General features: G+C 36.6%; 3 protein-coding genes and 3 non-coding genes across 7 annotated transcripts; 3 read left to right on the plus strand and 3 right to left on the minus strand.

Moving 5' to 3' along the window:
- The first annotated feature begins 12,629 nt into the window (after positions 1-12,629).
- On the plus strand, positions 12,630-12,736 carry LOC133827686 (small nucleolar RNA R71). Its single transcript, XR_009890337.1, has one exon. It is a non-coding gene; the product is annotated as a small nucleolar RNA R71 (small nucleolar RNA).
- A 5,063-nt stretch (positions 12,737-17,799) lies between these two features.
- Positions 17,800-22,353, minus strand: LOC133821003 (protein MOR1-like). 2 transcript variants are annotated; one of them, XM_062253544.1, is made up of 6 exons: positions 22,218-22,353; positions 21,951-22,077; positions 21,266-21,388; positions 21,084-21,161; positions 18,352-18,423; positions 17,800-18,033 (listed from the first exon to the last, which is right to left on the minus strand). In XM_062253544.1, the coding sequence occupies exons 2-6, from the start codon at positions 22,032-22,034 to the stop codon at positions 17,905-17,907; spliced, it is 486 nt and encodes a 161-aa protein (XP_062109528.1). In that variant the 5' UTR covers positions 22,035-22,077; positions 22,218-22,353; the 3' UTR covers positions 17,800-17,904. The 2 variants fall into 2 exon arrangements, with proteins under 2 accessions (XP_062109528.1, XP_062109529.1); XM_062253545.1 differs by lacking the exons at positions 17,800-18,033; positions 18,352-18,423 and adding an exon at positions 20,825-20,960 and having other exon boundaries at positions 22,218-22,349.
- On the minus strand, positions 18,449-20,738 carry LOC133821603 (protein MOR1-like). The gene is made up of 5 exons (XM_062253796.1): positions 20,541-20,738; positions 20,325-20,422; positions 20,045-20,201; positions 19,069-19,221; positions 18,449-18,502 (listed from the first exon to the last, which is right to left on the minus strand). The coding sequence occupies exons 1-5, from the start codon at positions 20,736-20,738 to the stop codon at positions 18,449-18,451; spliced, it is 660 nt and encodes a 219-aa protein (XP_062109780.1).
- A 15,064-nt stretch (positions 22,354-37,417) lies between the features above and the next one.
- On the plus strand, positions 37,418-37,524 carry LOC133827961 (small nucleolar RNA R71). The gene has a single exon (XR_009890609.1). It is a non-coding gene; the product is annotated as a small nucleolar RNA R71 (small nucleolar RNA).
- A 6,884-nt stretch (positions 37,525-44,408) lies between these two features.
- LOC133821005 (vinorine synthase-like) lies at positions 44,409-46,118 on the minus strand. The gene has a single exon (XM_062253546.1). The coding sequence runs from the start codon at positions 46,096-46,098 to the stop codon at positions 44,746-44,748; it is 1,353 nt and encodes a 450-aa protein (XP_062109530.1). The 5' UTR covers positions 46,099-46,118; the 3' UTR covers positions 44,409-44,745.
- A 19,218-nt stretch (positions 46,119-65,336) lies between these two features.
- LOC133827813 (small nucleolar RNA R71) lies at positions 65,337-65,443 on the plus strand. Its single transcript, XR_009890464.1, has one exon. It is a non-coding gene; the product is annotated as a small nucleolar RNA R71 (small nucleolar RNA).
- The last annotated feature ends 6,646 nt before the right edge of the window (positions 65,444-72,089 follow it).

Raw genomic sequence — 72,089 nt, forward strand, 5'->3', positions numbered from 1 at the left:
TGGTTGACCTGGGGGTCAAGGGGTTGCTACTTTTCGAGTCTATTAATAAGAAAACGGATTCTTCCAATGTATAAAATAAAAATTCCAATGGCTTTCGCTACTATAACCTTCCCAACCACGATTTTTTTTATTTTTTTTTCTAGACTTCTCATCTAGAAATAAGAAATTGTATTGATACTATAAAACATAGTAAATAAAAAAGTAGTAAATATAATAAATAGGTATAGTGGGTTCCATCGTTTCTATGGTTACTTCTTAAACGGTAAGTGTAACGCCCCAAACTCCAGGGACCGTTACGGTGTGCCTTGTAAACAGTGCTAAACTCGCTAATCGAGTCATTTGGCCAAAACGTGTAACTAAGTATGATTAGCGGTTTAGGGTTTAAACATTTTGGTTAAGATGTAACGTTTCACTAGAACGTTTAATATATATATTGGGATCCCGATAATATAGCTTCAGAGTCTATTACAGAAAAATATTTACAACAGGCCGTTCTAAGCGGAAAAACAGGGTTTAACCCTAGTTCCACTTTAAACCTCGGCCGTGGCGGACGAGCAGCTGCATATGTACACCTCATCACCTAAGCTCTCCAACTCAAGGATGGTCCAACTTCCTCTTGCCTTTACCTGCACCACGTAGCACCCGTGAGCCGAAGCCCAGCAAGAAAACATAATATATCATGATATAATATCAACAATAACCAAAGTAACCATTCAGAACCAACGGTCCATACAGATGGGTGACAATAGCCAAAAGTCACAATAATGAGCATCGCTCCCTCTAGCCATGTGACGATAGGGTCACCAGGGCTCAACTGATAAGTGATTCTTTCATATGCTTGGTTAGGACAGGTGCAAGGTGATTAGTCACCAACATAACCTTCCTCACGACTCTAGAGTCGAAACTATGGACAACGTCCCTTAGCCATGTGACAAACAGTCACCGGGGTCATATACCTTGGCTATAGTCATCTGGTCGTAGACCAGGCAAGCGATTGTAGTTCTCATTGACCTTCCGGTCGGTTCAGCATTAATACCCCATATGAGTCATTCAATGCCGACCTCGATTAGATCTAATCTTTATTTGGCCCGGCGTTTGCAACGAACTGCCACCTCTGACCCTTGGGTCGGTAAAACACGACCAGTGCTCAGCCCGTGGTGAACTTAACTAATAAGTCACAGCTTCACAGACGGATCTGACACCATTGTCGATTCTGACTAATAAGTCAGCGCCATACACAGGTAAGCCATGCCACCAACATATATACCACATGTCCAATATCCAATAACAAGTATTCAACATGCTTACTCAACATATATTAGTACAATTAGGACTATGCATTAACACAGAGGCTCAAGCTCTGAACGATATCACACCCAGTATACAAAGCATGTCCTAATCACATGTTTCTCATGCATCATATGCAATATACCCAACAGTTCAACATGCACCAATAACAGCCATGCATGTCACATTTAACAGTCAACCAACACGCATCAAGAATAGCCATGCATGTCATACATAATAATCAACCGACATGCATCAAGAATAACCACGCACGTCATACTCAATAATCAACCAACATGCATCATAATAGCCATGCATGTCTCATATACACAGGGTGCAGTTATCTTACCTCAAATCCGAGCTAGAACCAATATAAGAACGACCCTTGAGAACGGTCAACCTTTAAGCCCTTAGCGGTCACCTAATCACAACCAAATATGGAATACCATCAATAACATGATAACCAAAGGTTTTCAAACCAATATCTAGCCTCCAAGAGATCAATCCAAACTAATCCAAGTAGTAGGGACACTCCCAAGGCCCATAGCTAAGTTCCCGGGGTCAAAATGAGCAAACGGGGTGAAAACAGGGCAAGGGCTGCGGCCCTAGCACCTTGGGCCGCGGCCCCCAGAATTTCCAGAGGCAAGCGCCGCGGCGCCCCACACAAGGGCCGCGGCACCCAGCGAAACAGAAAGGCCACCTGCTAACTCGAGCTAGGGCCGCGGCGCCCAGGAACAGGGTCGTGGCGCCCAACCCAGAACCATTCTCCAACGTGTTTTCAACACTTCAAAGTCCCCAAAAACACACCTAAACATTCCCCAATCATCAAAACAAAGTTCCCAAGCTTCCCAATACCTCAAAACCCTCAAAACCCTCAAAACCCAAGGTTCAAACGAACCGAAAACTCAACGATTCACAAAATCAATTCAAAGCTTAGAAACTCGGAATAACTCAAAACTTAAACTTCAAGTACCTTTGATTGGGTTGTTTTCCGTCACATCCTTCAGTTAAGAAGCTTCTATTCTTTCCTAGGATCGCTATGCCTCTACCCTCGCTTGATTCCGACTCCTAGAACCCAAGATATCTTCGAAAACGCTCAAACGGTAAAACGGACCGTCGAGAGAGAGAACGAGAGGTTTCCTAACGTACGTTCTTATCTGACAAGCTACTTCAAGCTTAAGTAACCTCAAATAAAACCTAGTGCTCGGGGTCCCGAAAACACCCCCGGGGATACTATAGTCAAAACTTCCAGAATTCCATCCTGATCTCAAATACTCCCAATCCATCACTAAATAAACATTTCTATTACCCCGAAATTGACCCCGTTATGACAAAACCGCTAATCCATTATATATGACCGTCTCATGTCGAATAGCTCGAATATATCTCCATAATAATAAAATCTCATTCACAATTACATTATGCACCCAATTTACAAATATGCCCTCAACAGGCCAAATTACCAAAATGCCCTCATAATTAACATACGAGCCCATATGCATGCTTTCACCATCATATAATAATATAATTCACATAAACATGCATATAATCATTAAATACTATAATAAATCAATTATGGCCCTCCCGACCTCCTAATCAAGGTCCTAAACCTTATTAGGAAATTTGGGGCATTACAGTAAGGTCCTCTCTATACACCGGGTTTTTCCTAGTGTTTTATTGTTAAGTATAGTTATGATTTTTTCAACCTATCTATCTATTCAACAAATAAATAACCCTTCTATTTATCTATCTATATGGTCTTGGACTATCAATAATGACTTTTCGTTAGAAGTTGGATATTTGGTTAACCCACTTACTTCTATTATGTTAATCTTAATTACTACTGTTGGAATTATGGTTCTTGTTTATAGTGACAATTATATGTCTCCTTGAAGTAATAACGCGTTGATCGAGTCGCCACCGGAGCCACAAAGGACTATCTAAATGGATTCTTTTCTGCCGATAAGCTCCAATTGCAGCGTAGGAATTACCAAAAAAGGGTTCTTTTATATATTTATCGGTATTATCACCAATTCTTTCATTTTGAGAATTTCTATGATTAGAGGGATTATACCTATTTGCACAAATACCTCGGCAATTAAGTAGCTATACAACAGAATGCCGTTCTTTAGTATTGAGTAGTACTTAAGTAGCTAAGTTTCCAAAGGTGAACAGCCCTCTGTCCTTTATAGTCGTAAAGGGCTTCTCAGAAAAGGAAGGAGGCATTCGAAAGGCCGACCACTATATCATAGGCTTTCTGGTGGGAAAGCCGACGACTACACGGACTCTATACCAAGTCATGAGCGATAGCGAAGCCAAGCCGCCGCCTATAGGCGAAAGGACGAAAGCCCGACGAAGGCCTATGCTTAAGTAAGAAAGTACGTTTAAGGTTACATATTATTATAAAGGTTTTAACCTTTGGTTTATGTTGTGTCTTAAACGTGTATTTTTACTTACATCGTGCATGCAAAACATTATTTATTTTAAATATTGAGATCTCAAGTTGCATGTTTTGTAAAAGGTGTTAATTCATGTTTATTTCAATAAAAGTTTTTTTTTCTTAAAAAGATTCATGTAAATATTAATTTACTTAAATATGGAGTATTTATTAAATTAATGAGTTTTAATTTGGGTCGTTACAGTTGGTATAAGATAAATTGTTTTATAGTTCTTGTAGACCCTCACGATATGCACTTGAAGATTGAGAAGACTAAAATCATCGCATTGTAAGTTTTATTTTTTAGTTTACTGTTTTACTTTAGTTTGTATTTACGCTTTGCTACTGCATGTCAAAACAGATTTAGTATGGGTATACTCAATAATTTGTTTGTTTTTATGATGTTTTGGGTTAATGTGATTGGAAGCCACATGTGAGGAAGATTGGGTATTGTGATTATGGAATATGGTTGAGTGGCGTTGCGTTTAACGCGTCATGCTACATTTATCGTGTCGAGCTATGTTTAACGCGTCACATTACGTTCATCGTTCTACGCCACGTTTAACTCGTCACGCTTTGTGTGTGTGTCTTTTTAGGAATGATCGTGATGGTTTGGTGGTTTATTAGAGATATGTTGTATCAATTAGTGAGTTAAGAAGTTACATTATGTAATTGAGATGATATAGTTAAGCTGAAATTCAAAATGATATATGGATAGAAGTATAGTGTTAAAATGATGTATCGTCATAATATGGTTATGGGTAGCAAGTGTATGAGTGGTTAGACTTTATGAGATTTTTCTAAGGATAAGAATTTGACTTGTTTATGAGATTAAGTTTGATTATGTACATGAAGAATGATAAGAAAAGTACAAGGCAACTAGTTTGTTCGTTATTGAGTGAATGGTCTAAGGTGATTCAGTATGGTAGACTACGGATAGAAAATAAGAAAAGACTTGTTATAGTAACTCGTTATCTTTGGCTTGGGAGTTAGTCAGAGCTGACTTGTAAGTATTCATTGGATAAAATGCGTTAGATGATGTTAAGAGTAAGTTAGGTGTGTGTATTGTGCGGTGAGGCCACTAGGTACTCTGTTGATCGAAATGGTTTGAGGATGAGCGTAATCATTTATCCCCCTACACTTATGGTGTGTTTTGATATGTGTGTTATATCTGTTATATATGGTTTTGCATGTATGTTTATTATTGTACCACTAGTTTTTGTGTAGTTAGTTGGTAGATTCTTTTGTATGTTTGATTGTTGGATGTCAACAATTTATAAAGTCATGTTACGTTTGGTTCAACATGTCTTGGATAAGAGGAGTTAGTCAAATGAGGCAAAGAAGGCGATCAATAGCATTTACTAAGGAAGAAGGGATGTTGTTATGACATTAATGAGCTATTATAGCTCTTGATGAAGGTTGAATCATCTAAGGTGAGTTACTCATTAGGTTTAAGTAGAGCCTGATCGAAATACCCTTGATATTATCCTAGCCACATTGATTATTGAATGTCACTCGTTACAGGTTTAGATTTATTGATATCCAGCAATTGAGAAGGAGTCAAGTTGTTGGAAAATGAAGGATTGGCTGGCTAGATGGGAATCATGAACTAGTTATACAAGGGCTAGACGATATGAGAAGGAAATCCTAATCCCGCATACGATAGATACAAAGGTTTAATCTATAAAGGGTGCTGGTTCACTCTTGATGCGGCACGAAAAGCAGATGGAAAGCCAACAAGTACTTGGTATAAGTATTTTCACGTGGAGTTTAAGATGTATTCTTTAGCAAGATCGGAGCTTTAGTTGGAAGATTTTGAGAGTAAGTTTGATGAACACATTGAGCAAGACTGCTAGAGTCAGTTGACTTAAGAGAAGCAGCGGGCCAATAATTATAGAGGATTTTGTGACGATAAGGAACAAAGTTATTCATTAAATTCAGTTTTTAAGGTGAAGTTAAAAATTGGGACGTTGAGGAAATGATGGAGTTGAAAAGATAATACACTATTAAGGACAACACAAATTTATGAGAACAAAGATGACCCGAAAGTTCATTGACGATCAAGAAAAGATCATGTATGATAGGAGATAGTAGAGAGAATCCCATAGCCGTTGTAATTCTTTTCATTAAAGGATTTTGTGTAGTGAGAAGCAAGACGATTATCCAACGAAGAAAGGCATTAAGTATGAAAGAGGATTGGATACCTCTATTGTAAAAGGATATAAGAACAAGGGAGAAGTTGATATATTTAAAGAACGACAGATGTGGAGTTAGAATTTTAAAGGTTGTACTTGGTGAGTACACCGATTAAAGTTTACATACTATAAGTTCACCAACAAGAAAAAGACAACCTTACGATATTTGTTGCGATATTTTTGCTATGCAAGTGGACACAGTCGCATAATAAAATGGTAAAAACCAAGTATCATCCTCAAGGACTGATTTATCAATTACCAATCAATCAATCTTTTTAATTCTATTTGATTAAACAATTTCAGAAATTTCAAACAAAGAAGAATACTAATGAAGCACAATGAAAATTTAAACAAAATAATAGAGAGAATGAAATTAGGACAATTATGATCCTCTATTTTCCACCCTTTTATTTCCCAATGCAAGAATTATATCCCCCTCTCCCTATTCAAGAACAAGTTGCAAAAACAATTCATAATCTGGTTAAGATTTCCAAAATTCAATCTAAATGACGACTTCTTATATTTCTATGGTAAGTTGAATCATGAAGAAGACATTAAACACGCAACTCAGAAAAATAGGCAAACAATTTAGATACTTTCGTTCTAAATTGAATTTGCATCCAAACTATCAAAGCATATCAAATTTCACTTTTCAGATTTCAATTTGATTCATGAAATAACAATTAGAGGTGATCAATCAATAATTGCACAAGTAACACAGATTGTACGGAATTGAAAGAGATGAAGAAGAGCATGAATTCTGCATTAATCCATAAAAAGGGTTTCCAAAAGATTCAGATAATAGCCCTAAAGGAGAAATTAGCTCATAATATTCATTCTAGCAGTCATAGAATTCAATTACAAACATAAAAATATTAAAGATAAATGATGAAAACACAGGAGTGGATCCTCCAATGGTGTTCTCCACTCTCAGCCGTCGTCTCTCTCTGTTCTGAATTTTCAAAAGTCGAATAATATCCCCTCCAACCTAGCTCATCACGATTTTAGGTCGAAACAGGAAATTTCCTAGTTTAGTCAAGCGCCGCGACTCTCTAGAGAAGGTCGCGACTCTTGACTAATTTCTAGAACGCTGCTTCTGTATCTTTTGCAGAGCCACGACCTTCATGGGAAGGTCGTGACCTTTGACTCCGAAACTTCTAAAGCTAAATTATTTTGAAACTTCCGACTTGCATCGAGCCAAGAGATTTGATCCCATGGTTCCTTTCCGCCAAATTGGATAATTCCAGCACCAAGGAACCCGCAAAACAACAAGTTTACTCCAAAAAGTGAAAGTGTCTTCATTTAAAACCTGAAACTAACAAAGAAACAAAAACAAGCGTAAAACCGAACAACAAAACATAAAAACAATAAAAATAAACCTTAAACTAGACTCAAAAACAACCTAGAAATAAATCTAACAAATTCCCCCAAACTTAACCTTTACTCGCCCTCGAGTAAAGACCAAGTTAAACTAACAAAAAGAAACAAACACAAAACGAACAATCTAAACCATCATTACCATCTACACTGCTTTGCCAAAACTCATGAAATCTCAATTGCAATAATAATAACCAGAATTTCAGCTCAATTGCCTTAAAGTTCAATTTGTAAAGTTCAATTAGGGAAATCAATAATATATCACGAAAATGACTACAACACTTGGACTCTATCATATATGCTCAACTCATTCCAGAAAATTCCACAAACCAATTTTTCAATATGCTTGCATTACTTAACCTTCTCCACTAATGTCAATAACACGTGTTTTGAAATCAAAAGGACTTTCACGGGTTATAGCGTTAGGCTTAGGCAAGGGTAGATGAAATTGTCATTTAGGCTCAAAATTACCATAACCATATAAACTTTACACCCAATCTTGATATTCACAACACAATTTAACACAACCCAAAGATCCTCTTTATTTCCAAATATTGAGAAATTTAAACACTAGATTTTTTTTTTCATACTACATTTCCCCCAAACTTATGCATTTTAATGGGAACATCAAAAGAAAAGTAGTTTCTCTCAAATGTCTTTTCTTTTCTTCTTTCTCATTCTTTTCTTGAATTTTTCTATTGCCAACACCAATACACAAGAGTAACACCCATTATAAATCAATCCCCTTTTATATTTTATAAGCTCATGGTACAAATCTAGGAACTGAAAAATAATAAAGTATTCGGTTAAGCTCAAAACAAGTGTTTAACAATAAAAGGTAGACTTTTAGGCTCAAAGAGGGTATCTAGGGAAAATTAAATCAAGGTTGGCTTGAAAAGCACAATCGATCCAATAAAATTGCCTAAATCACTTTTCAAAACACATGTCATCAAGGATTTCGCCTCAAAGGCCAAATAATGCAAGTTCTATCAAATTCAAATTGTCATACCACCAACCCTAGTCAAACACATATAATAAAATCCAAAATGTTGCATTTTCAAAACATATTAAAAATTTCCCACAAAACCTTTAAATTAAACTCTAAAACAATTGAACCAAGCACACAGTTGAATTCAATTTCCTTTTCACGAGCAAAGACAAAGCAACAACAGACAAGAATGATGGCTTAACAGTTACACTAAACAAACAACAGAAAATAACACAAGAAACTAAAAACTAAACTAAACAACGCACAAAATAAAAATAAAACAAAATAAGCTCCCCCCAAAACTTAAGATGCACATTGTCCCCAATGTGATAAAGAAAAGAACAAAGGAAGAGAACTTACCTGACACCACATCAGTATGGCGGAGGAGGTGGCGGTGGTGGCCACTGGTATGGAGAGTACTGCGTAGGATATGGGAAAAATTTCTCCACATCCTGACTCACCACAAGCCGCTGGACGAGATCATTCAACTGATCCACTTGAATACGCTCATCCTCATGCCTCATCTCCATGAATTTATTGTAATGGTCACTAAGGCCTCGCTGGGCATCAGTCATATACTGATTCTGAGCAATGAGATAACGGATGTAAGGATCAGGTCCACTACGCTCACCAGACACAGGAGCCGCTGGTGCACTACCTCCCGCTTCTCCTTGCGCACCCAACTCCATATTGACAGCTTCTTCTTCGTCTTGCACAACATTTGGAGTGTGTTTGGCCCTTTTAGGGCGAGCTTCAACAGACAAAGGATGAAGAATGGGCTCCAGAAACTTGCTCACATAATTCTGTGTTATTGGGCCTTGGATTTGTCCGGGGGCATCATATTGATTCTTAGGAACATTGTACTTGCGGCATAAATCAGTAATCACGGAACCATGCCCCAGACCAGAATATGTTGTCAAACGAGACAAATCAACTATGCTCTGGTGTACCAAACGTCCCACATCAATGTTGATTTGTTTCATGATACCATACACACATCGAAGGCGCTCCCGACCAAAATCAGACATATGAGAGTTAGGAAACAACTTTGCACTCACAAAATGGGCCCAAGCTCTAGCATAAGGAGCCAATTGGCATCTCCATAAACTCTTCTCATAGGATCCAGCCATGATCCACTCCGCCCCTTCATATGCAACTGTATCAGCTATTTCCCGCCAAGTGAGCATGTCTTCATTAATCAACATATTCAGGTCTTCATCAATAAACAACTGAAAATTTGGCAACTCATATAATGCATTAATTTCTTCAGACGAAAAAGGTACCTCTACGCCACGTACAAATACCTTTGCCGAATCACCCCTTTGAGTGAAATTGGCATAAAATTCGTACAACAAGGACAAATTTGGCTTGGTGGGCTTCTTGTGTACAAAATTTTCCCAACCTCTTCGAATGATCTCAACCCAAATAGCTTCCATAGTGGGATCCACAAAAGGCTCCTCTTGAAATTCAATGCCTCGTTCGGGAATTACCAACCTCCCAAACAACTTTTTGTAGTACAAGGAAGCGTCCTTATTTTTAAATTTATCAACATCATAATCCGGTGGTGGCTGCCTTGAAGAGGATGGGCGAGAAGCGGCCCTAGTTTGACCTCTCCTTGGAGACATTTAATCACTAGAAAATCGGGCAGCACCTCCCCTTAAATTCTTTACTTCCCGAAATATCAAAAACACTCAACAAGCAATGGAAATCAACCACAAGCCTTTGGCAGCCAAGAAATTTCAAGAAATCACACCCAATAATGAACTTTTCCACAACCCAATAGCAAAACGCCCACAAAATTTCAGAAATTAATTCCAATCTCCCAAATATTTCACAAGAAAAAGCAAGAATCACATACCCTTAACGATGAAAGTGAAAGCCCAAACGCCTATATCCTACTTGCATGAAGAACATTGAAAATCCAAAGCCAATAATTGAGTATTTTCGGATTGGGGATGAAATTAGGGATTGTATGGTTGATTCTTTAAATATGGAGAGAAAAAGAGGAAAAAAATGGAGGTTTTGGATAGATAGGGGTGGAAGAGGGTTAGGAGGAGGGTTTATGGTGGTTATGGAGGTATGGGGGAGGTGTGGAAGAGGTTTAGCCGGAGAAGAAGGTGGGAGGGTGGGGTTTTGGGTCGTTGGGTCGCGACCCTTTAAAATCAGGAAGAGTCTCAAGCGCCGCGACTCTATAGGGAAGGTCGCGGCTCTTAGATTTTTTTTTTCCGAAATCACCGTCTCTGTAAAATGGTAAGGGTCGCGACTCTCTAGAGAAGGTCGCGGCTCTTACTCCAGACCTGACTTCAACAACCCTCTTTTTTTTTATTTATTTATTTTTTCACGATTTTCACGGTTCATACAATACATTAAAATAAAAATGACAACTAAAACAAATTTCCTAAACATTGTTCCAAACCAAACAAATACAAAAATTAAAATTAAAACTGAGAAATGCCTCCTCAAAGCGCTGTCTTTAAGGTCTTTTAGCCGGACGCTGAACTCTTTACACCTTTAACTTGGGTCAAGTCCACCCCTTGCATCCTTGAGAGCCATCGTGTCATACGAGGGGGATTCCCTTCTACTGTTGAGAATATTGAAACTATCCTCAATGTCATCGAAACCTTCAAACTTGCCACACAATAATCTTTTCATACGACGTCGAACTGTTCGAAATCGTTCTTTGGTATTCTTCTTCTTTTTACCAATTGAATCTTGACAATCATTCACCACGTCAACTCTACAACAGGTAGGAATTTCAGTTGCTGTAAAAACATTAAAACTTATTTCCTCATTTTGGACTCGCAACATTAACTCCCCCTTTTGCACGTCGATTAAAACTCGTCCTGTGGCTAAGAATGGTCTTCCAAGAATGATTGGGACGTTGGCATCCTCCTCCATATCAAGTACAGTAAAGTCTGTTGGGAAGATGAACTTGTCCACTTTTATCAAAACATCTTCAATAATACCCCGAGGATGTGCTATTGATCTGTCTACCAACTGAAGAGTCACTGTTGTAGGTCTTGCTTCCCCAAGCTTCAATCTTCTGAACACAGAAAGCGGCATTAGATTAATGCTCGCTCTCAAATCACATAGAGCATTCATGCTCTCAAAATTCCCAATAGTGCAGGGTATTGTGAAACTCCCAGGATCTCTCAGTTTCTGAGGAAGCTTCCTTTGCAGAATGGCGCTGCACTCTTCAGTGAGTGCCACCGTCTCATAATCCTCCATCTTCCTCTTCTTGGACAATATTTCCTTCATAAACTTCACATAACTTGGCATTTGTTCAAGTGCCTTGGCAAAAGGTATGTTAATGTGAAGTTTTCGAAAAATATCTAGAAACTTCGAAAATTGTTTGTCAAGTGTCTTCTTTTGAAGTCGCTGAGGATATGGAATCTTGATGTGGTGCTCATAACTCACTGGTGACTGATTCTTCTCAAGGTTTTCAATAACCTCTTCTTCTACCTTACCCTTATTCTCAACTTCAACTTTTGGTGCAGGTATAGACTTCTTGACTGGCTCTTCTAGCTTCTTCCCACTCATCAAAGAGATTGCATTGCACTGCTCTTTAGGATTCACCTCTGTATTACTTGGAAAATTTCCTTGAGGCCTACTTTGTAACATATTTGCCAATTGACCAACTTGCATCTCAAGATTCCTGATGGGTGAGCGAGTTTCTGTCATAAACTGAGTTTGAGTGTTGGTGAGGGTCAATAATGCAGCTTGCAATTCATTAGTCCTTTAAGGTGGGGCTTGATTCATTGATTGTTGAGGCCTTGGCTGTTGTGATGAAGAGGCTTGATGCATTGGTGGCTGAGGCATATAATTCTGAAATTGACCCTGAAACTGAGGTTGCTGGCCCTGATTATTCCTCCAAGAAAAATTAGGATGATTTTGCCACCCAGGATTGTAAGTATTGGAGAATGGATTATTGAATGGCCTCTGAAAGTTTCCCACCGCTTGAACCTGAGCTTGATCCATCGGAATGTTATTGTTAATACTGATAGGGCACTGATCAATAGAGTGAGAACCACCAAAAATTTCACACCTAGCTGCCATTTGAACCGTATTAGCAGATACAGTGCTCTGTTGTAACTGTTTTGTCAAGGAGGATACTTGTGCTATTAGAGCAGTGATTGCATCCAGCTCATGCACCCCAGCTACCTTTCTGACTCCTGATGATCTTTCCTCAGACCACTGATGATTGTTTGTGGCCATGTCCTCCAGCAGCTCATAAGCACCAGTTGCACTCTTGCTCATAAATGTACCACCCGCTGCAGCATCAATAATGGTTCTGGTTGTAGGACATAAACAATTGTAAAAATTATGTACTAACATCCACTGTTCAATGCCATGATGAGGACATCTTCTCAAGAGTTCCTTGAACCGTTCCCAAGCTTCATACAATGACTCTCCATCATTTTGGCAAAAAATATTGATCTCTCCCCTGAATTTAGCAGCTTTGGACGGAGGGAAGAATTTTGACAAAAACTTATGACCTAGATCTTGCCAAGTGACAATAGAGTTCGGTTGCAAGGAGTTCAGCCAACTTTTAGCTCTGTCCCTCAGAGAAAATGGGAAAAGCCTAAGCTTAATTGCGTCATCACTCACCCCATTGTATCTAAAAGTTCCACACAGCTCCAAAAAATTAGACAAATGGGTGTGAGGATCTTCAGAAGGCAACCCATTAAATTGAACAGAGGATTGCACCGTTTGTAGAATAGCTGGCTTGATTTCAAAGTTGTTAGCCTCTACAGCTGGTGGGCGTATACTGTTTTGTACTCCCGTCAGAGTGGGCAGTACATAATCTCTCAGGCTCCTCTCAGCATTGTTCTAAGCCTGACCCCCTTGTACAATTCCAGGAATTAAAGCATTCCTGCCATACCCTTCATTCTGTGCCATCTTCACAGATTTCTGGGCCTCCCTCTTGTTCTTTCTGTTTTTCTTGCAAGACTTTTCAATCTCAGGATTCAAAGGATCAAGATTGTCTGCTCCTCTTCTGCTACGCATATAACACAATTCACCTGAGATAGATAAATTAAGCAACTAAACAGATTAGAAACAAGAGAAATTAAAATCAAATTAGAATAAAAATTAATCAGACTGATATTGATAATTATTTTCAGTCCCCGGCAATGGTGCCAAAAACTTGTTGCGATATTTTTGCTATGTAAGTGCACACAGTCGCAATTTGTAATAAAATGGTAAAAACCAAGTATCATCCTCAAGGACTGATTTATCAATTACCAATCAATCAATCTTTTTAATTCTATTTGATTAAACAATTTCAGAGATTTCAAATAAAGAAGAATACTAATGAAGCACAATGAAAATTTAAACAAAATAACAGAGAGAATGAAATTAGGACAATTATGATCCTCTATTTTCCACCCTTTTATTTCCCAATGCAAGAATTATATCCCCCTCTCCCTATTGAAGAACAAGTTGCAAAAACAATTCATAATCTGGTTAAGATTTACAAAATTTATTCTAAATGAGAACTTCTTATATTTCTATGGTAAGTTGAATCATGAAGAAGGCATTAAACACGCAACTCAGAAAAATAGGCAAACAATTTAGATACTTTCGTTCTAAATTGAATTTGCATCCAAACTATCAAAGCATATCAAATTTCACTTTTCAGATTTCAATTTGATTCATGAAATAACAATTAGAGGTGATCAATCAATAATTGCACAAGTAACACAGATTGTACGGAATTGAAAGAGATGAAGAAGAGCATGAATTCTGCATTAATCCATAAAAAGGGTTTCCAAAAGATTCAGATAATAGCCCTAAAGGAGAAATTAGCTCATAATATTCATTCTAGCTGTCATAGAATTCAATTACAAACATAAAAATATTAAAGATAAATGATGAAAACACAGGAGTGGATCCTCCAATGGTGTTCTCCACTCTCAGCCGTCGTCTCTCTCTGTTCTGAATTTTCAAAAGTCGAATAATATCCCCTCCAACCTAGCTCATCACGATTTTAGGTCGAAACAGGAGATTTCCTATTTTATTCAAGCGTCGCGACTCTCTAGAGAAGGTTGCGACTCTTGACTAATTTCTAGAACGCTGCTTCTGTATCTTTTGCAGAGCCGCGACCTTCATGGGAAGGTCGCGACCTTTGACTCCGAAACTTCAAAAGCTAAATTATTTTGAAACTTCCGACTTGCATCGAGCCAAGAGATTTGATCCCACGGTTCCTTTCCACCAAATTGGATAATTCCAGCACCAAGGAACCCGCAAAACACCAAGTTTACTCCAAAAAGCGAAAGTGTCTTCATTTAAAACCTGAAACTAACAAAGAAACAAAAACAAGTGTAAAATCAAACAACAAAACATAAAAACAATAAAAATAAACCTTAAACTAGACTAAAAAACAACCTAGAAATAAACCTAACAATATTGTGAAATAATGACAAGAAAGCGTGAAGCACACACTACCAAGAAGACGATGGACAACCACAAGCGAATGAAGCGGACTAGACGAGGATAATAATAGATTGACACACAAGGAGAGATCACTACGTAAAGAACAACTTAGAAGCTTACTACATGACACGATCGATACGACCACACAAAGGATGCTCAAGAAATGGAGGCGTCACTTTTTCACATGGAATAACAGAGGCTACGAACATATGGAAGGATTGCACGAGATCATCAAGATTTCACTTCTAACAACAATGATATCAAGAGCACATAATCAAGAGGACCAAACAAGGACAGAGGAGCATATGCCATGGAAGCATGAGCAATGTTCAAATAACTATAGGGAGGCGAGTCATGGATTAATAATGTAGTGATTGCAACTATTTTGAAGAATATGATGCAATAGGAATATGCAAAATATATGATAAGGTGAAAGAAACTATGATCATAAGAATGGATAAAGGTGTTAGTGAACAATGATATATCACGAAACATATTTTAGATACAGTTTATGCTTTGATAGTATGGACTTTTAAAATACACTAATTGGACAAAGATGTCGGTAAATTATGGATATGATGGACGGTAATTTCAAGACATTAAGATATTCTAGAATTGATATAAAATATTGAAACCCAGTGTGTGGAAGAAACTTAATTATGAGTAACATGTAGGAAATGTTACAACTCATGAAAGTATTAAAGCAAGATCAATATGGAAGAGGGGTAAGTATTCAAGGTAACAATATTCATTGGATTAATTTATGGAATAACATGGTTTATTTATGTGAAAAGGCAATCATAATGAATTGATCTCATAATTTGAAACAAAGGAAAAGTGATTTAAGCTTTACGAACTGCAGGTTTGGATGGCCTTTGTGAAAAGATTTAAGACTATCTTTAGGAATTGTAGAGCCTTATTGCTATAAGATAAAGAGTGGCTTAGAACCTTATTATTGGGTGAAAAGATAAGTGAATCATAGACTCGCATTCTGAAAGACACAATACGAATTCAGTTTTGGATTGTACATGATTATAACGTATGTGTGAACAAGTTTTATGCTAATGTTGTAGCTAATAAGTGACAAATTTTGAATAACACCCCCACTCATTCAATTGGACACATCGAAAGCAAGGAATTCAAAACGGTCAGAAGTGAATGACTACTTCAAAGTCTTAATTGAAAAGCCAAATACATGGATACAATACTTAGATGAGTACAGTGGAATTGATAGATTGACAAATTGAAAAAAAATGAAACAATATTGTTCTAAGTATCCCTAAAGGAAGCTATTATAAGGAAAATTTTAAAGGCAAAATGAGATGGGCATTATGAGTCTTAGTGGTTCTTAAAGGAATTATTGAGCATCTAATGTTAGAAGTCATTTACGATGGAATCTATGGAAATATATGTCAAAAGTATGTTGTGTGGTTGCATGATCTAATTGTTAAGAGAAGAGGAATATAGATGATATACATTGCAAGTCAATAAAGATACTAGACAAAGAGGAAAGTATAAAGTATATGCGTAAATTTTATGGATACTAAGGAGCTGTAGAGAAAGCTTAAAGGTTTAGGAAATTGGAAATATGGCAATAGCTTTACAAGTATGAAGTAGAACCAGTATGGATAGGTCACAACTAGAACATGACGAAAAGTGGCAGAAATATCAAGTGGCAAATAAGTTGAAAATGGTGATAATGTATATGGGTATATGTTGGTTATAATTGGAAATGGCGATAATGCTTAGCCAAGATATTGCATGATGATCATAAGAAGTCGGTGACAAGGAAATGTTGAACTATTAATGTCTCTCAAGGAGGAGAGAACCTTGTAATGATATGGTAACATGAATTTCGAGGACGAAATTCCTTTTAAGGAAGGGATAGTTGTAATATCATTCTTTTCGTTTCATGGGTATATTGGTAATATTGTCATGCGAGGGAAATTCGGTAATTTAATACTCTTGAGGGGTATTTTAGTAATTTTGTGAAATTATGTATTATGTGATTATATGAATATGTATATGTGATATTATATGTAATATCTACTTCTACCAGTAAGGGTATTATGGTAATCTGGCTTTGGGTCAAGGTATTATGGTAAACTGTATGTTCTTATGAGTTTATTTATACGAACTATATTTTCTTTATTTTATGTTTTCCGTCACGCAATCCACACACACGTGTTTCTTAAAGTATTAAGGGCCAAAGTGTGATAGTAGTTATGTTATAGGGGTCAAAGTAGAAATATGAGTGTTATGGTAAAAAGTGTAATAAAAGGAGTTGAAACTATTAGTTTTAATGGAAATTACCTCAATGGACTTAAGTAATTATCATGGGAAAATAGAAATTAGGGATAGCATGGTAAATTGGTTTTATACAATTAATTATCAGAAATAAAATTAATAATGGGAATTAGGTTTAGAATTCTTACGATAGGCAGACACTTTCACTACAAGAAAAAATGCTTTTAATAACACCGAAAATGTGTTATCAAAACATACGATAACACTTTTTGATGTGTTAAGACCGACTATGTTATCGTAGGTTAGGGTACTTTACATAACACTTTATTAGTGTTATACGGATGTGTGATTGTACTGTCAACGATAACACACTTTCTGTGTTATTTTAATATATAGATAAGTGTTTAATTATGTTATTTAAAGTCTATTATATAACACATTTCAATACTTATAAATTTGTGTTATACTACACTTTAGTATAACACTTTTTTTGTGTTATAATACACTTCACCATAACACATTTTTTGTGTTATACTACACTTTAGTATAACACATTTTTTGTGTTATATAATGAAGTTTACATAACAAAATTCTTTACTTATAAAAAGTGTTATTGTAATAGATATTATAACACATTTTTCATATTATTTTAATATTTAGATAAGTTTAAATTCTCATTATATATTCATTTATATAACACTAATTTATTCTATTATATTTTTATTTTTTATTTATATAATTAAAATTAGCTTTCTAATATATACTAGCATCATCAAGTTTCAAATAACAAAAAGTAAAAAGCATTCATCATTGTATTAACAATCCACAAATTAGTTCAAAACATTCAACACTGTCATCAAATTATATTATAGCTCTCAGGAGACAAAGACCCGAAAACTTAAACCAATAAATCTTAAATCACATGGTAAAAAACATTATCACATTATCGCATATAAAGTGCATCCTAATGACCAAATATCAACTCTCTCATCGATATCTGCATTACTTGGACAATCCCACAACTCAGGAGCTCGAAAAGGTGCTGAACAATGCTCAGATGCCCATTCCTACACAACAAGAAATGAGTACACCATCAATACAAGTATGAAATATTTAATGAAAGATGAAATCTATGTCCATTCCTCCATTACTTTGGCATATTCTAACAATAGGAACTTTTAAATTGTACAAATTAAAAATTCAAACATTTTGTAATTTGATAAGTTTTTTAAATGAGGCTATCCAATCAGTAACTAAAAATGCAAAAACTTTATAGAAAACCTCAAAACATGAACACATGTCAAGTCTTCACAAATATGCCATTAATTAAAAAAATTCAATATTTTTTATCTCTTAAGACTATGAAAAAATAAACAACACTTTACCTTTATCTGTCTTCTCAGAATTCCTTCAACTTCAATAAACTTATTTTCATGATCATCCCAGTCACAAACACACTGGAGAGTAGCACAAATGCAAATATCAGATTAGATAAACCAACAGCAAAATTCCTGTATCTAAATTCATTCCAAACCTCTATTAAAAAAAATCATACCAAAATTCACAATAAGCCATCAAAACTCCACCAAAAACTTGTTCAGATCTAAATGAGAAATAATCAAACAATGCTTCATTTCCTTACACCCTATTGAAAATAAACCAAGCAAGAAAGAGAAAAAAATTATTTAAAAAAATTTGCAATCATTTTCGCACTTGTTTGTTAATTTCCATTAAGAAATACTGGCTCAAGAGTCAACAACAGGCTACTATTCCAACCATAACCTTAGCCCTTAAATGACAGGAGAACAAGACTAACAAACCAGATCAATGCAATCATTTATGGTTCACCATCTAAATTCATTTTCAGACAACAGTTTTTCAAAGAAGAAACCAGGATAACACTCAGGAACAATGAAGAAAACTTAATGTTAGGCAATTCATGTTGCAAACTAAATGAAACAAGCAACGAGTACAAATGTCAAAAATACAAGAATCAAGATGAAAGTATAAACAACACTAACATGAGGTTTATGCATAAGAATTTACTACAAGAAACTTAGAAAAGAACTCAAACAAAGCTAAGCTAACTTTTACAATGTTACCTCAAATTTCTCGTGGTATTTGAAATGCCTAATTATGAATCGATCAAGTTCCTTCCTTATAAGATCTAGTCCACCTACATCTTCCAATTTTACATTAGGAATGGCAGAAAACCCTTCTCTTCTAGTAGCAGGTTGGACAGTTTTTATAGCTTTCTGCAAAATACCACACAAAATTAAATTATTCATGCTAAAAAAAATCAGACACTAAATGGTAACCTGTTTTAATTGGCTATGATTTCTTTTAAATATATTAACAAAATATGAAGTATTTCATCACTATGACATTTGTATAATAATAATAATAAATAAAAGAGCAAATTGTGCCTGTAAAAGGAAGTTAATTACAAATTTTGTCCTCTATTATGCTTTGGGTGCTTACAACGCCCAACTGATTCGTAGAGATAATAACATTTAGTAAAATAGTTTCAAATAAATGGTGCATGGCTATTGGATGCAAATAAAACCTTCTTTTGGTAGTGAATATGAAAATGAAGAAGCACACAAATGAATTCTGTATAATTTTATAGGACTGAAGTCAGAGGAACAAATTTTTAAAGCAACAGTGCCTAGAGTTTTTACCAAAGAAAGAGTAAGCAATAAAGAAACAAACAAACAAAGTATAAATACAAGCAAGCTAAGTGAAAAAGAAAATGTGAGATCAAATGTGAAACACTTCAAGCTAGTTCTTAGAATATTTTAACCAATGGTCATGGCTATCACAAAATGTATCAAATTGCTTGGGGTAGAAAGAGGGTGGGCAGAAAAATCATCGTTGACTGAAAGCTCGTCTGAAGATGAAAGGTGTATAACTCTATGTGTGTTCATATAAATGAAAAAAAATGAAAGTATGAACTTTTAGATAGTGATAGAAAGAAAAACACACTGGCATCCACACAGATTACTTCGAGGTCAGGAAAAAAGAACTAAAACAAAATGATCAAAAAGCAGAAAGTGAATAGTTTAGGTTGACTTCTACATCTAGATTAAGATCAATGTAAGCAAGAATTATTGGTTGAGGCTTCATGTCAATAAGAACCATTGAAAGTTGACCTTTAATAGCAGCTCCTCGAAGCTTCACTAGTTCATGTAGAACAGTTTTCACCATGCGCAATGGCTTGTCATCAGCACCAGCACTGAATAGTTTTTATACATTGCAAGAGAGAAGAAACCAATTATTATGTAATCACAAATTGTAACTATCAGTCATAGTAGTAGATTGCATGTTATTCCAAATAAAATAAAAGAAAAAAGCATACCGTCTTCTAATTTCTTCCATCCCCAAGTCTTCCAGATACAAATGGATGCTTTGAAGGATGCGATCATGCTCGACTTCATAAATAGTGCTTTGAAGAACCTATGAGAAGCAGGCAAGCCAAGTTGTAAAAAATGTCAGATTACCCATTGAAACAGAAGATAACAAAAAAAAAAACTTTAGAAAAAAGGTAAACAAAATAGCTAAAACAAGAAGTTACCTTTGTAAGTTTTATCAAACATTTAACAACCAGATCAGAGAACTTCTGATTTATGACAGCAAATGTCTCATTTGATGCAGGTGAGGGCCACCTTGAAGGATCTAATGGACGTAAGATATCGATGAGAACAACAAAGGATGAAGTTCGATCTGCATTATCTTGCAAAGTTGAATAACAAATCAGACTAAAATAAGACATGCGAGTCAGGATAAGAATAGATGAAAAAAAGAAGAGGGAAGAAATGAAATGGCAAGTCTTAACCAGAATCTTTAGCATCAGAACATTCAAAGCTTTTAAAAGTTAGCTGCCATCATCCATATGTGGAACTCTCTCATCCAACAGCCATAGAAAGAGCTCAGTAATTAGACTATCAAGAGTGCTTTCCTTGACAGCATAAGCCAGTCTCTTGTTTTGAAATGTCTAAAAATCAATTAGAATTTTACGTCAACAAGTTAGGTTTATAGTAAGGTATATAAAAAAAATAGAAAAACAGAGTACGGTGTTAGCATTAAGACATTCAACAACCACATAAACCAAACTTACCTGCATGAGGGTGTTGAGAACATATTTACAAGATCTAGATGATGCTCCTGTCAAGCTGAAATCAAAGGTCTTGGCAACCTATTTTATGGGAAAAAGTTCATAATCAAAGCCTAAATAATGCCAAAAAAAAAAAACCCACAAACAAAAACTAAAGTACAAGGAAGGACAGAGTAAAGCGCTACCTTGTTTGCAAGGCATGAAGCAAGTCTGTCTGCATCTTTAATAAGTTCATCCATTGCACTGCCTTCTGGATCATTAGTGGCTTGTGTCAACTCATGACACACGACTTTCATTCCTTCAACAGACTGCAAAAAGGCACACAAATATTAAAACTTTTTTTAATTTTGGAAAAATAAAAATAACAAAGAAGAAGAGAAAAAGAGAAAAAGGAACAATAAACAATAAACAAAGTTGCTCTACCCTACAAACACAAACGAAAGCTTTCATAACAAATGAAATGTATAGCAATGAGGCCAGACATTTGAATTATTAAATCAGACCAAAATGTAAGAATTACTCTTTTTTAACCAGATGAATAGCTGCAAGGAGAATATAAGGGGAAGGGGAATAATAGCTGCAAGAATTACTCTTTTTTTAACCAGAATAATTGCTAATAGCCTTAGCAATTAGCCACAACCCGCTAACCATACTCTTTTTTTTTATACATACATATATTATATTTACTTATCACTTAGTTTTTCCACGTAATAACTGAAAATTCTCCCATTGGCTTTACGATAAATCAAAAATAAAAACCTAAAGCTTGCCCTTACAAAACACAAGGCTTATTAACTGTAAGAGACACGCTAGAGTTTTCTCATAACTAATATTTCTTCTAATATAAAAGTACATATAAACCACAAGTACCTGCTCAGGAGAACCAAAAGAAATAATATCCAAAGCTTCATTCCAATCAGTGGGGCCATTGGTACCAGCAAGAACACGGGGCATAAGTTGTCTCTCCACATGTATGTCAGCATTCCCATAGTTTTTCCTGATACCAAAATCATAGAATAAAAGAAAATTAGCAATGAAGCCAACAAATGTGATGGAAATGTCCGAGTAAAATTTGTATCACTTGTTAAAAAATAAAAAACAAACAATTAAATGATCACTATGCGGAGCCTCTAATACCTTGGAAGTACTGGGCCAGAGACAGATCGTGTAACCTCTCCACTTTGCTCTGCTACATCCAATCTACAATAAATCAAAATAAATAAAAGTTCAAAGTTAGTAGTCTAATAGGCTTGTATCAAAAGGACTCTCTAGATCCTGGTGACGAATTTTTTTAGCTATAAGAATAAAGTAAATGTCCTCAAACAAGTTCAAAAATATTGGACGCAATGCAATGCAATGCAACAATTTGAAAACCAAATAAGTGCAGCCCAACAACAGGAATGAAGAAGCACCAACGTGACCTCTGTTTATGTCACAGCTAACTAGAAAGAGACCTTTTAAACGCGTCAGCAATCAGCATGTTTTTTTATTTGATATGCACGAGTACCAAAAGAAACAAGATTGAGAAAGCTTTACAATGAGACAAACAATTCAAAGAAAAGACAGTTGTGAAAGAAACAGAAAACTACACAAAAAATTGACAGAAAATAAAATATTATACTTTATTAAAATGTTGATAATCATCATTAGAAATAATAAAAGTAACAGAGACACTACTAAAGATAAAAAAGACAAGCTAAAAAACATACCCAATTTCCCTGACAGAAATTCTCAAAGCAGCTCTGGCTTCACCAAGCTTCCCTTCCTTCCATTTTTCCATCTCTCGAACCTAAAAGATGCAATATCATTAGAAGGATGGAATGGATAATAGAAACAGATCATTTAATCCCAAAACAAATTTAAAAGTTTACCTTACTTTAAATTCTAAGCTCAAATATATACTAACCTTCCATTTATACCTGTCATCCAGCATGCTTTTCTGAGCATCTGTTAGCTTCCCAACATACCTCCATATATCCTCACCTAATGGGGAAAAAAAGGTCATTAACAGTTAACAATAAAATATTAAAATTAAATAGATAAAATCTAATTGCATTCACTGTAAACAACAACTAATACAACGCAACTTACAAAATAAATTACAAACTAAGAAAACTTAGCCCCACAAAACAGGCGTAAAGAAAATGGGATGTCTCAAAGGAACAATAAATAAAAATTCAAAATCTTAAAAAAGTGAGAAAATACTTTAAAATCTTGAAATCATGACATACCAAGAATCTTATATCCAGTGGCAAGAGTATTCAAAGCAGCTTTTCTAATTTCACCATCTCTTTCTGCTGTCAAGCTTGCAACAATTTGCAAGGATTTTAACTGCCCACTAATCTGTCAAGAGAATAGATGTTAGCATCCTCTATTTCTACCCAGTTCATCCAAAACAGGGTAAGCTTCTCTCTCGAGGTCCGCCACACTGGAATCCAATTTTCCTTCTGAGAGCTCCATACTGAAACAAAACAAAACAAGACACTAAAGAGCCATTAAGCTCTTACCTTCATATAAAGCATAATCAAGGAGACACTAAAGTCTGATCTATGAATGAAAAATGTTGTTGCACCATAAAACTGGAAACAACAAGAAACAAAAAAGAAAAAAAACAAGCTCAGTAATTCCAGAAAAGAAAAGATTAAAACACATCATAACAATTAAAAGATGACTTATAAGATAGCTTATTCAAACCCCAAAGGAAGTAGGGAAAGAGAGGGGGGCGGGTAAGTTGTAACGACCCAACTACTCTAGACTTTTGGACCATTAACGAAACTATACATACTAATCCTTAATAAAACTTACATTGTGAAAATACCATAACTTTATTAGGAAACTTGTAGAAATAAGAGTTACTTACATAAAATATCATGTAGGATATGGGATCCCATTGTTTTAAAAACAAAACATAATTTAAAATCAAAAGGAGTTACATAGCAAGTGCGGAAAAAATACATGCAAAACCATAAAAAACAAGACTACATCCTCGAAAATCGAACTCTCGACTCCTTGAATCCATTCATCACCAATACACATTCTCCCAAGCATCCACGAATCTTACCGCCACTATAGCTATTTCCCTGCACATATAAACAAAAAGGAATGAGCCTAATGCCTAGCAAGGAAAATCTAACACATAGTTCATATACATAAATTTCATAAGAAACATACAGACATAGCATAACACTTTATCATACACATACTATAATGGCCACTATTACTTGGGGTCCCATAGACTAAACAAGTCATATGCCCATGAGATTAGTGGGGTCCTACTAGCTAAGTAGGTCATATGCCCATAATCTATTTGGGGTCTTGTTAGTCATATGGGTCATATGCCCAAGCCTACAAACATACACATTTCATAACATATAACATAAGATAACATAAGCATATTACATATAGAATCTATCCTATTTTCCTTACCAAAGTTACCGGGATAAGAGGACAGCGTTGGGACTTTTGGAACACTCCTAAAACCATATATAATAGGGTGAGTAGATTTGAAGAAAAGAAATGAAAGGAATGGAAGGACTAAACCTTTGAGAAACATACTTACCAAAACTTATGTGCTCAAGAACTTAGATTTCCTAACCAAAATAAAGATTAAGGTTAGAGGCTGAGTAGAAGACTATGAGAACTTAAAAGAAAAGTACATAATTGAACTAGAGTTTTGGGTTACCTTGAAGACTTGTAAGACCAATCTAAACCTCAAATCGAAATTCTATAAAATCTTACGTCCCCAAGTGTTTGATAAGCTTATGGTGATCAAGCTTATGATTCCCCAACCCAGGTGTTTACATTCTCACACTCACCTAGCACTTGCAGCCTCTGAACTTAGAGCAAAAGATGAATAATGGCTGGGTACTAGGTCCTATTTATAGAGTTTAGGAATGAAAGGATCTTGATTTTACTTGAATAAAAATAATAGCTTTTTAGGTGAAAATAATTTGAATAATCGTTCAGCAGAGGCTGAAGACTTGTTCAAAAAGGTGCTGGACTTATCAAGAGGTTGAATGGCTGAGTGGAAAATGATTTCAAAACGTTTCAAAGTATGCTGAAGGAGGCGATATATCGCCCCCTATAGGCGATATATCGCCTGGACCATTATGCCCGAGGAAAACGTGCATCGTTTCGTGTTTTCCGTATCTACGTGCTGCGATATATCGCCCCCTATAGCTGCGATATATCGGCATTCGCTGATCATTTAAACACGAAATTACACATTTTTAGCTAAGTTTGAATGGAGTAAACAGCCTTGACTAAGCCCTCAACGTATTCAAAGCTGCTGACTGACCTTATAGCATTCAAACTTTTACCCTTATTAAATTAAATCCTCAAAATACTTAATCCTTAATCATCCATACATAACATGTGCTTAAAATCCTATTGGTTCTTATCTAAACCTTATAGTATAATAAATATTATCCTCAATATCAGCCATATTAATCAAAGCTTAGGTTAACATTAATATTCTTAAACTATAGGTTAAACTTAGAAAATCTACAAGTACTACTATGAGTGTCCAAATAAATCCCGGTCTGAACCAAAAATCCACAGTCATAAAGATAATACTATAATTACTATAATACTACTATCTAACTAGCTAAGTAAAGTTCTTGGACTCTACATAAGTTTACAATAAGGAAATCAAGAGAAAAAAGGTATGTGCAGAAATAAATTAAGTAAGAAAATTGGAATGCATCATAGCATAAATAGAAATGTGTCACTAGGAAGGTAAGGACTAAGAATTATCTAATAGCTTTACAGTAAAAGAACCAAACAGGAATATCATAAACAAGGTCTCAAAGCATATCAAGCGACCAACTATCCTAAAACTTCATGTCATAGGAAACTAGACAATGAGATAAATTATGCTTAAGAATTAATACATGTTCCCATTATGTTGTGGAAGTTGAGTGTATGCATGGCATACTTTTATTCTTAAAATATATTATTTACCTTCCGCCCAGCAAATCTTTCTTTATGTTCTCTGATGTGTTCCTGGACTTGAGGAAGCTCCAGTGCACGTATAAAGCGATCTGAATCTATACCATATAGTACAAGTGAATAACAAGTTTACGAAGAAAAAAATCAAATCATCAGGTAATCTATATGAAACAGAAGATGCAATGAAACTTTAGTTGCATTCCCGACTTTTAGAGAACTAATAACTTATTATGCTAGGTAACCTAAAAGACTTATATAACAGTTAGTAGTGAGAAAAAATAAAACTGAATTAAAACATAGTTTAATATGCAAAGTAAAGTTACTTCTCACAATACCTGTAATGTATGTAAAAGGTTACAAGTTGCTTTTGGAAAATCAGGATGTAGAAAAAGTGCTTGCTTATAGTTTTTTATAGCAGCTTCAACATGTCCACTGTACATACAAAATCCATAAATACACTATGTTAAAACATGGAAGAACAAACAGTATGCAATCAGATAAAAAGCTTGCAACCCCTTATAATTATTATTAAACACCTGTCCTTGTAAGCAGAAGCTAGATTAGCATGAGCTTCTGCCATTGCAGAAGCTATACATAGGTCAAATTATAGCAGCTGATGCCAAAAAAAACTAATCACATTATGTAAATAAAACTTATCTCCTTAAAGCTATATCATTATCATTTTTTTTAGTAAACAAAAATTCTCTTTGTTAATCATAATAATCATCTATCAAAGACATCAACACTTTTGAGAACACGATATGATTGGAAACATGAGGCTCTTGCGAAATGGTGAGCCAACTTATATGGAGACCATTTAATAAAAACAATATAGCCAAATATTATAGTAGCCATTTATGGCTGTGAAATTTTTAATTTAATCATAATCATAAGATAAATCAGTTTAACATAAAATAATAGTTTTGTACTCCTATGATAGTTGTGTCAAACTAAAACATCATATCTCCAATACAAAAACAAAGAAACATAAACATACATACACTCCACTGTTCAAAACTCAAGATTGGGATTTATTCCACATGAGTTATAAATGGTTAAGTTAATGTGGTGCTATTCTTTGTTAGCTGTGCTTTAGTGTCTCAGTTTCACAGATTCTAGACCATTCATATGTAAGACAATGGCATCAGCTCCCAGCTAATCTAAGAAGCCTTTCCAGTTTCCATAATACTTTCCTTACTATTTTGTTTCTCTCATCCGTTTTCAATCAAAAATCGAGGATACCATACTAACCTATTATTTGTTACCTTATCTGAGTAAGGACAGTATTTTGCAACTCTCACTGTCTCTGAAGCCTAATTCAGATTTTGAATGACAAAGTGAGATTTCAGGGAGAGGTCTAAAACAGTCAAAAATATAATCCATTCATTCATGAAGTCCCAGTTCTATTTTCCTTTTTCTTTTTTGGATTTGGTGAGCTGTTCTATGATGTTGTTTATGTTCTCCCCCTCTTTTAATAACATTTTTTTATCACTAAAATGACTAGTTTCCATAATACTTTCCTTACATTTTTTTATCACTAATAACTAAACACAATACAAAGTACAAGCTACTAAAAAGATTAAAGGGCATATTGAAATATTCACTGGATTAGAAGACATTAATTTCAAATTGTGTTTCATGAAAAATATCAGATGCTGTAAACCCAAAAAGAAAAACAACTATTCCCTGTCATTCCTATTCAAACACAACATAGGCCACACTCTTATTGAAATCTACCAATCTGTTGCGATATTTATAGCTATGCAAGTGCACACAGTCGCAAACTTGTAATAAAATGGTAAAACCAAGTATCGTCCTCAAGGACTGATTTATCAATTACCAATCAATTAATCCCTTAATTCTATTTGATTAAACAATTATCAGAGATTTTAAACTAAGAAAAATACTACAAAGCGCAGTGAAGAATTAAACAAATTAACAAAGAAAATACAATTAGGACAATTATGATTCTCTATTTTTCCACCCTGTTATTTCCTAATGCAAGCATCTATATCCTCTTCTCCCTATTCAAAAATAAGTTGCAACAACAATTCATAATCTGGTCAAGACTTATGAAATTCAATCTAAATGACTACTTCCTATATTTCTATGGTAAGTTGAATCATGTAGAGGGCATTAGCCACGCAACTCAGAAAATAAACAAATAATCTAGATACCTTCGTTCTAAATTAAATTTGCATCCAAACAATCAAAGCATATCAAATTTCACTTTTCAGATTTCAATTTGATTCATAAAATAGCAATTAGAGGTGATCAATCAATAATCGCACAATTAACATAGATTGCAAGGAATTGAAAGAGATGAAGAAGAATATCAATTTTGCATTAAACCATAACAAGGGTTTCCAAAAGATTCACATAAAAGCCCTAAAAGAAAATTTAGCCTATGATATTCATTCTAGCCATATAATTGTTTAATTACAAACATGAAAATTGACAGAAAAAGATAAAGAAAACTCAGGGACGAATCCTCCAATATGGTGTTCTTACTCCAGCCGTCGTCGTCTCCTTTCAGCCTCTCTCAGTCGCCTATATGATTCCCAAAAACCCTACTGAAAGTTCCCTCTCGAAAAGACTGAATTGCCCATCAAAAATAACCAATTATGCCAGAATTCGCGAAACCAGCGCTGTAGCGCTACCATTGTAGCGCTGTAGCGCTAAACTCAGAAACGATACGGGGGAAAAACTGGGCACCAGCGCTGTAGCGCTCTTTTGGTAGCGCTATAGCGCTAAAGTCAAGAACTATCTTCCTGAAAACTGCGTCCAAGCGCTGTAGCGCTGATGTTGTAGCGCTGTAGCGCAAAAGTCAGTGCCGAACCTCTTCAAGATTTCTTCCTAGCGCTACGGCGCTCCCAAGGTAGCGCTGTAGCGCTACTTACAGAACCACCCAAAAGTCACAAATCCGTCTCGATTTCATTCCATTTTCGCTCCTTTTCAATATTTGCATCACTTAACATCAATAACCCTGAAACAAGAACAAACAAGCATAAATACGAAATAAAACAACCCTAACTAATGAAAAATAGCCTAAAAACTAGAACCATAAACGAGCCTAAAACTCGTTTATCAAACTCCCCCAAACTAAATCTTTACTCGCCCTCGAGTAAATCCTAAGTTAAACTGACAAAACGAAACAAACACAAAACGAACACATTAAACCATCATTACTATCTATACTACTTTGCCAAAACTCATGAAATCTCAATTGCAATAACAATAACCAGAATTTCAGCTCAATTGCCTTAAAGTCCAATTTGTAAAATTCAATTAGGGAAATCAAAAATATATCATGAAAATGACTGCAACATTTGGACTCTATCATATATGCTCAACTCCTTCCAGACAATTCCACAAACCAAATTTTCAATACGCTTGCATCACTTGACCTTCTCCACTAATGTCAATAACACGTGTTTTGAAATCAAAAGGACTTTCACAGGTTATAGCTAGGCTTAGGCAGGGGTAGATAAAATTGTCATTTAAGCTCAATCGTTACCATAAGCATAAAACCTTAAAACCAACCAAATTTTTCTTTACCACACCAAAAATCACCTTTTTATACAATTAGAGAGAGATTACAACACTTTTCATTTTCTTATATATATATATATATATTTTTTTTTTCTTTTTTTTTTTCTGAATCACACTCCCCCAAACTAAAGATTTTCCATATCTATATATAATCGAGGAGTGTGACAAAGTGATTCTGATTCTTTTTTTTTTTTTTTTTCTCGAAGACTTCTCTCTCTCTTCTTTTGGTACAATCATACTACATTCCTTACTATTTTTCATTCTTCTTTCCCATAGATTATATGCTTATGATAACAAAGGAAAAGGAAAACAAAATAATGACGTTAGGAAATTTAGGCTCAAATAGTATAATCAAGAACAAAAACCAAGTTTAAGGCTCAAAAAGGGTGACTAAGGATAATTAAATCAAGGTTGGCTTGAAAGGCACAATTGATCCAATAAAATTACCTAAATCACTTTTCTAAACACATGTCATCAAGGATTTCGCCTCAAAGGCCAAACAATGCAAGTTCTATCAAATTCAAATTGTCATACCACCAACCCTAGTCCAACATATATAATAAACTCCAAATTGATGCATTTTCAAAGCATATTAAAAATTTCCCACAAAACCTTTAAATTAAACTCTAAACCAATTGCACCAAGCACACAGTTGAATTCAATTTCCTTTTCACGAGCAAAAACAAAGCAGCAACAGACACGAATGATGGTTTAACAATTACACTAACAACACAGAAAATAACACAACACAAAACAAAACTATTTAAAATAAGCTCTCCCCCAAACTTAAAATGCAGAAAAAAACAAGGGAAGAGAACTTACCTGACCAGCCACGTCAGTATGGCGGTGGTGGTGGATGGAAAGAAGGACCCTTAAAAGGCTGAGATTGCGGAGGTTCAGGTGCAGGAAAACCAGCAAAGGACGGGGGTGGAGGCGGATGGTAAAACGGAGAGTACGGTGGATAAGGTGGAGGTGGAGCAAAATACGTGCGATCTGAATCATCTAGCGACCAGCGGTTCACCAAATTGTTTAATTGAGCCACATGACTCACTTCATAATCATAACGCTGGCCCAAATACTGATTCACCATATGCTGCTGCTGAACCACATATTGATTCTGTTGGATTAGATAGTCCAACTTCTCATTGACTTGCTGCAAGCTAGAATTGCTACCGCCACCCAATAAAACTAGTTCATCTTCCTCCTCCACAACAGCTTCCACACGGCGCTTTCCTTTTTTTCTTGCTTGTGGCACATATAAAGAAGGCTCAGGATAGTCATTCATCAAATTAATGGATAATGGTTGCTGCAGCGAATGATAGATATCAGTAACAAACTCTGGGACACCAGCCTTACAGCACAACATTGTGATGACTGATCCATGGGCTAAACCGCCAGTAGTGTGCCCTTTTTCAATGAAATTGATGTTGGCCTTTATCCAAATACCTGGATTAACACTCATGCCCTGCAGCAATGCGTACATCAATAAGGCTCGATCTTTAGTCATATCAGATACATGACTAACAGGCATGAATCGAGCACACACAAAGAACGCCCAAAATCTCGCCTCCATGTTAAGCTGGCATGATGCTATACTTTTGGGGAGGCTGCCAGATAAATTCCAAGGGGCGCCTTCAAAACACAGTTTATCAGCCACAGCCGCAAAATCTATAGATCCGCTCAAGAATTGGGCATATTCCTCCTCCTCCTGTTTGATATGCGGGACTTTGAACACCCTATTAATCGCTTCAGCAGTGAAGGGCACACGTTTTCCTCGAACAAAGACTGTGTCATTGTGTTTATCTCGTAAGTTGGCATAAAACTCATACACCAACGACACATTAGCCTGAGCCAGCCTTGTTACAAAATCGCCCCATTTCCTATTCATGAGATTCACCCGAACCCGTTCAAAAATCGGATGAGCAAACGGTTCAGACTAAAATTCCACTTCCCTCTCGGAGATCAAAGGCTTCCTGACAAATTTCTCATACCGCTCCTGAGCCTTGAAATTGATAAATCGAGTCTCATCATACTCATGCTCAGAACTATCTTCCCTAGGTTAAGACGCAGATGCTTGCCCCTTTCCCTTGTCCTTATTTCTACCCGCTTTACTCTTGGGTGCCATTATCTCTAATATCACCAAACCACAAGACAAAATTTTTACAGCACCTCCCCTATTAATGGACCCTTTTCCTCTTCACAAACAGTAACAATATTCAACCTTTCAAGCAAATCAACTAAAATCCCCAAACCCAAGCCACAGAAATGATTCACCCTCTTCAATCAATCAAAGCCAGCCAATCTCAAATATCACAACAACACAAATCAGAAGAGAGGGCAGAAGATCACTTACCAAACCATTGCAATAAATTCCCTTATGCTTGAGTGTGAATACCCCCTTCAGAATTTCCACTTTTTGCAAGAAATTAGATCAATGAATTTCTAGGGTTTCAAAATAGATTTGAGGCAAAATTGAAATAGGTTGGAAAGAAAGGGAAGAAAGAAGGAAGGAAGAAGAGGAATGAAGGAAAGATGAAAGGAGTGTGGAGAAATTTCTGGGAAAAAGGGCTGCAATGGAAAGGCTATGGAGGTTGTGGAAAGGATGGGAAGTAGGAAATAAGGATGAAGAAAAAGAAAGAAAAGGAAAGGAGGAAATAACTAAATAAATCGCACCTTTCTGATTTTTTTAAGGAGTTTCCTGGGTCGAGCGCTATAGCGCTATAAGAGTAGCGCTGTAGCGCTTGTACGCGAAATTGGGTTTTTGCCTCTGGAACCAGCGCTAGAGCGCTGGTTTAATAGCGCTGGTTTAATAGCTCTGTAGCGCTTGTTGACCCCCGAATTGCCTGTTCCTCTCTGAGAAGAGCGCTATAGCTCCTGAAATCACCACATTTATCATTTTTTTCATTCTTTTTTTATTTTTTTATTATTATTATTTTTTTTTTTCATTTTTTTTTCTTTCTCTTTTTCACGATTTTCACGGTTCAAAAATACATGAAAATAAAAATAACAACTAAATACAAAATCCCATCATTGTTCAAAACCAAATAAAATAAAATAAAATTTACAACTGAGAACTGCCTTCTCAAAGCGCTGTCTTTAACGTCATTTAGCCGGACGCTGGATCCCTCTTCAAAGAGGCTTCACAAGAAGGACAGACTTTGCTTGATCAAAAGTACCACCCAAGTAAGGTTTCAATCTCTGGTCATTGACTTTAAAGGAATCACCTGAATTGCCCCGAACTTCTACAGAACCATATGGAAAAGCTTGAACAACAGTGAATGGCCCTGACCATCTTGACTTCAATTTGCCAGGAAACAGTCGAAGTCTTGAATTGAACAGAAGTACCTGCTGCCCTGGTTGGAACTCCCTTCTGAGTAAGTTCTTGTCATGCCAAGCCTTTGTTCTTTCTTTATAAATCTTGGCATTCTCATAAGCCTCATTTCTGAACTCGTCAAGTTCATTTAGTTGCAACAGCCTTCGATCACTAGCGGCATTCCAATCAAAATTCAACTTTTTCATAGCCCAGAACGCCCTGTGCTCCAATTCAACTGGCAGATGACACGCTTTACCAAACACCAACCTGTAAGGAGACATGCCTATTGGTGTTTTGAATGCAGTTCTGTATGCCCAAATCGCATCATCTAACTTTTTCGACCAATTCTTCCTCGAACTGTCAACGGTCTTCTCCAGGATGCTCGTGATTTCTCTGTTCGAAACTTCAGCTTGCCCATTTGATTGAGGATGGTAAGGCAAAGCTTTTTGGTGATAAAATCCATAACGAGCCAGCAATGCATCCAGTTGCTTATTCACAAAGTGTTTCCCTTCATCACTAATCAGAGCTCGGGGAGTGCCAAATCTAGTAAAAATATGTTTTTGCAGAAAATTAAGGACAGTTTTACCGTCATTGGCTCTAGTTTCTGCAGCCTCCACCCATTTGGATACATAATCCACTGCCAATAGAATGTATTCATTGTTGTAAGATGGTGGAAAAGGCCCCATGAAATCGATGCCCCATACGTCAAACAGTTCCACCTCAAGAATCCCTTGTAGAGGCATTTCGTTTCTCCTCGAGATATTGCCAGTTCTCTGACATCTATCACAAGCCTTGACAAAAACATTGGCATCCTTGAATAATGAAGGCCAATAGAAACCGCTTTGTAATACCTTAGCCGCCGTTCTTGATGCTCCAAAATGCCCTCCGCATTGTTGAGTATGACAGTGATTAAGAATGGACTGCATCTCTTCTTCAGGAACACACCTTCTGATAATCTGATCAACACAGTGCCTATAGAGAATAGGTTCCTCCCAATAGTAGTGTTTCACCTCAGAAAAGAATTTCTTTAATTGCTGCTTTGACATTTCAGGAGGCACAATCTTGGCGACTAAGAAGTTCACTATGTCTGCAAACCAAGGGACAACTAAGGTTTCACTTACCCCAAACAACTGCTCATCAGGAAAATGATCATTGATTTGCACTGCTTTCTTATTTTCAGTCTCCTCCACCTTAAGTATAGAGAGATGATCAGCTACCACATTCTCGCTGCCCTTCTTGTCACGAATCTCCATGTCAAATTCTTGAAGTAACAGAATCCATCTAATCAGGCGGGGCTTGGCATCTTTCTTTGACATCAAATATTTAATGGCAGAGTGATCAGTGTAGACAATCACTTTGTTGCCAATCAGATATGGTCTAAATTTGTCACAAGCAAACACAATAGCTAGCAACTCTTTTTCTGTAGTAGCATAATTCAGCTGGGCATCATTTAGAGTCCGACTAGCATAGTAAATAGACCTGAATACCTTGTCAATCCGCTGTCCCAGAACTGCCCCCACTGCGTAATCACTGGCATCACACATCAACTCAAAAGGCAATTCCCAATTCGGAGCTATCACAATTGGAGCAGAAATAAGCTTTTCTTTCAAGAAATTGAACGCCTTCAAACATTCATCATTGAAATCAAAGACAACTCCATTCATAAGCAGATTTGAGAGAGGCTTAGACACCTTTGAGAAATCTTTGATGAATCTTCGATAGAACCCAACGTGACCAAGAAAACTTCTAACTCCTTTGACTGAAACTGGTGGAGGCAGCTTTTCAATGGTAGAAATTTTTGCTCTATCCACCTCAATTCCCTCACTTGAAATTTTATGGCCAAGAACAATCCCCTCTTTCACCATAAAATGGCATTTCTCCCAATTCAACACCAGATTTGCCATCTCACAACGACGCAGCACGTTCTCCAAGTGACCCAAACAGAGGTCGAATGATGAACCAAAAATAGAGAAATCATCCATGAAAATCTCAATACACCGGTCTACCATGTCTGAAAATATGGCCATCATGCACCGTTGAAATGTTGCAGGGGCATTGCATAGTCCAAATGGCATTCTCCTGAAAGCAAATGTGCCATAAGGACATGTGAAGGTTGTTTTCTCTTGATCCTCTGGTGCAATAGCGATCTGATGATACCCAGAATATCCATCCAAGAAATAGTAGTAACTGTGGCCTGCCAATCTGTCAAGCATCTGATCAAGGAAAGGCAAAGGAAAATGATCCTTCCTTGTTGCCTTATTGAGCTTGCGGTAGTCTATACAAATCTGCCACCCCGTTACAGTCCTTGTTGGAATGAGTTCATTGTTCTCATTTTTCACCACAGTCATTCCACCCTTCTTAGGTACCACTTGCACAGGACTCACCCATGCACTATCAGAAATTGGGTAGATTACCCCAACATCCAACCATTTAAGAATCTGCTCCAATACTACATCCTTCATGGCTGGATTGAGTCTTCTCTGGGCCTCTATGGATGGCTTGCTATTCTCCTCCAATAAGATTTTATGCATCACTGTCGCTGGGCTGATTCCTCTAATATCTGCCAAGATCCACCCAATGGCCAATTTATGCTTCCTTAGAACCCTCAACATTTTCTCCAATTCTACCTTTGACAGGTCCGCTGACACAATGACCGGTAAAGTTTCATTCTCTCCCAAATAAGCATATTGCAAGTGATCTGGGAGGACCTTTAATTCCAACGGTGGTGGCTGCTGAATGGAGGTTAGCGGTTTATCAGTCGCATCCGCTAATTCCTGGAACTTTTTCCAATATGGTAAGAAAGAGTTGATCCAGTTTACACATTCTCTGATCTCAGCATCTTCATCATCATCGCCCTCATCACCCAATAATACTGCCTCTAAGGCATCACTGCTCATCCTTCTCTTGGAGACTGCCTTTTCTATCATATCCACACTAAAGCAACTGTCACTAGCCACCGGATACTTCATAGACTTGAAGACATTAAAGACCACCTCATCTCCTTGAACTCTAAGCTTAAGCTCTCCTTTGTGAACATCAATAAGAGCTTGGCCTGTGGCTAGAAATGGCCTCCCAAGAATAATGGGGACATCTGTGTCCTCCTCCATGTCCAGAACAATAAAGTCAGCGGGAAATATGAACTTATCCACCTTCACAAGAACATCCTCAATAATACCTTGTGGATGTGTTAACGATCGATCTGCGAGCTGTAAAGTGACAGTTGTTGGTTTTGCCTCCCCCAAACCAAGTCTTTTAAACACAGATAAGGGCATCAGATTGATACTTGCCCCCAGATCACATAAGGCGTGCTTACATTCAAATTTTCCAATGGTGCAAGGTATGGTGAAACTCCCCGGATCTCTCAGCTTTTGGGGTAACTTCCTTTGTAAAATAGCGATGCACTCTTCAGTGAGTGCTATAGTCTCATAGTCCTCCATTCTCCTTTTCTTTGAAAGAATCTCCTTCATGAACTTAACATAACTGGGCATCTGCTCCAAGGCCTCCGCAAAAGGAATGTTTATGTGCAGCTTTATAAACACCTCAAGAAACTTAGAAAACTATTTATCAAGGGTAGTCTTTCTAAGCCTTTGAGGGTATGGAACTCTAACTGGCTGTTCAACAACAACTGGCAGACTCTGTTCTGACTGTTGATGGTCTTCAGTAACCCTTTCTGAACCAGACTGTTCACCCATCTCTTTATTCTGAACCACTGCCTGTGGAGGTCTAGGATGCTCAGTTTGCTTCCCACTCCTCAGAGTAATTGCCTGAACTTGCTCCTTGGGGTTGACTTCAGTGTTACTAGGCAAGTTTCCCTGGGGTCTGTTATTAAGCATATTGGCCAACTGCCCAACCTGTGTCTCAAGGTTTCGAATAGAAGATCTGGTCTCAGTCATAAATTTAGTCTGTGTATTAGTAAGAGTCAACAAGGGAGCTTGCAGTTCATTAGGTCTCTCAGGTTGAGGCATTGGTTGTTGAGGCCTATGCTGTTGTGATGATGAAGCTTGATTAATAAGTGGCTGAGGCATGTTATTCTGAAATTGGCCCTGAAACTGAGGTTGTTGACCTTGATTATTCTTCCACGAAAAATTGGGATGATTTCGCCACCCAGGATTGTAGTTGTTGGAGAATTCCCACCGCTTGAACTTGAGCATGATCCATTGGGGTGTTATTATTCCAGATAGGGCACTGATCGAAAGAATGAGCACCACCACACATTTCACACCTCACTGCCATCTGAACCGCATTAGTAGATACACTGCTCTGTTGCAACTGCTTGGTCAAAGAGGCTACTTGCGCTGTTAAAGCAGTGATTGCATCCAGCTCATGCACCCCAGCTACCTTTCTGACTCCTGATGATCTTTCCTCAGACCACTGATGGTTGTTTGTAGCCATGTCCTCCAGCAGCTCATAAGCACCAGCTGCGCTCTTGCTCATAAAAGTGCCACCTGCTGTAGCATCAATAATAGTTCTGGTTGTTGGACATAAACCATTGTAGAAATTCTGTACTAGCATCCACTATTCAATGCCATGATGAGGACATCTTCTCAGGAGTTCCTTAAACCGTTCCCAAGCTTCATACAGTGACTCTCCGTCATTCTGGCAAAAGTTATTTATCTCTCCCCTCAATTTAGCAGCCTTTGACGGAGGGAAAAATTTGGATAAAAATTTCTGAGCTAGATCTTGCCAGGTGACAATGGAATTTGGCTGCAGAGAGTTCAGCCAACTTTTAGCTCTGTCCCTTAGAGAAAATGGGAAGAGCCTAAGCTTGATTGCGTCATCACTCACCCCATTATATTTGAAGGTTCCACACAACTCCAGAAAGTTGGACAAATGGGTGTAAGGATCTTCAGAGGGCAACCCATTGAATTGCACAGAGGACTGCACCATTTGTAAAATAGCAGGCTTGATTTCGAAGTTGTTGGCCTCTACAGCTGGTGGGCGTATACTATTTTGTACTCCCGTCAGAGTGGGTAGCACATAATCTCTCAGGCTCCTCTCAGCATTGGTTTGAGCCTGAACCCCTTGTACAACTCCTGGATTTAGACCATTCCTGCCATCCCCATCATTCTGTGCCATCTTCACAGAATTCTGGGCCTCTCTCTTGTTCTTTCTGATTTGATTGCAAGACTTTTCAATCTCGGGATTCAGAGGAACAAGTGTGGCTTTTCCTTTTCTGCCACGCATATACCAAAATTCACCTGAGATAAAAAAATTAAGCAACTAAACAGATTAGAAACAAATAAATTAAAAATCAAATTAGAATAAAAATTAATTAGACTGATATTGATAATTATTTTCAATCCCCGGCAACGGCGCCAAAAACTTGTTGCGATATTTATAGCTATGCAAGTGCACACAGTCGCAAACTTGTAATAAAATGGTAAAACCAAGTATCGTCCTCAAGGACTGATTTATCAATTACCAATCAATTAATCCCTTAATTCTATTTGATTAAACAATTATCAGAGATTTTAAACTAAGAAAAATACTACAAAGCGCAGTGAAGAATTAAACAAATTAACAAAGAAAATACAATTAGGACAATTATGGTTCTCTATTTTTCCACCCTGTTATTTCCTAATGCAAGCATCTATATCCTCTTCTCCCTATTCAAAAATAAGTTGCAACAACAATTCATAATCTGGTCAAGACTTATGAAATTCAATCTAAATGACTACTTCCTATATTTCTATGGTAAGTTGAATCATGTAGAGGGCATTAGCCACGCAACTCAGAAAATAAACAAATAATCTAGATACCTTCGTTCTAAATTAAATTTGCATCCAAACAATCAAAGCATATCAAATTTCACTTTTCAGATTTCAATTTGATTCATAAAATAGCAATTAGAGGTGATCAATCAATAATCGCACAATTAACATAGATTGCAAGGAATTGAAAGAGATGAAGAAGAATATCAATTTTGCATTAAACCATAACAAGGGTTTCCAAAAGATTCACATAAAAGCCCTAAAAGAAAATTTAGCCTATGATATTCATTCTAGCCATATAATTGTTTAATTACAAACATGAAAATTGACAGAAAAAGATAAAGAAAACTCAGGGACGAATCCTCCAATATGGTGTTCTTACTCCAGCCGTCGTCGTCTCCTTTCAGCCTCTCTCAGTCGCCTATATGATTCCCAAAAACCCTACTGAAAGTTCCCTCTCGAAAAGACTGAATTGCCCATCAAAAATAACCAATTATGCCAGAATTCGCGAAACCAGCGCTGTAGCGCTACCATTGTAGCGCTGTAGCGCTAAACTCAGAAACGATACGGGGGAAAAACTGGGCACCAGCGCTGTAGCGCTCTTTTGGTAGCGCTATAGCGCTAAAGTCAAGAACTATCTTCCTGAAAACTGCGTCCAAGCGCTGTAGCGCTGATGTTGTAGCGCTGTAGCGCTTAAGTCAGTGCCGAACCTCTTCAAGATTTCTTCCTAGCGCTACGGCGCTCCCAAGGTAGCGCTATAGCGCTACTTACAGAACCACCCAAAAGTCACAAATCCGTCTCGATTTCATTCCATTTTCGCTCCTTTTCAATATTTGCATCACTTAACATCAATAACCCTGAAACAAGAACAAACAAGCATAAATCCGAAATAAAACAACCCTAACTAATGAAAAATAGCCTAAAAACTAGAACCATAAACGAGCGTAAAACTCGTTTATCACAATCCAAAAACTCTTATTCGCAAATTAGATTCGATTATACCCATGTTTAAGCAATATATACATACATATATAAACACCCGAATCCATTTAGTAAGAATTATTCATATTCATGTCATGTATAATCCCAAAATTATATTCAAAACAAAACCATAAATACTAAAAAAGTGATTAGAGTGAGATGAAGAAACAAAAATATTGAGCTCTCATAGACAACAAAACACAACAATCAAAACATAAATATCCAAAAAAAAAATCAAACCTCAAGGGAAGATCTAACCTTTGTTAGGTTCTGAAATGAAAATTGAAATGGAGATGAAAATGATGAGGAGGACGCATATATCTTGAGATTTACTTTGGCTCCATTTTTTTTTCTTCGTCAAGGCTCCAGTAGGAGGTTTGGTCCGAGAGAGGCAGTGGTTCGGTCCGAGAGAGGAGGGGGAGGAGGAGGTGATGATGGGTATAGCAGGAAGAGAAAGGAGAGAAGGAAAATATGGTGGAAAATGAGACAAAGAGAGAAGGAGATGAAGACTGGTTCGGTCCGAGCTAGAAAGAGATGGTTCGGTCCGAGCTAGGGAAAATGAGACAGAGAGAAAGAGATGGTTCAGTCCGAGCTAGGGAAAATGAGACAGAGAGAAAGAGATGGTTCGGTTCGAGCTAGGGAAAATGAGACAGAGAGAAAGAGATGGTTGACAGAGAGAAAGAGATGAAGACTTCGGTCCGAGATAGGGAAAATGAGAAAGAGATGAAGACTGAGACAGAGAGAGAAAGAGATGAACACTTCGGTCCGAGATAGGGAAAATGAGAAGGAAAATTTGCCTTTTTTTTTTCACTTGCCGTTTTTTTTTTAACTTGCCGCGTGTGACTTTACTCATTAACTTTATATATACAATAACTCTTTTTAAATAGTATTATAATGATGTGTTATGGTAATGGGTGTTTGGTGTAGTGTTTTAATTTTCATTACGCGATAGAGTATTAGACCAAGAACATACTTCCTGTTCTTGTTCTTGATTTGGAATTCTTAAGGCTTTGAGATCCAAAGGAGAGTGGGGATTTTGTAAGTGGGTGGACTAAGGATCGCACTAGGAGAGCAAGACATTGAAGATCTAACTTGAGAATTTGTAAGGTGAACTCTTTAAACATTGTTACTAAAGTTATGACAGATCATGGTTTTGATGTTGTAAGATGGATTTAATTGTTTTTGGGATTATGAATGTTTATTAGAGGTTTAGGGTTGTTAATATATAGGCTCAAAGGGTTAGAAACATGTTATGATAGTTATTTTGGTGCAAAGTATTTAGTCCCCTAGTGTTTTGGGTCGAAATGGTTGAGAATTAGTAAAAATTTCTGGGTTTTTTAGCAGCGGCGCCGTGGCTCAAGTGGATGAGCACTGTGGAACAAATGCATCTTATTTAGGCTCCAAAATTCTATCTATTTTTGGTAGCGCCGCGACGCTTTTGGGAGGGTGCCGCTGTTGAAATACATTTTTTTGTCATAATTAACTTTCGAGTTTCATATTTTGATCATAACTTTTAACCCCGATGTCGGATTTGGACGTTCTTTATATGGTTGAAAAGCTTGTGGAAAGATCTACAGTCCAAGAACCTAAAACAACTTTAGATATTATTATTTTTGAGCCGAAATTATGAACTAAGCTTGGTATTAATAAATTTTGATCGATTTTGTTTAGGTTTGGCAAGAGATGCTTGAACAGAATCATACATGGGTTGTTTTATCAACTAAATTACTGGAATTTAGGTAAGAAGAGTTTTCATTATAACACATGTCGTGCATACAAGGCAAAAATAGTATGTATAGGTGATTTAATTATGTATATGTATGGTTAAAGTTATGATTTTGTCATGTATGTTATGACTTATTGAACATTGCATGTTTATGTATGTAGTATGATTATAATGATACTGTCAACACTTGCTTACGTTGTTTGGTTGCTGTATGCTTGCGTGACATGCTTATATTATGAAAATTCATGTTTACATTACGAAAAAATTGCATGCTTACATTATGATAAAATGTATACTTACGTTTCTCGTGCTTAGCTGCACACTTGACCAGGTTAGCACTCGTTTACGACCAGTATGACATCGATGATACATGTTACGATTGTATGATGAGATGTTTTTGTATGGTATGATTATGAATTAATTATGATATGTTATGGTATGTTAAGTTATGCTATGAGAATGATGTGATATGTATGAATTATTATTGAACTCTATATATGTTAAGGTATGGATTATGAGTAGTATATGAATTAGACTGTGATAGTTAGAATTAGTATATGTTTTATGTTTGATATTTTATACTTATGTTTTCTGTTTGGGCTTTGGGGGTTGTGACCTACATAGTTCTTATTGCTGGGCGCTAGCTCTCAGGTACTTTGTGTTGCAGGTAAAGGTATAAGCGTAGTTGATGAGGCGATGAGTTGGAGCCAGCTCGGTTAGATGTGTGCATGTCGTGATTGGTTGACCTGGGGGTCAAGGGGTTGCTACTTATGTATTATTGTTATAAAGGTTTTAACCTTTGGTTTATGTTGTGTCTTGAACATGTATTTTTACTTATGTCGTGCATGTAAAACATGATTTATCTTAAATATCGACATCTCAAGTTGCATGTTTTGTAAAATGTGTTAATTCGTATTTATTTCAATAAAAGTTCTGTTTTATTAAAGAGATTCATGTAAACATTAATTTACTTAAATATGAAGTATTTAGTAAATTGATAAGTTTTAAGTCGGGTGGTTACATTTCTAGAATTATATGGGAAAGGATTTTTGAATCATTAAAAATTGCCAGAGGCAAGGAAACTATTGTGACTTTTCCTCTTATCAATACTCATAATTAAAAGCCTCAATGCTTTTCAAGTAGATGCACCGTTTTTGGGAGGTTATAAAATTAGTGGAGGTATATTTCTTCATTTATAAATTATATGAAATCCAAAAAAATTGTGACATTTCTTCTCTCTTTGGTCATTGTTAACTTATTATTAGAAATTAGATTAGTTAGATTAAAACAGATATATGTCATAAAATACATAAAACTCTCATAAAATTTGAAAAACAAAATGCAATAATTTTAAGCTGCCACCTCATCATGTTTGGGCTTGGCTTTATATAAGTATATAGATATAGATTTTTCTCCTCTTGGTAGCCAAATTGTTATTATAAATTTGCTTTGGCCATTGTGTTTAATATGGTGAGAGAAACTTTATTGGCAACACTACAAAAAAGGTAATTTGTGTTATAAACGATTTTTAGCGTCAGTTTTAAAAATGACGCGAAATCTTGTGATGCAAACTTATCCACCATTTGCGTCAGTTTTGAAATGACGCAAACTTATCTTTTGTGATAGTACATAACTGACTCAAATAATAGTATTTGTGTTAGTTGTGAACTAACACAAACTTAGCGTTTGTGATAGCGCACAACTAACACAAATAATATATTAAAAAAAATCAAATTTGCCTAGATTCATTGAGCATCTAACGGGAACTGAATTTAAAAAAAAAACAAAAATCAGATTTCAAATCAAATAAATTATTTACACAATATACAAAATACAAAATAATATCTTAGATTTAGACAACAATTTACAAACTTTAAACAACAAAATCACAGAAAATTTAATACAAAACCAATTCTGAAATGTAAAAGAAAAAAAAATGGCCCCGACCCTTTGTCGATACCACAACCCAAAACCCACAACCCTCCGCCACACCTAATCTCAACAACCCCGACTCTTTGTCACACCTACAAAACCCATGACCTCAATACCCAAAACTAAAATCCCAACTGAGTGAGATACCCCCGGAAAATTAGATCAAAAGAGAAAAAACAGAAGGAACTCGAACTACCAAACCTGCGCGAGCGAGAAACCCACCGAACCTGCAAATTATCGTTGTCTCCTTCGGCCATGACTATCCCTCCATCCCCCAACCCTTACCTTTGACCATCCCATCCACCTGAAGAAAAAAGAAAAGAAGGAAAAGATATATTAGAAGAAGAAGAAGAAGAAAGGGAGAGAGGGTGAGATCGACATATGTAGATGGTGACAGTAAGGAAAGGGGCAGGTAGGGTTCATTGAGAGAGTGAGAGAAAGAGTGGCTGATAGAAGATAGAGAAAGTGGTTAGGTGAGAAAACTTGTGTGAGAGAGAGATAGCGTAGGGAAGAAAGAAAGTGTGGGGAAGAGAGAGGATATTCGAAAGAGAGATAAGATTTTTTTAGGTTTTGGAAAATAATTTAGAGTTAGAGAAAGGGGGCTTCGATACATGTGATTTTTTTTTTAAATGCACATTTGTGACAATGCAAAAGTGACTGAAACGGTGGAGTTTGTAGCAGTGCAAAACTGACCCAAATGGTGAAGTTTGTGACAATGCAAAACTGACGCAAACTGCAAAAAACGATGTTAGTTTTAGTACTCACATCGTTACCGTATTTTTTGTGTCACCTCCCAACTGACGCAAATATCAATATTAGGTCAGCGATGTCAGTCAACTTTGTTGACTGATACGCTTGACTGACACAAAATGTCTTTTTTGTAGTGTGAGATATTCATTTAATTGACTACTATTTAATTACAATGATATGATAAAATAAATAAGTAAAATATAAACTGTGTAAACATTTGGTTACATAGTTACTGTATCAGATTAATATTAGTCAAACAGCTATATATAGTATAATAAAAAGACTTACAAAAAAAAACAACAGAGAAAAATCATAATACATACATATTTGTAGCCATTTGATTATACTGTCATTACTATTATTGTGTTTAAAAATGGTAACCACATATCACTAACAACTAAAAACACGAAAGTACAAAATTTGCATATCCTTGTAAATTAGTTACATAGTTTAAATGTTCAAGCCCCAGAGCTACTCAACTCGAAAATATAAATTTGGGCCGAGGTTGGGCAGTCTGATTGAGTTACGACTCGTAGCTCTTCCCCTAGTACAGATAATAATGGCCAACTTTGACTTGTAAAGAAAATATAATATTCAAGAACAAACATTCACAATATAAGAGACCACACACTTCATCATCACTTGATGATTTAACAACATATATATCATTATTAACCTAATTATCATTGCAAGTTTTCACCCTAGAAAACAATATAATTAAAAACATTCAAAAACCAAAATAAAAACGTTTCACAGGGTTGAGTAATTGTGTGTTGCAAATTGAAGAAGTTGAGGATGACACTCAAACAAGGCCATCTCTTCTTTATCCATAGTGACCCAAGCTTCAACTCCTCCATCTCTGGTGTCCATCAATGTCACTAACTTTCTCACAGCACCATTAGGAAGAGGAAGAATATTCACCCAAGTTGGCTTTCCCCACCCAAAATCAGCTATCTCATATAACTTAAAAGTACACAAACTAGTGAAGATTACCCCATCTGTATCATCTCTTCCCAACAACTCCAACAACCCTTGCACAACCTCAAGAATCACATTCAATGCTCCATCTCCTCGCAATCTCTTCCCTTTCTTCTCACCAAACTCTCTCACTCCATTTCTAAACTCAGCCACCACATCTTGTAGCTCAGGCTCATCAAGATTCGTCTCCACAGGAATGATTGTCACCAAGTTTCCAACCAACTCTTCTGGCATCGCTGGTTCAGCCCTTTTACGTATATCCATGGTTTGTGTAACAAAATAAGTAGTCTTCTTTGGTACAACTAACACTCTACCGTTTGATCTTGAAACAGCGATCATAATCTTCCAAATTAGGGCAGTCACCACCTCAACCCTACTCGGTCGCTGCACACGTGTGTCAGCGACTTTGGCCTTAAGATCAACTATCTTATCTTTATCAAACACGTACATCTTTGTGACTGATTCTCCAGCTTTCTTTCCCACCGATGGAGGAGCTTTTAGTTTTGTGTGATAATCTCCCGGCGGGAAGTAGGAAGCCACGTCGAAGATCGGAACCACTTTTTGAGCCAACCCTTTTGAGGTTTCAGCCCAACTCTTCATGAACACGCTCATAGATCTGGCATCGCATAACTTGTGCGACAAGCAAACCCCAACAGCCAATCCACCGCAGTCGAAAAAAGTGGCTTGGACTCTCAGTATCGGCCACGTGCCTGCCTCCGGCGATTGGATTGCCGCCGGGAAGAATTGGTCGATTACGGCAACGTTGTCTCTTTGGTCTAGAAAAGTTGAGAGAAGGCCGTTGAATTTGGCTTCGACGTATGGAGCTCCTTCGTCGTTACAATCTACGGAGGTGTTGTTATTGATTCTTCCGGCGAAAGGGTAGAATCGAGCTAGGGTTTTGGAAAGAGATTTCTTTAGCTGCTGTGATTTTTTCTCGGATGAATAACCAGAGTTGTTAGCATCATCAATGTTGTGAGTGTAGAAATAAACCACTCGGCCATAGACTGCTTGTGAAAATTGATCAATGGAAGAAAGTAGGTAGGTTTTGAGGTGGGGAGGAGTTGGAGAGGACGGTGTTATGATCTCTGTGCTGATCATCTCAACCATGATCTTATTCTCTGCCATAACTATCTATGAGCAGTGCAGTTTCGGTCTGAGATTTCTCACACAATATCAGTTAGCTAAATAAATATATATATATATATTTATATATGGATTAAGAGTTGGCCATTTGATCAACTTATAAAAGTCCATAATAAAGCTACAGATATCAACTTATTAATATTACGTAATTACGATGTTAACTTAATCATTATAAGATTGAGTTATACTAAAACATATATATTTATAAAGCACATATATGTATTTGTTTTATATATATAACATATAATAGTAACCATTTGTATTTAGAATATTTCATGCCAGTAATTAAGCGCGATGACTACCAAGTTTACCCAAAAAGAACATAATTCATTACGTAAAAGCGAATTGTTTTATCCTCGCAGTACTGAACATAATTTATTTCTTGTTTCTGATAGTTTTGCCCGTTCTTTATGTCGTACTAGCTAGCCTTGATCATTAGTAGTTACACTATTTAGTCTTCTTTATTTACGTACGTCATCTTTTTTTTTTTTTAAAAAAAAACAAAACTTAGAAATTCATGTATAAAAATTCTTAAATTTAAAATAATATATATGAAGTATGAGCTACCTTTCCCATTCTGCCGCTAGGGGCAAATTTTGACTTGGTTATAAATATTAGGTTAATTATGATTTTTTCTCACAATTATTACAACTACCAAATCATGTCTCATAATTTTTTCGCACGATTTGGTAATGGAAATAGTTCGTAGGGCAAGAATCTTATTTATTCTTTAAATTATAAACGATGCATTGACTTAGCAATCACATCAGCGCCCAAACTGCCACATCACCATTTCATTAGCAAAGTTGGACGAAAGTTTCACATTTCAGTAACGTGAATAATTCAGGAAGAATTTTTAACATATTAAAAAATACAGGGACACGATTTGGAATGGTAGTAATTTAGGGGTAAAAAATCCTAATAAGCCTAAATATTAATAAGTTGATTTGGAAAAGAAAACGCAACATGCCAACCAATAATTCTTGTTTAGAAATATATATAAAAAGTTGATGACTTTGAGAAAAATCGATTAAATCAGTGAAATCACAAGTCTCTACTTTTAATTGTATATATAATTATATGTATAAAGTAGGCAAATATTGTGAAGCCGGTTCTCGTTGGGATATATGTACATCATACGTACCTTACTTAATTATCCTCGCAAGAAAAAAAGCCACCTGTAGTCTCAAATCTTAAGGGTGTTGAACGCACGCATATATGTATATTTTACACATGGGATCGATAATATTGGTTGTTAAGTTAAGTAGAAAATCCAAATAGGTTCATTAGTTTATATTATAAAAATATATTTATTTGCGTATAAAGTAGGAAAGCCGGCAGCACGAGATTGTTAAATTAAGTTGAAACATTTTACTTTGGATATGTAGTAGTCTTGGAAAATCCAATAAAATGTTTTCTAATAAAACAGGCGATTTTATACCATTGGACCCTAGTGTTTTGCAACTTTTCTATAATTGTTTGATTGTAATTTAGGCTTTTTTGGAGTTTGTGATTTTGTTATGGATTTTAAGTATTTTGAGCTTGTTTTTTGTACATAAATTAAATGTAATCACTACAACAAAAAAACTATTTGCGTCAATTTATAACTGCCACAATTGAGTTTTTGCGTCAGTTTAATATATGACGCAATTGCCCATGATGCAAATCAGAGTGTCATTTGCGTCAGTGGGACACTGCTACAAACTAGCATTTGTGGCAGTGCCCCACTGACGCAAATGCCAGGCGTTTACGACAGTGGGGCACAGCCACAAATCTGGCATTTGTGGCAGTGCCCCACTAACGCAAATGACACTCTGGTTACTACTACAAAAAAGACTTTTTAGGACTCGCATTGCGAGTCCTCTATTTGAGAGCCTTAAAAAATTGGGGTTTTTTAGGACTCGCGTTGTGAGTCATAAAATAATGTTTTTAGGACTCGCATTGCGAGTCCTAAAAACAATGCGAGTCCTAAAAGAATGTTTTTTAGGACTCGCATATGTTTTTTAGGAATCGCATTGCGAGTCCTTAAAAGTTTTATTTTTTATTTTTAAAAAATTAATTTGTGGGTTTTGAATCCGGTGGCGGCGCCACCATTAAAATGTGGTGGTTCGGAAAACAAACTATTGGGTTTTAAAGTCCAAGAAGCAAGGAGTATGGTGGTTGTGGTGGTTTAGCTCGTGGTGGCTTGAGGTGGCCGGAATATGCTCGGAAAGTTTGGGAGAAACTCATGAACAACCGAACTTCAAGTGCTCCGTTGAGGGCCTTAGGCCGTGCATGAGGTCACCATCTCCGGGGTCGGGGGTTTCGGGGGACGGCGCTTCCATTGGACCGGAGCGTGGCGGTGGCCGGAGGTGGGACGGCGACGTTCGGCGATGGCACTTCGGGAGAGAGGAAGAGAGAGAAAGAACTTTGGGAGAGAGAGAGAGGGAACTGAGGAGAGAGAGTGAAAATGTGGGCTGTGTGATTTTTTTGGTTTTTTTTAATATATAATAATAAAACTTTTGTTAAAAAAAAATTAGAGGGAATTCGAAAATTTTCAAAATTCAAAATTTTTTGATACACATAAGTTTTTAGGACTCGCAACGCGAGTCCTAAAAAACTTCAGTTTTTTTAAATTCAAAATTTTATGATACACATAAGGTTTTAGGACTCGCAATGCGAGTCCTAAAAACATTCTTTTAGGACTCGCAACGCGAGTCCTAAAATACTTTAGTTTTTTAAAATTCAAAATTTTATAATACACATAAGTTTTTAGGACTTGCAATGTGAGTCCTAAAAACATTCTTTTAGGACTCACGTTGCGAGTCCTAAAAAGTCCAGGAGGTGTTTGTTTAAAAAAAAAACTCAAACTTTTAGGACACACATAGTTTTTAGGACTCGCTCCGCGAGTCCTAAAACAAATTCTTTAAAAGGACTTGCAATGCGAGTCCTAAAAATGTGAGTGTCCTAAAAATGTGTCCTAAAAAGGTGTTTTTGTAGTAGTGAATTTGCGTCAGTGGGGCACTGCCACAAATGTTAAAAATGAGTATTTTTTGCATTGGTTGGGCACTGTCACATAAAGTATTAACTAGGGAAATTGCAAATGTTTATGGCAATTTCCCTGACATATTTTGATAAAAAAAAAAAATCAGCATCAGAAACAGAAAAACAGCAGCGAAAACAGAAAAACAACAATATAAATTTTTTTAAACATTTATCTAGAGTTAACATTTGTGATCAAAACTATAAAAGTAATTCAGATACCAAAGTTAATATATGTACTCTTGTGTTCTAAATTTCTAAGTGTTAAACCTACTTAAGCTAAAATTTCCTCACCAACTTGCTCATTTGCTAATTGAGATACGCCATAATTGATTCAGTCCACTCATCCCGAATCTTGTTGATTTCGTCAGCCGAATATGGACTCGTATTCGTAAACTAATTAGAAAATATTTAAATAATAAGTTAGAAATCATCCAAATAAAATTATGAACGATAGTTTAAATGAAAATTAAAAAGTAAAACAATACCTCATTTTTCAAGTAGGCCTTCGATCTAGGCTGTGAAATCAAGTCTATAGCAAATTTCATAAAGTAAAAGCCACACTCGGTTGGCCTAGTCTGATTTCGACACTATTACAACATAGTTATCATAATTTAAATATTATATTTAGTAAGTTATTATAATAGAAATATGTCAAAAAGTTGAATACGATAAGTAATATAATTTACTTACTTTAGGAATACAAACTTTTAGATTGATTGACTCTTTTAGTCTTCAGTGTGTATCATATTGATCCAACGCCCTGCACACAATATTAATATTTACCCATATATGAGTTTGAAATAAAATCATAAATTAATTAAGTAATATGAAAAACTTACATGATAATTATCTCCTTGATTTCTGAACAAAAATGTGAGTTTACAGGATCCAAAAAGGCCACCGAATGACTGTGTGGATGAATTAATACTAACATCCAATGAAAGCTACAATAAAAAAACTTGTGTAAGATATTTATCAATAAACAAAATATATGAATATAAAATTAAGTTGAATTACTTGTTGTTCCAAGGACAAATTAGAAACTGTCTCTAGCTCCATCTGTAGAAACCGATCAAAGAGATTTTTAGCACGTACTTCATTGGTTCTAGCATTAGTGAACACTAAAGTGAGATGCATGAAAGTGTACATGTGGTTCAATCCCTTCGTTTGCACCAAATTATCGAGGAAGCTACATATAATTAAAAAAGTTAATAAACTATTCAATTTCAAGTTAAACTAAATAAACTAAAAGATTATAAACCCCATTGTACCTCATATATATTGTTAGCTCAGTATGTCCAATCATCTCATTGTTGCAAAAGTGGAGGATATCATCTTTCCCTAACAGAGTGATAGTTTGGAATCCAAATACCCTTTCAACAATTGGAATTTCTACCACGCGGTCAGCTTTCCATTTATCAATAAACTTCACCAAACACTTCAATATTCTTGTTATAGGAACTTCTATAGGCTTTTGTGTCAATGCCTCTATTATTTTCTTTGATTGTCTTGGTTGTTGAGTAGAGGGCGCAAGTGACTCTTTCGTTTGTTGATTAGTAAGAACCCAATGTTGTGGCCATCCAACATCATACCCGACTGCTTGTCCAACCAATGTATAACCTTCCATTGTAAGCGGATATGGTAAACTATCATTCTCTTGAATAGCTACATCAACTCTCACAGGATAATTTCCAGGAGCCAGTTGAACGCTATGTATTTCTGTGCAACAAGTACTTAAAATTTTCCCCTCTGGAACTATATTTTGTGTCGAACCAAGACATAACTTACAATTAATCTATTATATTCCAATTAATCTGTTAGACTTTTCGATAAACTAGTTTAATTTTACTGTATCAAATATATGCTGATGGACCTAAAACGGGTATGTTTTAAATATTTATATTGCAAGCGCACGAATCGTTCATATAGAATAGTGATCGTGTAAGAAAGGATGTCGAACCCAAAGGAGTTGTCTAAACTCGAAAAGAAAACTATTTTAAACCAAAATTAATAAATTTTAACCTAGCTCCAAAGATTTGTGAGAATTTGTAACAATAAAAATAAAATTAAAGACAATGTATAAACATAAATTAATTGTAGAAATCAAGATGGTAAAAGAAAGATTATTAAGATAATAGAATCCACAAAATATAAGTTCAATAATATTTAAAAGTACATTGATTCCCAAGTTTTAGTAATAATAGAAATTAATCAAACCATCACTTATTCAAATTAGATATTTATTTAAGTACAAGTTTTTATAAAAATATAGGATTTATCTTCACTTTTAAAATTATAATTTCAAAGCTTTTAATGTAAATCAATCTAATAAAATAACAAATAAATAAATTAACATTATTTATAAGGCAAAACATAATATTTTTGTTCTAAGCATGGATGTGTACAATTTAATGACACATCTTACACAACGAATATTATGTTTTTGCACTAATGAAGAAAAAAGTGTAAATATGTGTTAACAATCCAAAATACATGATATTTAAGATGAAAGAAGATATTTGAAGAAGAAAATTCCATAAACTTTGTTGCACAAAATGAGAAATCAACATACAAAATAAATACTATTTAGTTACATATTGTTTCATCATCACCTTAATAATCTGAAGAAGATTAGAAACTCATAACTAGAATAGAAAATACAAACTAAAAATTACAAACATAAATAGGAAAATTTGGAGGATGAACCCCCAAATTTTTCCTCTAAAAATGCATAGAAAATAACCAAAAAGAAAAAGAAGATGAAGAGAATAGAGATTTGAAAGTGTAGAAACTTTGTGGTATGGTAACCTCTTCCTCTAAATTATCCCTAAACTCCCTTATTTATAGCCAAAAAATGAGTATTAAAATAATCATTTTAAATTAATTAAATTGATTAAATTAATAATAATATGGCAAATATGGGTAAATTATAGGGTGTAATGATGATGGTATGGGGTAAAATGTGTAGAAAAGTTTGGGTAAAAATTGGTATTTTTGGACAATGGGGACAAGGGGACAATATATGTTTTTGTTGGGCTCAAAAATGGGGAAAAGTTGGCTGGTGGCCGCTTGGATTGGGGCTGGGTGCATCAAGAGGCAGTTGCTGGTGAGGTGGAGTGCAGCTAGTTGCTTCGGTTTGGGCCTGGGCTGAATGGAGTGGAGCAGGCCTGATTGTTGGCAGCTTTGTGTTGCACTGCTGGGTGAAGGCAAGTGGCTGCTGTTGGGCTAAGTGGTCTTCGGTGCTGGAGCTGCAGGAGGCAGGCGGTTGGCTGGAGGAAGGGAAGCTTCGGCTGGCAGCTAGGAGATGAGGCGTTGGGCCTTGGAGCTGCTTGCTGGGCCGAGTGGGTGAAGCTTGTGAGCCAAGTGGGCCTAGGTTGGTGGTCCTGAAGGAAATGGCTGGTGAGCATTTTTTTCAATTTGGCAATTTTTTTTCCTTTCTTTTCCTTAATTTTCGAAGCCCTAAAAAAATGTAATACATTCCCTACAAAATAAATATAAAATAAATCATAATAAAATATTTTCAACTATAAAATATATCAATTTAATTATTTGAAAATATTAATTATAACTTAATTTATATTTAACATTTAAGTTCAATAATACAATATGTTTTTACCTCAAACTAAACAACAATAATTCAAATAATTAACTACAATATTTTACAACAAAATAACTATAAAAACACACATAAATATATAAAATCAAAATAAACCCAATAAATTCAAAATTACTTTAAAAACTTAATAAATCAATTAAAAACTCAAGAATTAAGCAACAATTAGCACATAAAAAGTGGCAAAATAACTCTATTTTGTAGAGTTATCAAATGTAATAATGAATTACTAAGAAACTATTACCTCATCAGGAAACTTTGACTGTGGTGGTGGAGGAGCACATGGTGCCTGTGTCGGTGGTGGAGCAGCAATTGGTAGTTGTGAGGGTGCTCTGTGAGCATATGATGTCCATGTCGGTGGTGGCGGAGCATGTTGTGCCTGTGTCGGTGGTGGAGGGGCATATGGTGCGTTTGGTGTGTTTGAGGCTCCTCCTACACCTGAACCAGATGCATTTGATGATCCAAATGCCTCGCTTTGTTGAGATGCAATATGCGCCATCAACTGGTTTAACTTTTCCTCCTGTTGACGTGCCCTTTCTTCATATATTGACGCCATTTCTCTTCAAGGTCTTTATAACGATAATCTTCCACACCTTTTAGTTTGTGATTGAATCTTTTTGGTGGTGGGACATGAAAAAATTGACAGGGAGCGACATGTGCACCAACCCCCCTAACACGTCCCCCATGCTCTAGAGTGCCTAATGCCATTGTTAGTATATCGTTTGAACCTTCCTCCACCAACTCGCCTTCTGCTACTTTTTGCCTGTATTCTGCCTATATACATAGTAAATAAATCAATTAGAATTTAACACACACATTAATCATTACAATTATTTTAAAAAATCAAGGAACACTTACAATCTTCTTCACCACATCTCGAGCTTCTTCATCAATAACTTCTCATTTCTTGTTCATCCGTGCCTGTGTCCACATCTCAGCACTGTCATATTCGATCAACTCATGACCCAATTCCTCTTCCATTTGTTTCTCTACCAGTGCATAACCACCACGCCCTGAGTGATGTAGATACTTGTTCTAAGCCCGAGCATCTTGTTTTTGTCTTCTCATCTCTTCCCAATCTGGGGTTAGTCTTTTTGTAACAAAAATTTTCCAATCTTCAGGTTTGTAATATTCGATGTAGTCTGATGACGGCTTGGCAAGAAGCTCAGGAGCTACATTCTTATATACATATATAAGATCTTTTGTTAGTCTTGTTTTCCAACTTCTCCATGTTTTTCCTGCTTCTTTGAGGATGTCTGTTTTAGAAGAATTTGGAAGTTTGAACATTTCCTGCACAAACGGACCCAAAAATATTAAACTTTTTTCAATATATTAATTCGTTATGATAAATTTAATAGTTACATTATAGTTTACTTGTATTTGACCCCATAAAGTTTCTTTTTTATCCTTCGGCATTTGTTTCCAATTGTCGATGTCTAAAGGAAGGGTTGTGCATGATAGAAGACCGATGGTGCTGTTCATCTTGATCCTCCCTTTTCCCATCGCTCGACCAAAATGATTGTACTCGACCTCATAATTCCGACCCTCACTTCTTGCTTTGAATACATCACTATAGTTCGATTTACCCCTATACTTCTTATCTTGTGTATTTGTTGGTGCGGTAGGATTAGTCCCCCCAAGACCATTACCATGATCATCAACAAACGGATCGCCCTCTTCATCATATGATGGATCCATAATCAATAAATCTGCAATTAAGTAAACACAAATATTAACTGGTATAAACTTCACAAAATACATAAAAACAAAATCATAAAATTAATATATACACCTTTAATTATCTACCCACAACCCTTCACCATTCTCGCGTATATAGTCATCATCATTATCAATGGTGACATCAATAGGCAGTGAATCAATGGTAAATGTTTCTTGTTCAAGTATAATGTCATCGCTCCCAGACTCTTTGATTAGATAATCTTTTGGTTGACTTGTTAGGACAATTGACCATCGAGCATCTATTGGATCACTCAGATAAAATACTTGCTTGGCTTGTGATGCCATTATAAAGCGGTCAGCTTTATGTTCTATTCAGTTTAAGTCCACCAGTGTGAATCCTAATACATCTGTTTTGACCCCATTATCACTTTCACCCAATCACACAAGAAGACAGGAATTCAAATAGTCACATAATCTAGTTCCCAAATTTCTTTGATCACCCCATAAAATGTCATATCACAATTTATGGGATTTTTATCTTTGGAACTAGATATTTTAAAGTCTGGCGATAATAGTAACACCACTATTTTGTGTCTTTCTAATATTACCACGTTCTATGGTGTTGAATTGAATATCGTGAATATAATAGCATTGATACTTAATTACACTCATTGAATGACCTCATGCTATCCATTTTAGTGTTTCAGACACTTTGTTTGTGGTGTTAATCAGAACCTAGAATACAATAAAATAAAACAAAGTATGTTAAATTCTAACAAGCTAAAATACAATAACACTCAAACAAGAACAACACAAGTATTTTACCTCATTCTCGAACTAAGTGCTGAAATTTCGATAATGTTCATCTTGTACCCATTTTTATTCCGAGACTTATTAGGATAAGCAGTCTTGATCCAATTGAAACGTTCTCTTCAAGAAATATCATTTATATCAACAAACAAAATTCATGGCCAATATAATGAAAGAGAAAAATAAGATTGACCATGCATATGTATGGGAACTTACTCGATGTATGGTTGAACATCATCAATATTTTGTAAGACTAGGCGATGTGCTTCATCTCTATCATATTTATTTACTTCAGAAACAACACCACCTCTATCACTTTTACTTATTTCAAACTCAATTTTAGAAAAACATAGTCCAATGCTCGCAACACCTGATAAGTATTATGAGCAGAACTCCATTGCTTCTTCAACGATGTAGGATTCAACTATGCAACCCTCAGGTCTACTTCTATTTCTAACATAACCTTTTAAAACATTCATATATCATTCAAATGGGTACATCCATCTCAAGTATACTAGTCCACATAATTTTACTTCTCTCTCCAAATGAACTATTAAATGAACCATTATGTCAAAAAATGAAGGTGGGAAATACTGCTCCAACTCACACATAGTTATCACGATATTTGTTTGAAGATTGTCCAACTTCGACACATCTACCACTTTACAACAAATAGATTTAAAGAAAAAGCATAGTTTGGTAATTGCATATCGAACTTTTTTGGGTAACACAGAACGGATAACTACCGATAGAAGATGTTCAAAGTGTATGATGGTCATGAGACTTCATTCCAACTAAATCCAAAATTTTCATATCTACCAAAGAAGAAATATTTGAAGAATAACCTTCCGGTACTTTCACATTCGACAAAGAATGACATACAATTCATTTTTCTTCTTTAGACAGGGTATAACACGCAGGTGGTAAATAGGTTCGTCTCTCACCAACCTCTGGTTGTAACTTACTGCGTATACCAATTACTTTTAAATCCAACCGAGCTTTAATTCCATCCTTACTACGACCAGGAATATTCAGCAATGTACTAATTATGCTATCCGACACGTTTTTCTCAATGTGCATTACATCCAAGTTGTGTCGCAAAACCAAATGCTCCCAATACTCAAGCTCAAAAAAAATAGATTTCTTCTTCCAACAACCTGTCGCACCATCTACAACCTCCTTTGTTTTTTCACATCTAACATTTTTTCTCTTATTTGTATAATTTTTAGGTTTACCGAACTTGCATTGGACTTTGTTCAACTTTGTTAACAATTGTCCTCCAAGTAAAGGTGGTGGAGCCTTTCGAAATTCAGGTTTACCATTAAAGGCATCTTTCAAACTTCAAAATTTATGTTTTTTAGATAAGAACTTTCGGTGTCTCATATAACAAATCTTTCTAGAATGTTTTAAATATTCAGAATGAGTCCCTTCTTTACAAATGGGACATGCCTTGTACCCTTTTACACTAAATCCAGAAAGATTACCTAAGGCTGGAAAATCATTAATAGTCCACAACAACACTGCTTTAAGATTAAAATTTTCTTTCTTATAAGCATCGTAAGCATTAACCCCCTCATACCACAATGTGCTCAAATCATCAATTAAAGGAGCTAGGTATACATCAATATGATTTCCAGGTTGTTTAGGACCAGATATCAACAATGTCAACATGGTAAACTTCCTCTTCATACACAACCATGGCGGTAGATTATAGATGACTAACATTACAGGCCAACAACTATATTTACTACTAAGAGAATTGTGTGGATTAATTCCGTCAGTAGAAAGACCCAAACGAATATTCATCGATTCATTGCCAAATTCTGGCCATTTAACATCTACTGTTTTCCAAGATGGCGAGTCAGCTGGATGTCTTAGCTTGCCATCCTTTACTCTGTCTTTAGCATGCCAAATTAAATTTTTAGCGTGATCATCATTTCAGTACAACCTAACCAAACGAGGTATCGGTGGTAGATACCATAAAACCTTTGCAGGGACACATTTTCTAACAACATCTGAATTTTTTTTCTTTTGCCATCTAGACTCGCCACATGTCGGACATGCAATTGCATCAACAAATCTCTTTCGAAATAAGATGCAATCATTAGGACAAGCATGTATTTTTTTCATATTGCATGCCTAACGAACGCAATGTCTTCTTTGCTTCATAATTCTCCTAAAAATGTTATAGCTCTGTCATTCCCTTATCACTCCACCCATGTTTGGATTTTAAGTTATACAACCTAAGCAGTGCTGATAATTTAGTGAACCTTGTACAATTAGGGAAAATAGGTTTCTCAGCATCTTCTAAGATTGACTGAAATTTAATTGGATCCACATGTGATTCATATTGTGCATCATCAATCATTTCTGCAATATCATCAACTTTGTAATCCAAATCAAAATACTTATTATTCTTAGATGGTCCCTCATCAGTGACTTTTATTATGTTTCCGTGCAAAAACCATACTTTATAACTTTTGTCTATTCCATTCCTAAATAAGTGGTCTTTTATTTTAAAAATTGGCATCCTTACAACGTTACCACACTTAACACGTGGACAAGGAATACTATTAGGAGATTGAGTATTTCTTGCACAAAATTCCAAGAAAAACTCAACTCCATTTCTATATTTCACAGATAACCTATCCGCTAACATCCAATCTGTATCCATTGTCAAACTTCACACAACAAAAAAAAATTAAACAAACAAAGCAACAAACATTAACAATTAAGCTCGTGGATTACTTAATTGACATGTAAATAAAGGAAACAATATGTCCAAAAAAAATTGGGTAGCATTTCCCAAATTTAAAATGTGCATTTATACAGAACATGGTATACAAAAAAATATCCAAATAATCAATCAAACATGCATAATTATCAAATTACTAAATCTTACAAAAAATTGGACAGCATTTCCCCTATTTCTATCATATTTCCCAAAATTTAAATAAACATATATTCATCACATAAATACAACAAACCAATTAATCAATCAAACATGCATAATTCTCACATTACTAAATCTTAAAAAAGATTGGAAAGCATTTCCCTTATTTCTATCATATTTCCGAAAATTTAAATAAACATATATTCATCTCATAAATACAACAAACCAATTAATCAATCAGCACATGCATAATTACAGCCTTATATCACTGCAGCACACAGTCTCAGAACCTATCTCCACTATTTTATAATTCGTACATTCCACTAAGTTCATTATCCTAATTATACATTAATGTTCAAAATATTACCTCTAATATAAAATCCTCCAAAGCTTGATCTCACCAACAAAGTTGTCAACAAAATACCTACTCAAATATAACAATAAACAAAAAAATAATAAAAAAGTAGACAAAATATAAAGAAAAATATATTAAAGCTATATTATAACTAAATAAACAATAAAGCGCTTAAAGAAAATAAATAATTTGTTATATGTACTCATTTATATACTTAAACCTGAAATATATATATATTTTTTTTAAAAAAAAATTTAACAAATCACATAAAGAAAAATTGACTGTAAATATCTTAACTAAATTAATAATAAAATATAACTTAAAAAACAAACAATTTTAATATATATACATATTTAACCAATTAAACCCAAAATTTAAAAAGTGAACAAAATATAAACAAAAATTTACTAATAATAATCAAACTAAACAATTAATAAAATGAAACTTATACAAAATATATACATTAATATATATATATATACTCATTTAAATAAGTAAATTCGAAATTAAATTAAATTTTAAAGTTAATAAAAAATAAATAAATTATAATAAAAAAATTCTAAAAAAAATATTAAAATGCAAAGTTTAAACCTAAAACAATTTCAAAATCATTAATATAAAACTATCTAAAAATTAAAAATCTGAAATATAGTTGTTGACGCGGTTCTTCGCCAACAGGTAATTATACGAATAAGTAAGATGTATTAGTGCTAATTGGTGAACCGTAATATGAGAATAATTATATTCTAGACTTGAGAAACTAATAGCATGGGAAGATGGTCACTCCTTTCCTTTTAGGTGGTTCGAAGGTTAAAATCCATCTAGTCCACCAGTCGATATTATTGATATCTCTTGACTATTTCTTACAGAGTGTTTCTTTACAAAAATATCTCAACCCCTGCACTACCCAGGGTCTCGGTATTTATAGGAAGAAGATATCTGGGTTTGCAATGGGGTCATTTCGTGATCTCTTTACCCTTCACGTCATCTTTGTGACATTGATGATTAATTCCTAAACTTTGCAGTGAAGTGTGGTCTAATCAATAGGTAAGGAGGGATAATGGGCTGCATGGCCCAAATCAGGTGTGGGATGTCTGAACACGCATGTTATACTGCGTGTCCTAGAATTCAGGAATAGAATAGACACGTGATGTCTGATATATGCACATTTATATTGCGTGGTTGACTTTACAAGGATTCGGGTGTCAGATCACTGCCGCATTCCAAGCTTAATGTGGTGCCAGCTCGTGACACTCATACTGCTGACACGATGTCTCCGAGTAGCAGTTAACTCTCTAATCAGCTCAGGCTGGATAGATGGAGGTCCGTAACAAACAGCTCCGGGTGGACGATTTACACGTGGCAGATAGAATTAGGCCCTTTTCTAGCTCGCCAATAGTGCGCGGATATTTAGGGCGTACATTCCCCCCCCCCCCCGCAAGCCCCTGCTCGTGACCCATGACGTTTTCTGTGACCTTCACAGCAGGGGCTTTTAAGTTTCCCTTTCGACTCTTCATGTTCCACCCACTGTGTGGGTATCGGACACGTGGAGCGCCTCGGTTGGCGACTGTTCGATTTCCAAGAATTGCATTAAATGGCCTAGCCTGCCTTCATCCGTCGTTTCGCCTCTCGAGTCATGACCCTCGTATCTCGCATTAATCTGATCGAACGGTCCTCATTCCTTTATGCCTCTTACGTATATATAAGGTTGGCCATCTTCCGTATTAGCCACCCTTCATTTGAAATTTTTCTCTCATTTTCTCTCTTTTTAGTCTCAGAAGCGTTTCTTCTTCCGGTTATCATCCCAGAGATCCCTACGCTCTCGTCACAAGAGTTTCTTCATCAATCTAGCTTTAAGGATTCCACCAGGACTCTGATTCCTACACTTTTTATGACTTTCGCACGGAAAATACACTGTAAGTCCTCTGCATGTTGCATGTTTTGATCTTTCCGTTTCTCTGTTAGGTAAACCTCTTTCTTAGTCGCACACTGTAGGTTGTTTTTGGCTGGTTTTTGGTGCATAGGAATATGCCTAGGAATGCGATGTTTATGACAAGATAATTTATGGGTAATTTTTCTGGGTATCTTTTATGGGTAGTGTTGCGATATTTTTGCTATGCAAGTGCACACAGTCGCAATTCGTAATAAAATGGTAAAAACCAAGTATCGTCCTCAAGGACTAATTTATCAATTACCAATCAATCAATCTTTTTAATTCTATTTGATTAAACAATTTCAGAGATTTCAAACAAAGAAGAATACTAACGAAGTGCAATGAGAATTTAAACAAAATAACAGAGAAAATGAAATTAGGACAATTATGATCCTCTATTTTCCACCCTTTTATTTCCTAATGCAAGAATTATATCCCCTTCTCCCTATTCAAGAACAAGTTGCAAAAACAATTCATAATCTGGTTAAGATTTACAAAATTCAATCTAAATGACAACTTCCTATATTTCTATGGTAAGTTGAATCATGAAGAAGGCATTAAACACGCAACTCAAAAAAAATAGGCAAACAATTTAGATACTTTCGTTCTAAATTGAATTTTCATCCAAACAATCAAAGCATATCAAATTTCACTTTTCAGATTTCAATTTGATTCATGAAATAACAATTAGAGGCGATCAATCAATAATTGCACAAGTAACACAGATTGTAAGGAATTGAAAGAGATGAAGAAGAACATGAATTCTGCATTAATCCATAAAAAGGGTTTCCAAAAGATTCACATAATAGCCCTAAAGAAGAAATTAACCCATATTATCCATTCTAGCAATCAGAAAATTCAATTACAAACATAAAAATTGAAGAAGATGATGAAAAACTCAAGAATGAATCCTCCAATGGGGTTCTCACTCTCAGTCGTCGTCTCCTCTCCAGACCTCTTTCAGTCGCACACTATGTTTCTCCAAAATCCCTACCAAAATTCCCCCGTGAAAAGACTGAATTGCCCATCAAAAAGTGATCAGATATGTCAAAATCGCGACACCAGCGCTGTAGCGCTGTCATTGTAGCGCTGTAGCGCTAGAGTCAGAAACAAAATGGAGGAAAATCTGGGCACCAGCGCTGTAGCGCTCTTATCGTACCGTTGTAGCGCTAAAGTCAGAGCCAAATCTTCCTGAAAACTGCGTCCAAGCGCCGTAGCGCTGTTGTTGTAGCGCTATAGCGCTAAAGTCAGAAATGTCAACTTTCAGAAATCCTTCCTAGCGTTGCGGCGCTCCCTTAGTAGCGCTGTAGCGCTACTTACAGAACCCAAAAATCCACTAATCCGTCCCGATTTTGTTCCACTTTCACTCCTTTTCATTATTTGTATCACTTTAGCATTAATCACCCTGAAACATGAACAAACGAGCATAATTCCGAAATAAAATAATCCTAACTAATGAAAAATAGCCTAAAAACTTAGACCATAAACGAGCCTAAAACTCGTTTATCAAACTCCCCCAAACTAAATCTTTACTCGCCCTCGAGTAAATACCAAGTTAACTAACAAAAAGAAGCAAACACAAAACGAACAAGCTAAACCATCATTACCATCTACACTGCCCTGCCAAAACTCATGAAATCTCAATTGTAATAATAATAACTAGAATTTCAGCTCAATTGCCTTAAAGTCCAATTTGTAAAGTTCAATTAGGGAAATCAATAACATATCACGAAAATGACTACCACACTTGGACTCTATCATATATGCTCAACTCATTCCAGACAATTCCACAAACCAATTTTTCAATATGCTTGCATTACTTAACCTTCTCCACTAATGTCAATAACACGTGTTTTGAAATCAAAAGGACTTTCACGGGTTATAGCGTTAGGCTTAGGTAAGGGTAGATGAAATTGTCATTTAGGCTCAAAATTACCATAAGCATATAAACTTTACACCCAATCTTGATATTCACAATACAATTTAACACAACCCAAAGATCCTCTTTATTTCCAAAGATTGAGAAATTTAAACACTAGATTTTATTTATTATTTTTTTTATACTACATTTCCCCCAAACTTATGCATTTTAATGGGAACATCAAAAGAAAAGTAGTTTCTCTCAAATCTCATTTATTTTTTCTTTCTCAATCTTTTCTTGAATTTTTCTATTGCCAACACCAATACACAAGAGTAACACCCATTATAAATCAATCCCCTTTTATATTTTATAAGCTCATGGTACAAATCTAGGAACTGAAAAATAATAAAGTATTCGGTTAAGCTCAAAATAAGTGTTTAACAATAAAAGGTAGACTTTTAGGCTCAAAGAGGGTATCTAGGGAAAATTAAATCAAGGTTGGCTTGAAAAGCACAATCGATCCAATAAAATTGCCTAAATCACTTTTCAAAACACATGTCATCAAGGATTTCGCCTCAAAGGCCAAATAATGCAAGTTTTATCAAATTCAAATTGTCATACCACCAACCCTAGTCAAACATATATAATAAAATCCAAAGTGTTGCCTTTTCAAAACATATTAAAAATTTCCCACAAAACCTTTAAATTAAACTCTAAAACAATTGAACCAAGCACACAGTTGAATTCAATTTCCTTTTCACGAACAAAGACAAAGCAACAACAGACAAGAATGATGGCTTAACAGTTACACTAAACAAACAACAGAAAATAACACAAGAAACTAAAAGCTAAACTAAACAACGCACAAAATAAAAATAACACAGAATAAGCTCCCCCCCAAACTTAAGATGCACATTGTCCCCAATGTGATAAAGAAAAGAACAAAGAAAGAGAACTTACCTGACGCCACATCAGTATGGCGGAGGAGGTGGTGGTGGCCACTGGTATGGCGAGTACTGTGGCGGAGGAGTGAAGTAATTCTCACGCTTTTCACGGTTTAACTTACAAAAATAATCCAAAAATTGTCCAAAATAATAAAAACCAAAACAACACTTAAAAATTGTTCAAAACTAAAGCAAAACAACTAAAAGAATGGGATGCCTCCCAAAAGCGCTGTCGTTAATGTCATTTAGCCGGACGTTGAACTCTCTACACCTTTAACTTGGGTCAAGTCCACCCCTTGCATCCTTGAGAGCCATCGTGTCATACGAGGGGAATTCCCTTCTACTGATGAGAATATTGAAACTATCTCCAATGTCATCGAATCCTTCAAACTTGCCACACAATAATCTTTTCATATGACGTCGAACTATTTGAAATCGTTCTTTGGTCTTCTTCTTCTTTTTATCAACTGAATCTTGACAATCATTCACCACGTCAACTCTACAACATGTAGGAATTTCAATTGCTGTAAAAACATTAAAACTTATTTCCTCATTTTGGACTCACAACCTTAACTCCCCCTTTTGTACGTCGATTAAAGCTCGTTTTGTGGCTAAGAATGGTCTTCCAAGAATGATTGGGACGTTGGCATCCTCCTCCATATCAAGTACAATAAAGTCTGCTGGGAAGATGAACTTGTCCACTTTTACCAAAACATCTTCAATAATACCCCGAGGATGTGCTATTGATCTGTCTGCCAACTGAAGAGTCACTGTTGTAGGTCTTGCTTCCCCAAGCTTCAATCTTTTGAACACAGAAAGCGGCATTAGATTAATGCTCACCCCCAAATCACATAGAGCATTCATGCTCTCAAAATTCCCAATAGTGCAGGGTATTGTGAAACGCCCAGGATCTCTCAGTTTTTTAGGAAGCTTCCTTTGTAGAATGGCGCTGCACTCTTCAGTGAGTGCCACCGTCTCATAATCCTCCATCTTCCTCTTCTTGAACAGTATTTCCTTCATAAACTTCACATAACTTGGCATTTGTTCAAGTGCCTCGGCAAAAGGTATGTTAATGTGAAGTTTTCGAAAAATATCTAGAAATTTTGAAAATTGTTTGTCAAGTGTCTTCTTTTGAAGTCGCTGAGGATATGGAATCTTGATGTGGTGCTCATAACTCACTGGTGACTGATTCTTCTCAAGGTCTTCAATAACCTCTTCTTCTACCTTACCCTCATTCTCAACTTCAATTTTTGGGGCAGGTATAGACTTCTTGACTGGCTCTTCCAACTTCTTCCCATTCCTCAAAGAGATTGCATTTCAATGCTCTTTAGGATTCACCTCTGTATTACTTGGCAAATTTCCTTGAGGCCTACTTTGTAACATATTTGCCAATTGACCAACTTGCATCTCAAGATTCCTGATGGAAGAGCGAGTTTCTATCATAAACTGTGTTTGAGTGTTGGTGAGAGTCAATAATGCAGCTTGCAATTCATTAGGCCTTTCAAGTGGAGCTTGATTCATTGACTGTTGAGGCCTAGGCTGTTGTGATGAAGAACCTTGATGCATTGGTGGCTGAGGCATATTATTATGAAATTGACCCTGAAACTGAGGTTGCTGGCCTTGATTATTCCTCCAAGAAAAATTAGGATGATTTCGCCACCCAGGATTGTAAGTATTGGCGAATGGATTATTTACTGGCCTCTGAAAGTTTCCCACTGCTTGAACCTGAGCTTGATCCATCGGAATGTTATTATTAATATTGGTTGGACACTGATCAAAAAAGTGAGGACCACCACAGATTTCACACCTGGCTGCCATTTGAACCGCATTAGCAGATATAATGCTCTGTTGTAACAGTTTTGTCAAGGAGGCTACTTGTGCTGTTAGAGCAGTGATTGCATCCAGCTCATGCACCCCAGCTACCTTTCTGACTCCTGATGATCTTTCTTCTGACCATTGATGATTGTTTGTGGCTATGTCCTCTAGCAGCTCATACGCACCAGTTGCACTCTTGCTCATAAAAGTACCACCCGCTGCAGCATCAATAATGGTTCTGGTTGTAGGACATAAACCATTGTAAAAATTCTGTACTAGCATCCACTGTTCAATGCCATGATGAGGACATCTTCTCAAGAGTTCCTTGAACCGTTCCCAAGCTTCATACAATGACTCTCTATCATTCTGGCAAAAGTTATTGATCTCTCCCCTCAATTTAGCAACTTTGGATGGAGGGAAGAATTTTGACAGAAACTTCTGAGCTAGATCTTGCCAGGTGACAATAGAGTTTGGTTGAAACGAGTTCAACCAACTTTTAGCTCTGTCCCTCAGAGAAAATGGGAAAAGCCTAAGTTTAATTGCGTCATCACTCACCCCATTATATCTAAAAGTTCCACACAACTCCAGAAAATTAGACAAATGGGTGTGAGGATCTTCAAAAGGCAACCCATTAAATTGCACAGAGGATTGCACCATTTGTAGAATAGCTGGCTTGATTTCAAAGTGGTTGGCCTCTACAGCTGGTGGGCGTATACTGTTTTGTACTCCTGTCAGAGTGGGCAGTACATAATCTCTCAGGCTCCTCTCAGCATTGTTCTGAGCCTGACCCCCTTGTACAATTCCAGGAATTAGAACATTCCTGCCATCCCCATCATTCTGTGCCATCTTCACAGATTTCTGGGCCTCCCTCTTGTTCTTTCTGATTTGCTTGCAAGACTTTTCAATCTCAGGATTCAAAGGAACAAGACTGTCTGATCCTCTTCTGCCACGCATATACCAAAATTCACCTGAGATAGACAAATTAAGCAACTAAACAGATTAGAAACAAGAGAAAGTAAAATCAAATTAGAATAAAAATTAATTAGACTGATATTGATAATTATTTTCAGTCCCCGGCAACGGTGCCAAAAACTTGTTGCGATATTTTTGCTATGCAAGTGCACACAGTCGCAATTCGTAATAAAATGGTAAAAACCAAGTATCGTCCTCAAGGACTGATTTATCAATTACCAATCAATCAATCTTTTTAATTCTATTTGATTAAACAATTTCAGAGATTTCAAACAAAGAAGAATACTAACGAAGTGCAATGAGAATTTATACAAAATAACAGAGAAAATGAAATTAGGACAATTATGATCCTCTATTTTCCACCCTTTTATTTCCTAATGCAAGAATTATATCCCCTTCTCCCTATTCAAGAACAAGTTCCAAAAACAATTCATAATATGGTTAAGATTTACAAAATTCAATCTAAATGACAACTTCCTATATTTCTATGGTAAGTTAAATCATGAAGAAGGCATTAAACACGCAACTCAGAAAAAATAGGCAAACAATTTAGATACTTTCGTTCTAAATTGAATTTTCATCCAAACAATCAAAGCATATCAAATTTCACTTTTCAGATTTCAATTTGATTCATGAAATAACAATTAGAGGTGATCAATCGATAATTGCACAAGTAACACAGATTGTAAGGAATTGAAAGAGATGAAGAAGAACATGAATTCTGCATTAATCCATAAAAAGGGTTTCCAAAAGATTCACATAATAGCCCTAAAGAAGAAATTAGCCCATATTATCCATTCTAGCAATTAGAAAATTCAATTACAAACATAAAAATTGAAGAAGATGATGAAAAACTCAAGAATGAATCCTCCAATGGGGTTCTCACTCTCAGTCGTCGTCTCCTCTCCAGACCTCTTTCAGTCGCACACTATGTTTCTCCAAAATCCCTACCAAAATTCCCCCGTGAAAAGACTGAATTGCCCATCAAAAAGTGATCAGATATGTCAAAATCGCGACACCAGCGCTGTAGCGCTGTCATTGTAGCGCTGTAGCGCTAAATTCAGAAACAAAATGGAGGAAAATCTGGGCACCAGCGCTGTAGCACTCTTATCGTAGCGCTGTAGCGCTAAAGTCAGAGCCAAATCTTCCTGAAAACTGCGTCCAAGCGCCGTAGCGCTTTTGTTGTAGCGCTATAGCGCTAAAGTCAGAAACGTCAACTTTCAGAAATCCTTCCTAGCGCTACGGCGCTCCCTTAGTAGCGCTGTAGCGCTACTTACAGAACCCAAAAATCCACAAATCCGTCCCGATTTTGTTCCACTTTCGCTCCTTTTCATTATTTGTATCACTTTAGCATTAATCACCCTGAAACATGAACAAACGAGCATAATTCCGAAATAAAATAATCCTAACTAATGAAAAATAGCCTAAAAACTTAGACCATAAACGAGCCTAAAACTCGTTTATCATGTAGCTTTAGGGAATGCCTGTTCGGAAAAGAGAAGGTGAGAGGTTTCTAGGGTACAAAACCAGGTAGCTTAGGGATAACGCTTCCTAGGCGGTTTTGCTTTTTAAAACTTTCCCTCCAAGGCAAGCATTATCCTGACCCTCCTGACACACAGATCCCGAGTAATTGGGGATCCGTTGAAAACGTGGGCGCGTGACCATGGCAACGCGTGGCTTCACACACCATGGGCTGAGATTACCTCAGCCCGTGTTCAAAAATCATTTCTTCTTTTGCTGTATTCCCTTTTCTATTTTTAGGTCGCCTATTTAAACTTTTCTTCATTCTTGTTCGTTAGGCGACCAGATGGGACCCAGGAAGGACATACCCAAGAAGAGCACGGTTGGCTCATCATCCCAGCGGTCCAGGGAAAGAGATTGCGGCAGAGTCTCCCATCCCCTAATTTGGTCCCACTGTGGAGAAAGAGGTCGAGGTGGGACCTGACGCCTTCTTCGAGGTAGAGATGATAGTCTCGAAGATTATGACCCAAGGGAGGGTCAATAAGATCCTACTATCCCATAACATCGAAGTTGGGATAGACGCTCTTGTTGCTTGACCTCCCCTCGAGGGCGAGAGGAGCTGAACGCCTCTTGATGAGGAGTTCGCGGATTGGAGCGACGAACACCTCAAGGCTGGGGCCTTCCTACCTTTGGACCAGTACTTCGCGGATTTCCTGAATTACATTAAGCTGGCTCCCTTCCAACTGCCCCCTAACTCCTACCATCTGTTGGCGAGGCTGAGGTACCTCTTCTTGAGGCACGAGTGGGAGGTCCCTACACCAGCAAACATCCTTTACTTCTTCTGCCTCAAAGCCAGCCCGGATCAACAAGGTAGAGGTGACAGGTTCTACTATTTGACCCGTTTTCCCAACTCTCCTAGAGTCATTGAGCTGCCCAGCCACCCCAACGACTTCAAGGACCAGTTCTTCATGTCGACGGGGTTTCGCAACTGCGAGTACCATTATTTCAACCATCCTCGTAAGTTCTTTCTATTCTCAGCTCGTGAATTCACCATATTGCTTCATTTGTTTTCGCGCATACTGACTTGAACATCATCGTGCAGCCATTTTTGCAAGGACGGTAAAATCAGTGACCCTTGGGGGTCAATACGATACTTTGGTGGGGCTTCTGCCAAGTGAAAAAGACTACCGCTAGCTCGTATCTGATGAGACAATGCTGGCATGTAAGTTAATTTCTCCGGGCCAAACTCTGGCCTTGAGGAGGATGTGGGCTAACCACCCAGTAGCCCGCGAGCTGGTGCCTATCTCCATGGGGGATGCCGCAGACGGTGACAGCGACGAGCAGGACGAAGAAGATGAGGTGCCGCTCGTGCGACGAAGGCGGGCTCCCGAGGCTGCTCAGGGCCTCGACGTGGATCGGGTTCAGTCCGGGGCAGCAGCCGGCCCCTCCATCCAAGGTAACCCATACCTGTTTAGGGACTTAGACAAGGTTGCCGCAGATCTAAGGCTTGCTAGGTTTAACCCAATCCAGCTCGTACATCGTCATCGAGATGACCCTGACCTTAACATAACCCTACTCCAGTGTGTAGATCAACTAGTGTTGCGCCATGATATAGGCCGTCCTAGGGGCACCGTAGTAGTAGACAACACTTTGTCCTTTAGGTCGGCCTTCTTTGAGGATTGCAGGACCAAACTTAGGTCGTGCCCCTCCCTTCTGGAGGGTATAGTTGCTCCAGGGCTTAGGAACTACGTAGAGGAGTCTAGTCCTGAGGCGGATCTAGACCCAGAGCCCCCTCTTATCCGTGAAGTAATAAACTTAGACTCCCCTATAGAAGCTCCGAGACTGGAGGTCATGGAAATAGATTCATCCTCTAGCTCGGAGGGTAGGACATTTTCAATACACCTTTAGATTTTTCTTGTAATAAAGTAACCTTACATGTATACTAACGTTCCCTTCTTTTTTTTTTTCAGGCGAAGAGATGGCACAGCCCGGAGACAATGTCCTGCGATCCATCTTCCAGGGGGGGAATTCTCCCTCCGGACCGTTCGGGGCACTGGTCAAGAAACCCCGACTGGCCAAGAAGACTCCTCCTTCCAGGACCACCTCCAAGTCTCCCGCCAAGGGGAGGGGCCAGGTCCTTACAGCCATAGAGAACATGCCCCCACCTCCCCCGCGACCTCCGACCCCTACTCGGGAACAGGAGGCACCAGCTAGAACCCTGCTAGTTCTTCCTCCCACTGTGCGCATCCTGGTTAACACCCAGGCCCTAGAGAAAATCCCCAAGGCCTTTCGAGGGACGGTCTATGAGACCGCGAGCTATACGGTGGAGCATTATTACAATGCCACCCCGAGGGACTTGAGGGAGATCGAGAAGAGGAGCCCCGAGAATGTCATGGAGTCTTCGCTGGGGATGACCCTCACTGTAAGTTTACTTAGTTAAATTTCTTTGCTTTCTTCCCAGCACATGCCTTACTATCTATGTCTTTGCAAGCAGCTTTGGCCTTACACCGCAGCATAGCTCGGTCTAGGGCTAGGATTGACGAGCTCAGGGGCAAGCTCCAGATTGTTCATCCCGTTCTCGCGTCTGCCCAACAGCAAGAGCAAAATGCCAAGGTTGCCCTAACGGCTGCCAAAGAAAGCGAAAAGGCCGTACAGGTCACCTTGGCTGCTGCGAAGACCGAGCTCGAGGAGGCCAAGGCTAAGCAGTTGGAGGCCAAGGTCGACACCGTGGCAGAGAGGGCGTCTTCCAGCTCCTCCATGGAGGCCATGCTCTACCATTGCTGGGCCTTCAACCAAGATGGCGACTTCTCCTTTCTAGCGTCCGAGGTGTGGGAGCCATTCCTTGAGAAGTTCATGGCTCGTCTTCAACAGGAGTCGCCTTCTAAGACTGGGGAGACTTCCACTGCTGGTGAGCAAGAGACCGAAGGGGTGACCTCATCGGAGCGACCTGGGGGGGCTTAGCACTTTCGTATTTTTTATTTATTTATCTGTAATAATTTATCACGAGGTTTTTCCTCCTCGAGACAATTGATTTCAGTTACCCTGAATTTCATCATTTATTTTTCTTTTAAATATGATGCGATTGGTAAAAACCTAATTCGCGGTAGTTTATTGACTTTTTCTTCGAAACTACAAAGCATTGCCAGTCAATTTTAACAAACTTCTAAGTTTTTGGACCTGGTTGTGTCCAGGACATTAATTTGCTAAAAACTTAGTTAGCGTTAGTTTTATCGACACCTCGTGCTCTTTAGGAAATACAATGGTTAAACAATTTAACCAACTTCTATGTTTCGGGACCTGGTTATATCGAGGACATTTATTTAAAAACATAGTTTGCGTTAGTTTTATCGACACCTCGTGTTCTTTACGAAAAACACTGGTTAATCAATTTAACCAACTTCTAAGTTTCAGGACCTGGTTATATCCAGGACATTTATTTAAAAACTTAGTTTGCGTTAGTTTTATCGACACCTCGTGCTCTTTAGGAAAAACACTGGTTAATCAATTTAACCAACTTCTAAGTTTCGAGACCTGGTTATATCCAGGACATTTATTTAAAAACTTAGTTCGCGTTAGTTTTATCGACACCTCGTGTTCTTTTAGGAAAAGCACTGGTTAGTCAATTTAACTAACTTCTAAGCTTTAGGACCTGGTCGTATCCCGGACATTTATTTAAAAACTTAGTTCGCGTTAGTTTTATCGACACCTCGTGTTCTTTTAGGAAAAACACTAGTTAGTCAATTTAACTAACTTCTAAGCTTTAGGACCTGGTCGTATCCAGGACATTTATTTAAAAACTTAGTTCGGGTTAGTTTTATCGACACCTCGTGTTCTTTAGGAAAAACACTGGTTAGTCAATTTAACTAACTTCTAAGTTTTAGGACATGGTTGTATCCAGGACATTTATTTAAAAAACTTAGTTCGCGTTAGTTTTATCGACACCTCGTGTTCTTTAGGAAAAACACCGGTTAGTCAATTTAACTAACTTCTAAGTTTTAGGACCTGGTTGTATCCAGGATAAATTTAACTAACTTCTAAGTTTTAGGACCTGGTTGTAACCAGGACATTTATTTAAAAACTTAGTTCACGTTAGTTTTATCGACACCTCATGTTCTTTAGGAAAAACACTGGTTAATCAATTTAACTAACTTCTAAGTTTTAGGACCTGGTCGTATCTATGATATTTATTTAAAAATTTAGTTCGCGTTAGTTTTATTGTAATGCCTCAAATTTCCTAATAAGGTTTAGGACCTTGATTAGGAGGCCAGGAGGGCCATAATTGAGTTATTGTGCTATTAAATGATAATACGCATGTTTAGGTGTATTAAATATGCATGTGAACTCATTTTTGAGTAATTGGGTGATTTTCATATTTTGGCCATTTCGGGCATATTTGGCATATATGTGATATGTGTGTGGTGCTATATTATTATTTGGTTATGCCAGGGTTGCTCAGCACAAGACGATCCTAGGAGGTAAGCTAGTGGGAAAGTCACAACGGGATTTATTCTTGATTCGGAGTGAGTCAAGGTGTATTTAGAGCATTACCGGGTTATTGGGTAATGGGAATGAATATTTGGTGATAAATTGGGAGTTAGTAAGATCAGGGGGA

The sequence above is a fragment of the Humulus lupulus genome, chromosome 3 (assembly GCF_963169125.1).
Source record: "Humulus lupulus chromosome 3, drHumLupu1.1, whole genome shotgun sequence".
Lineage (NCBI taxonomy): Eukaryota > Viridiplantae > Streptophyta > Magnoliopsida > Rosales > Cannabaceae > Humulus > Humulus lupulus.

Excerpts from the sequence above, each read along its gene's own strand:
- LOC133821603 (XM_062253796.1), bottom strand. The coding sequence starts at position 20,738 with ATGTCTTATTTTAGTCTGATTTGTTATTCAACTTTGCAAGATAATGCA. Across the intron at positions 19,222-20,044 it reads ACATTGATCTTAATCTAGAT|AAAGCTATAAAAACTGTCCA; the intron begins GTAGAAGTCAAC and ends GGTATTTTGCAG. Across the intron at positions 18,503-19,068 it reads AATACCACGAGAAATTTGAG|AGGTTTGGAATGAATTTAGA; the intron begins GTAACATTGTAA and ends TTTTTTTAATAG.
- LOC133821003 (XM_062253544.1), bottom strand. The coding sequence starts at position 22,034 with ATGCCCCGTGTTCTTGCTGGTACCAATGGCCCCACTGATTGGAATGAA. Across the intron at positions 21,162-21,265 it reads CTTCATGCCTTGCAAACAAG|GTTGCCAAGACCTTTGATTT; the intron begins GTAGCGCTTTAC and ends CCCATAAAATAG. Across the intron at positions 18,424-21,083 it reads TTCTCAACACCCTCATGCAG|TGTGTTTGTGACTGGGATGA; the intron begins GTAAGTTTGGTT and ends GCTACTCTCCAG.
- LOC133821005 (XM_062253546.1), bottom strand. The coding sequence starts at position 46,098 with ATGGCAGAGAATAAGATCATGGTTGAGATGATCAGCACAGAGATCATA.